Source organism: Anabrus simplex, chromosome 6, assembly GCF_040414725.1.
Source record: "Anabrus simplex isolate iqAnaSimp1 chromosome 6, ASM4041472v1, whole genome shotgun sequence".
NCBI classification, from domain to species: domain Eukaryota; kingdom Metazoa; phylum Arthropoda; class Insecta; order Orthoptera; family Tettigoniidae; genus Anabrus; species Anabrus simplex.
In genome coordinates, this window is record NC_090270.1 from 214,195,437 (window position 1) to 214,267,525 (window position 72,089).

The following is a 72,089-nucleotide window of genomic DNA, read 5'->3' on the forward strand; positions in this document are numbered from 1 at the left end:
CTGTTAAAGTGTTCTCTCTATTGTCAGTCGGCAGCATCACGAAGGCTACTGAAAAAAAAAACAAAAAAAAAAAACAATGAAAGAGCTCAAAGAGGGGTCCAACCTCTTTCTGTATCAGGAAAACGGAGAACCATTTGCCTACTTTAGGTTTTTAGTTAAAGAAATCGCCAAGAACGTTTTCTCCCCAGACTCCTTTGTTCGTTGCAACGGGCTTTATTTCTTGCGTGATAATAATGTTTTTATTTTACATCCCACTAACTACTCTTAGGGGCTGCCTGGCCGAGGCGGTAAAGGCGTGCTCGGTTCGCCCGGTTGGACGTGGGTTCGAATCCCCGTCAGGAAGTCGTAAAATGTAAGAAACGAGATTTCCACTCAGGTTCACTCAGCCTACACCAAAAATGAGTACCAGGTTAATTACTGGGGGCAAAGACGACCGGGCGTAGAGCTAACCACTCTACCCCATCACGTGCCGAGGTTAACAATGGTGGAAGCCTTTACCTTCCACTCCTCCAAGAGCCTTCATGGCCTGTACTTTGCGTTTGCTTTGCTTAACTACTCTTACTGTACGCCGAGATGCCGGAATTTTCCCCCCAGGAGTTCTTTTACGTGCCGATAATTCTACCGACACGAGACTGGCGTATGTGAGTATATTCAAACAACAACTTGGGCTCAGAAGACCAGCGCTCTGCCGTCTGAGCCACTCACGTTATCTACGAAATATTACGAATGGTACACTGTATTACAATACGCCTGTAATTTTATTATTTGGGAGTATAAGTCTACCCCAGATTGAGCCCGTTGAACAGCCACATATTGGAATATGACTTTTACCCTCAGGATTTAGCTAGTTCTTTTAATCCCGAGGTGGAATATTTACCAAGTTTTGCTTCTATTTTCATAGAATTCACACCTTGTAACTTACAGAAGAGAAGTTTCAGCCAAGAATGAAAAATGTAAGGCAGAAGGATAACACAAACATGCCAATATACCAGTAACAACCTGCTCATCATCGCTTGAATCCAGGAGAAATGACAACAAAAAGTGTCAATGAACCACCTCAGGAATCAGGATCAAGATTATGGAGGAGAGAAACACTCACCTCGTAAGCTGGATACGTCCATCAGAAACTCTTCTTCCATGTCTTGAGGAATTTTGGATTACCTGGACGTCACCTAATAGGCTAATCCCCCCCCCCCCCCATCGGAGGGTCTGACTTACAAGGGCTGCACTCGGCTAGAAATAGCCACGCGAAATTATTATTATTATTATTACCTAATAGGCTACGAGCTGGGGTTGGAAGATAACAGAACCGGATGATAATGAGCAGTTTTCCTTGTAACCTACTTCCACTCCATTTGAATGTGGAAAGAATCAAACAACGGGCCATCTCACGAATTGCAGGAGATGTCCGTTATGCTGCACAATTCAGAATCTGGTGAAGTCCTTGACTTGACGAAATATTGAGCAGACACCTTTTAATATTTCTTTGTTTCACTTCTACTGTGTTTATTTATTTTAATAATTTTATTAAGTACCGTATCAGAAGTCACCCTGTTTGTTCCTTTCCTTTCATTGTTTCAGCCTGAGTTATTTTGTCTAAGTATCAACATTTAATACTTAAAAATATTTTTCTATGAGTCGTGTTTTATTATGCCAGTCATTGTTTTAAGTACCAGTAGGCCTATACAGTATGTAGTAGTTCTCCCCTTCTTGTTTCTCTTTGAACAGTTACTTATGCGTAAAGTGGATATATATATACACTGGGGCTGCCTGGCCGAGGCGGTAAAGGCGTGCTCGGTTCACCCGGAAGGATGTGGGTTCTAATCCCCGCCAGGAAGTCGTAAAATTCAAGAAACGAGATTTCCACTTCCGGAGGTTCACATGGCCCTGAGATTCACTCAGCATACACAAAAAATGAGTAGCAGGTTAATTCCTGGGGGCAAAGGAGGCCGGGCGTAGAGCTAACCCCTCTACCCCATCAAGTGCCGAGGTTACGGATATGGAAGCCTTTACCTTCCACCCCTCCAAGGGCCTTCATGGCCTGTACAGAGATTACTTTGCTTTGCTTTGGATAGTGTATGTGTATTTGCAAGAGTGATAAGAATTCAGTACGAGGCGTTAGCTGAAGGTTTACATTACACGAATCCAAAGAAGTTCACGTGACACAAGTTGCATACGTAATTTTATCTATTACCATAACAAAAATATAAATTCTATGGAAAGAAACTTATTAAAAAGAAACGTTTTCCTTTACGAAAAGCTAATGATAATGAAAGTGTCTTTCAATAAATGAAACTCAAATATTGATAACGCACGATTTATTTGCATCATTTGTAGCCGCAGCATCTTTGGCGACCAAGGCCTACGGTAACGACTAATGTGGCGTCACTTTCGTCACACATTTTGCCGCGCTACACAAATTTTCGGATGTCCCCCAGCCATAAGACACGTTTTATTTATTTATTTATTTATTTATTTATTTATTTATTTATTTATTTATTTATTTATTTATTTATTTATTTATTCACGAAGCACAAGATACAGCTACACTGAGAAAATTTCACTTGCACTGTCAACAGACTAATTAACAAATAAAATGATAAAATATAACAAACATAACAAAAGATGACAAAATCAAGTACACAGCCTACTAATAAAGACTTTCCGGGCATCCGGGAGATAGTAGGTTCGAATCCCACTATCGGCAGCCCTGAAAATGGTTTTCCGTGGTTTCCCATTTTCACACCACGCAAATGCTGGGGCTGTACCTTAATTAAGGCCACGGCCGCTTCCTTCCAACTCCTAGTCATTTCCTATCCCATCGTCGCCATAAGACCTATCTGTGTCGGTGCGACGTAAAGCCCCTAGCAAAAAAAAAAGACTTTCCGGATCGAAAACAATGAGAATGTCCATGTTCATAGCCAAGTCGTCGTGTGTCAATACGGCGATGTAACATCTTCACAATCATAGGCAATACGATGTCGATAGAGGAGATTTACGTAGTGTTATGGTCATGTTGTTGCATTTTTGTGGATTGCGGACAAGTTTCCAAGTACGGCACCAGTTCGAGAGGGCGTTAGGTGAGGACTGTAGCAGAGCTGCATCTGCTAGATTCCTGATTTCTCTAAATATCTTGCAGTCGTCAGCAAAAGTAGGGTATTTGCTGTTTCGTTGAGTTCGGACGGCAGATTGTCCAAAAACAAGGAAAACAGCAGTGGGCCAAATTGCCTTGTGGGACACCGGAGGTTGACTGGTAACCATGAGGATGAAGTGCCTGATATTACCACTCTCTGCCAACGGTTATATAGGAAGCCAGCAAGGAGGGTCAGAAGACTGCCATCTATATTATATCGTTCGGAGAGTTTGTGGAGGAGCAGAGTATGGTCTACAGAATCGAAAGCTTACGAAATGTCTACGTAGCAGATATCCAGCTGTGATTTAGCTGCAATGGCATGTGATGCAAAGCTATGCAGAGTGACAAGAACCAACTGGTAGAAAACCATGCTGATTGGTTGAGATATAGGGCAAGGTGAATGCGAGGAGACGCTGGTGTATAATTTTTTTCAAAGATAAAGGATAGTGTGGGGAGAATATAAATTGGTCGGTAAGATGAAACGATAAATTTGTTGCCTGATTTGATAAGTGGAACAATATTTGCCTGTTTGCAGGTAATAGGAAAATAGCCCGCGGCAAAACATCTGTTAAATAATTTAGAGAGAGGGACGCAAAGGGTGCTGGCGGTAGTTTTTAGGAAAAGAGGACGTACTGCCAGCACCCTTTGGTCCCTCTCTCCAAATTATGTAACGAGAGGGACACAAAGGGTGACGTTCATGTCAAAACAAGTAAGATTATGTAGGAAATATTACGAATGGTACACCATATTAGAATTTGGTGGTATTATGTATCGTGGAGACGGCTACTGTCTCTTACTATTTGAACATAAAATAATCACAAACTTCGTGATGTACGTGTAAAGGCAGTAGGTCATGAATTGTGCGTTGATGTAAACGCAAAACTTTAGGAAACGCCCAATTTTTTATGTGATGGTGGATACATAAATATTATTATTGTATAGTGTTGCTTCTGAGATGAATAAATAAGTAAATCAATTCTTTTCCACGAAATAGTCACTGATATTTTGAGGTAGCACGTCCCTCCCTTCAAAGACGCCCGTGCCTGAGGCCTGTGAACGAGGCACTTGGCGCCAACAATACCAGTGACTTCACGGCGCGGAAGTTCGTCTCGCCGCGCTTGGCTGATTGCGGCAGCATTGTCTCTCAATGAGGACACACTTCACCACATTGCATCCTATCTTCTGAGAGATCTTCCGCAATACTTCTTTCACCAGTCGGACTTTCTGTAGCTCGTGGCATTTACTTTCTGTGTACACGGCATTCTCGCCTTGTCCAAGACTCATTACTACTGTACAGTGTGTTTTTGTTTTTCTTTACTGAAATGAACTCTCTAGGGCAGGGGTTCTTAACCTGGGGTCCAAGGATCGGCTTCAGGGGGTCCGTGAAATTCAAATGAAAATTTAATAATTATATTCATTATCATTTTAACGGAACTGAAGAAGGGTATCTTAGAAATTTAAAAAGATGCAATATGCAAAGTAATAATAATAATTATAAAAATCACAGTTAAATGGTATTTTTTTGTCTGATTTTATTGAAACTGAGTTTTAAATATAGCCCGACGCTATTAGTTTCCGATGGCTAGGGAGTCCATTTAAAAAGTCCTTAAAACATTAATAATAATACTAATAATAATAATAATAATAATAATAATAATAATAATAATAATAATAATAATAATAATAATAATAATAATAATAATAATAATGCATCGCAATTGGGAAATATCCCGGTGGCAATGGTCACTTACAGTAGTGTAATAATAAAGGAAATGTAACATAATTACACAACAACAAGAGTACAACAAGAAATTCCATGGAAAGAAAATACTACTAGTTTAATTTTCTAAATCCAGCATCATCATATAAAAATTCAAATATCAAATATGCAAATTTTTACGCCCTTCGAGAACCCTTTTTCTTCTTTCGCCGATAACATTTTTCTAAGTGCCGGACCCTCACCCAGTTGTACTTACTCTTAAAACAGTAATCACCACCACTAACTGCGACCAGTGATATGCCGTCTCCTTTAAATCCCTACTACAACCCCTAAACACCCTCAAAACCATATCAAGAGTTCTGTAACCTTTATTTACAATCCCGTTTGTGTGATTATCCCGATGAAGATCTTTCCTTATATTAACACTTAGGTACTTAGGTACATGAGATACTTTCACCCCATCAACACAGTAATTACAACTGAGAGGACTTTTCTTCTTGGTCAAACTCACAAATTGATTTTTCACTCCCTTCACACTCATAATGTCTCATAATGTTGTCGAAGTCTTTTTGTGGTAGCTCACAATCCTGTAACTTATTTATTATTCTCTACAGTATAACATCATCAACAAAAAGCCTTATCTATGGTTCCAGTTTTCTACTCATATGAAGTTCTCAACCCTCTTGAATATCTGGGATCAATCGGCGGAAACAACACGGATTACTGTGACCCTGAATTCCTCTGACTTATTATGATCACAAGATGCTCAACGACAAAGCTGATCGGACTCTGAAAAGATATCAAACTCAAACTTCTCCGAACATTCATAATTCCCATTTGCTATTGATGGGGGTGGAACCTGGACTATCAAGGTGGCTTACCGCGGCCGATTGAACGCTCTGGAAATCTAGTGTCGTAGACGGATACGCCCAATGCATTTCACAGCACTGCGCACTGAAGAGTCATTCCTGAAACACCTCGGCATCAACGTCACTGCCAAACACCGTTTACCAGCGGTATTTTAGGTATTTCAGTCCCATAGCCAGAAAACTTGAAGCAATGGAGAAACTTATCGAAAAAGAAGTCGATGGCCTATGACCAAGAGGATAAGCATCAACTCGAGCCTGCATGAAACCATTCATCTCTTCCTATACACAGACCCTAAGAAACAGATCGTACCATTTTTGTCGCTTGATGCCACCACACTCTATACCGGGATTGTTTGACTGAGTGAGAGAGATAGATATAGAGATAGAGATAGAGATAGAATGAGAGAGGGAGGGAGAGGGACAGACAGAGACAGAGACAGAGACAGAGACCCTCTGCAATATCTGCAATATCTACCATGTTTATCTTATTCTTATCAATTCTTCATGACGAATTTAGATACTATTCAGCATGCCGTGTTCCTCTTTAGAGCAATCTTATATATTAGTTCCTAAGTAACTGTGGAATGCGTGTATAGTATCAAATAGTTATTTAAGAAGTTGCTTGTGTTATATACTAAGCAAAAGTATATTGAATTACGCGGTAGGATCCAAAAGAAGAGTAATTGGCATACAGTTTCTTACCGAAAATATTTTAAAAACAACGGATACATAGCCATCTCAAAGAAATTTACTTGCGTGACTATATGTATTTTCCAGCGTTGGTAAAGTTTCGGAATCACTGCCGGAGGCACTGTGTGAAACTTCCCATTATATCTCTTGTGATCTTGTTTTTACCTCATACGCTGATACAAACCGACATTCCTTAGATGTTCTTTTATACTTGGAAAGATTAAAATTGCTTGGGGGTAATTCGGGTGAGTAGGCAGGATGCTGAAGTTCTATATTTGGCTCCAAAGTCCGAGACTACCAGTGCTCGATGTGCAAGTCAGAAGTTTTGTCCATTTCGCCACATCTCAAGTCGCTTACGGAGGATACACTCCCGTGAACGACGTAAATATGCAGATCCAACTTCTTGTTTACTGCTTTTCCCTCAAAAAGGAATTCTAAAGGGACAATTCTTTGTGAACCAAAAAAGAAAAGAAAACCCCTAGAATTCTATAAACAGAAGACGACTAACGTAAGCTGACATTCCACCAAGGACGAAGGCAATAGGGAGTCAGTTATGGTTTTCATTAATGTACAATAAAATTGTATGTGAACTGAACACGTTTGCCATCCTGATGATATTATAGTGGGATCATATACATACACAATTTCATTCTATTAAATCTAATTAATGTGAGAGTTGCGAACATCTAAAACACAGAAGAATGCTTAATCTACTAATGGCTCATTGAGCTGATTAGTGTAATAAAATGTTCAATGAAATAGGACACACACACACACACACACACACACACACACACACACACACACACACACACACACACACACACACACACACACACACACACACACACAAAGGAAACACAATTCTGTCTCTGTAGTCAATTAGCTATGTTATGAGAACAATTATGATAAATATCTTCGAGTGTTGGTTTATTTGTGATTACAGGCCAGAACCGAATAATGCACAAGAAACACTGTTTGTATTTGGTCAGCATTGATACACAGCCCCAAATTCATATAATTGATGAGTCTTTTCCAAGTTCCCTACTGTTTTGTTTTGTGCTTGTATCTTTAAAACGAGTAGGTCAAGATCAATAGAATCGATTGCTTATACTTTGAAGTTGTAGATACCAAACATCATTGTACTGCTTTCGAACTAAATAACGCATAATGATAGGGCTGACGACTTAATTAGAAATTCTTCCCTGGAAATGGATGTCATGTTCGGAATGGTGAGTGGAAAGGGCGAATTGGCAGCCCAAAAATCTCGTTGTCCGATGAGATACAGTATGATCAAACTGAAGGAATTGCATGACAAAATGAGTCTAATGGAGGCACATGATCCATAAGATATCTGAGAGCCGTAATGGATTGATCGGAGAAGAAGAAATATAGGTCAAGTAACTTCCTAGATTCGAATTCCGTTGTTGACGAAGGATATCCTGTATGAGTTTTTCTCAGTGATATTTTGGCACACAAAAGAAAAAAAATGCTCCAAACGTACTTTATCTTTATCTTAAGTCCTAGGACAATTCTTCCCATCCCAAACGGTGGTGGTGATGATTATTATTTTAAGAGGAAGTACAACTATCCCCTCTTGACTACAAACAGAAGAGAACAAGCCAAAGGAAAGTAATGGACATTCAAGTGTGAAAACGAAAGATTCCTTAGGCCTTGCAAACGTAATACCTTCGGGTTCGTAAGAGAACATGACATGTTTGTGTTGACCAAGGGAGGTCTGGTACGAAAGCCTGGAATTTGTTGGAAGCAATACCAGATTTAAATTGAGAAACAAATGATTAAAATTATATTCAAACCGGCATTCTTGCCGTTTTCCCATTCACATGTTTCTCGTAACATTGCAACTACAAACGGGTTTGTTGAAGAACCCTTGAATTTTCCGGAGCATTGTTAATGGAGACGTGTTAGTGAAGAAGGCTTATACATTTTCTGAACCATTAGACGCCTATAAACAAACGACACACAGGTGAATACTGAAACCACATAACCCGAAAAGTAAACGCAGGCCTGTACTTCGTTCATTAAGAAAGTGAGTTCTATTCCACGACTGACAGTCGAATAATTTAGAAATGACACTTGCATGTCTACGCAAGACTAAGGTCTCGGAGTTCATTCAGCCTGAAATATGAAAGACTAACAGGATTATTTCTGACCCAGCATAGAGCGGCTTATTTTTTCTATAAGCTTTCAGGAGTTATTCTATTTTTTTCACGTTAAGATATATTGTAAAAATACACTCTTCGAATAATAACTATAATAATATATAGCGTAGGGATGTGGCGACCCCATCATCCGGTGGGTAACCACTGCAATCAGTCATCTGAGTATTGGCAGGAAAACCATACCTGGTTAGGGTAGGAGGAAATGCCTGCTCTTAGCCAGAAAACATCGTGAGGCTCTCCGAGGCTCACAACCTCGGTAGTATTTTGGTCAGTGTGAAATATTACTGACCCCAATCTCCAGTTTTTCAACTGTCTAGGCATGGAGGAAATTTCAGCAGAAGCTACTACCCCAGGTGGTACCCAAACCACCTTCGCCTTGAGCGAATTATGCAGGCCTTCGGATTCTGGGGAGCCTGCATCGACATGCATGGAGGTATCGGAGACTTCAGGAAACATCCAACATAAACGTCGGAATTTCTTTGCTATCTTCAACACGAATTCCCTTCGGAAGATTGGCAAATAACTAACTAATACTTTATCCCACAATCGATTATTGATGGCAGCGATTCAAGAAACAAGATGAAGAAGTCTTTGAATCAGAGGGTTACAGAATCTTTAGGAAACACTGGTAAACGTGTTCTAAAAACGATTCCCCACCTTGGTATAGTTTTCATAGTCAGTAGGAAAATTCTGGATTCAGTCATTAACTTCACTTCACCTAGTAGCCAAGTTTCAACACTCTCCTTCCGGAGCACAAACAAAGTTTACACTGTTGTGAATGTTCATGCGCCAATAATCAAGCGAATAAGAGAGACCCAGAAGGAACAGATACATTCTGGGAAGATCTTCAAAACGTTTTCTGTAATATCCCAAACAAACACACGATTATACTTCTTGGAGATTTTAATGCACAGCTGGGTAAAGAGAGAAAGTTCCAAAACATTATCGGAAAATATCCGGCAGACCAGAGAACAAACCGCAACGGAGAGAAGCTCGTGGAGCTATGTAAGGCCTTCAAGTTGGTTATGAAATCTACAGCTTTCAAACGGCTGGCCAGGAAGCAGAAAACTTGGGCATCTCCGAATCCCAATCTCGGGAATTTCAAATTGACCACGTCGCAGTCTTCCGTAAAGCTCAAAGAGAGACACAGAATGTGAAGGTTCTAAGGAATGCCAATCTATATCCGGATCACTATCTATCCAAAATATTAGTTAAAATGATTACTAGAAACACCAGAAAGGTCCACTTGAAGAAGATTAATCGATTTGACACTGAAAAACTACGCTCATATCCTGAATTTACCAAGAAATTAGAATCCCTGAATCCCCGGAACTAGTAAGAGCTACAACAGACCTTGGTTACACCAGCAAAGAAAACAGTCCCACAGATGAAGTCAAAGAAACATGCTTGGTGGAATGATGAATGTGACTCAGTGGTAAAACAAAGACAACTCGTCTGGCAAAAATGGAATTCGGAAAAGACCCAAGATAACTGGGGGAACTTCGTGAACGAGAGACAATGCGCGGCAAAACCTATTCGCAATGTAAAACGTGCCTACGACAAGAATCAACTAACACAGATTGAACAAGACTTCCAGAGGGACAACACACGGGACTTTTACAGAACCTTCAAAGGCAATCTAAACAATTATAATCCAACAAGCTTCCAGTTCAAAAACTCGGATGGGAAACTAGCTTACAATGACAAAGATAATTGCCAGATTCTAGCGAAGTACTTTGAATCTCCTCTCAATTGTGAAACTCCAGTATCCACTTTCTCACCCAGATTCATCCCTTCCAACGAAAGAATAAATCAAACAGATTATCCAATCCCTAACTGAAACAAGGCACCAGGTAAGGACTCGATAACTGCTGAATTGTGGAAGTATGCTGGTAACGAAATGATTTATAAATTGACTGACATGATCGACATAATTTGGGAAACCGAGAAATTTCCACATGACTGGACTTCTGCCTTGATTCACCCACTGCATAAGAAAGGGAACAAAACGGATGTCAACAATTACCGCGGCATTTCCCTCTTATTGATATCTTACAAAATTACCTCAAAAGCTCTGCAGATTAGGGCAGAACAACAACTTGATCCGCAACTGAGAGAGTACCAAGCAGGTTTTAGGGACAAACGCTCATCTGCCGAGCAAATTATGAATCTGAAATCTATCCTCTCATATCTGAAACTAAAGAACAAGAAATTTGTGGTGACCTTCGTCGACTTCAAGAAGGCCTATGACTCAATTGATAGAATCACTCTGATTCAAGTCCTAAAGGAATTTGGCTTGGATAACAAAAACAATCATTGAACGGACCCTAGCTAACACAACTTAACTCCAGAGTTAAGTTCAGGGGAGAAATTTCAGATGCTTTTAAGATAAAGATAGGCAGGGAGATGAGCTCTCGCCCCTGCTCTTCAACTGGGTCCTTGAAAAAGTCATCCGTGAGTGGCGCAAAAGAATTAACAACGATGGGCTCCAAAATAGAGTGAGATTGGGTTACAAGAACATGAACCTTTCAATTTCTTGCCTAGCTTTTGCAGATGATCTAGCAATTTTCTCTGATTCTTTAGACATGGCCACAATGCAAATTAATCACCCCAAGACACAGGCAGAAAAATCAGGCCTCCAGATATCTTTGGAGAAAATGCAATTCAGAACGAACATCCAGCCAGAACCAAGAGAACTAAAAGTAAACCAGGGGGCAATCAAACGGACAGATAAGTTTAAATATCTTGGCGAGTGGATAGAGCCAAACATCTTTGAAAAAGAAGCTTTCGCGTCACGCATGAATAAAGTGGAAATGGCTAATCATCTGACCAAAGACGTTTACAACAAAGCGCAAAACTCAAACAATACTGCACTCTCATAAGACCAGAGGCTTTGTATGCAGAGGAATGCTTTTCTATGAACAAGAAAGGCCTGATAGAAAAATTGGAGAAAAAAAAAAAGATCTTAAGGAAAATTCTTGGCCCAATTAAAGATAAAGATGAATATAGACGTAGGCATAACCATGAACTGTTAGAAGATCTCTGATGTCATGCGGAGAAGGAGAATTGCATTTTATGGCCACTTGCTAAGATTGAAGCCCACACGATTATCGAACGAGATCTTTGCCTATTTTAAAGATAATATGACCCAGCCAACTTGGTTCAAGGAGGTGGAAGGGGACCTACAGGAGATGGGGATCACTTATGAAGATATACAAGAACGCAACCCACTCAGGAGGAAACTAAAAGACCACCATGGTTTTCAAGAAAGGCCAACGTTGAAGACGGGAAAGACGTGGACGGAGGAAAGAAAAGAGCAATATCGGCAACGAATGAAGAAGCACTGGGCCAAGATCAAAGCACAGAGAAGGCAGCTGAAATAACGTGGTCCTTAGTAAGCCGATACGATCAAGAAATAATAGTAATCGCATTACCTCTGCTATCGTGAGCAGGCATTTTGATTTGACGCCCGACTCGTTGGCTGAATGGTCAGCGTACTGGCTTTCGGTTCAGAGGGTCCCGTGTTCAATTCCCGGCTGGGTCGGGGATTTTAACCTTCAGTGGTTAATTCCATTGGCTCGGGGCTGGGTGTTCATGCTGACCTCAACTCACACATCACACATAATACTGTCCTCCACCACAATAACACGCAATTACGTACACATGGCAGATGCCACCCACCCTCATCGGAGGGTCTGCCTTACAAGGGCTGCACCCGGTTAGAAATTATTATTATTATTATTATTATTATTATTATTATTATTATTATTATTATTATTATTATTATTATTATTATTATTATTATTATTATTATTATTTTGACTTGACGCAATTTAGGCTGTCTGCTGGTCAGTTTCGACGTTCTGTTTTCCACTGGCAGATGACGGAGAAACTAGATTACTCTATTGTTGAGTGTAAATACGTATTTTGTCGCGTCCCAGAGAATTTGAATATGCCACCATCGTACGACATGGAGTGTCGAATGGATAATTTTCTGGCCTTCAAAAATCCTACTACCTCTGGCGTGTTTGAACCAACCTCCTTGTGATCTGGCAGTGGTGTGCGGTGAACACATTCGCTACCCCAGCTGCAAAAATGATTTTAAAAAAACAATCACAGCCCCACCACTCTCTCTAAAGCCAACATTACTATTTTATAAACTAATTCGATAACTACAGTTGGGCCCACGAGAGTTGAGCGGCGAAAGCGGTAACTACGAAGTACGCTGCGTTGTCATCGTTACCTCTATCTGCGGCATATCACTCTTTCATACAGGCTGAATATTTAATCAACTACGTTGGCCTAATGCAATTCAATAAACTTTGACCCGTTCCTAATCTCGTGTTAATAATTCTGGCATATATGACACAATACGCCATTGCCGATAAATACGAGATTTCATATTCACTAACCTGAAAATAACCCCAACAAATGAACATATCGTATAGAGAATAGAACTATAGCCTACAACTAGCCACTGATTAACTTACAACAAAAATAACAACGAAAATAATATTCAGGAAACAAACATGTCAATAATTACATAAACCAGCAACAACTAACGCAGCTAACACAGTACTACTTCGAATAATATCACAAAAGCGACTGCGAACAAGCCAGACACGTGGCGATAGCGTTCTTAAATGTGGCATCTCTGTTATTGTTGCCATAGCAACAGCCCATTTTCGAGTAGCGTTAGTCAACTTTTTCTCGCCGGTGGCGCTAAACGTCAGACTTCAACTCTCGTGGGCCCAACTGTAAGTGGAAGTATAACAAGCAAACAGATCAGATAATGAATAAAACAAATTAGGTATTAAAGAACTTATGAAATGACAACTCACTTGAATAAAAATATTTAAGCGACAGTAAATTTTAAACATTTCACTTACAGTTTCACCGCTGAAGCTTCGTAATAGTCTAGTCATGTTTTTACAGAAATATGCTCAGATTAACTTTGTGTTTTTTAACTTAAAAAGCCTGGCCTAAACTGAATGAACAAAATTTAGCTGATATTTTACCGTCGGCGAAGTTTTATAGTTTCACTTGCTTACTGAGCAACGACAAACGAGAGAAGATTTCCTCACGACGTATACCACTGTTATATTCCCGAAGAATGCCACAGAACTCGCAAAAACTTCACCTTAAATCCAAGAAGAAGCCTACAAAAATTCACAATATACCACCGCTACAGGCAAACCTACTCATACAAAGCAACCAAATACAAAATGTTTTGTACTTCGCGCTTGGCTCTGTGTTCATGTTGGGCAACCTAATTATTTTTCCGCGTGTATCAAAAAACATCCTCTACACGTGCCATCAATGAATCGCTCCCAAAAACTTCATATATGCCGACATCCAAAAATAAAATAAATACTTTTATTATAATTGATTTCATAAAATGGTTTTATAATTAGCAAGTCTATGTGCAAATGGCTATACTATTTTATCTTATAGCCTCTGGTGTGTGGCGGTGAAGACTTCGAGTGTTAGCTAAACTAACATGTACCTAAGCAAGCTGCTATACTATTTTCTCTTATAGCCTCTCGTGTGTGGCGGTGAAGACTTCGAGTGTTAGCTAAACTAACATGTACCTAAGCTAGTTGCTATATAATTTTATCTTATAGCCTCTCGTGTGTGGCGGTGAAGACTTCGAGTGTTAGCTAAACTAACATGTACCTAAACTAGCTGCTATACTATTTTCTCTTATAGCCTCTCGTGTGTGGCGGTGAAGACTTCGAGTGTTAGCTAAACTAACATGTACCTAAGCTAGCTGCTATACTATTTTATCTTACAGCCTCTCGTGTGTGGCGGTGAAGACTTCGAGTGTTAGCTAAACTAATATGTACCTAAGCTAGCTGCTATACTATTTTATCTTATAGCCTCTCGTGTGTGGCGGTGAAGACTTCGAGTGTTAGCTAAACTAACATGTACCTAAGCTAGTTGCTATACTATTTTATCTTATAGCCTCTCGTGTGTGGCGGTGAAGACTTCGAGTGTTAGCTAAACTAACATGTACCCAAGCTAGCTGCTATACTATTTTATCTTATAGCCTCTCGTGTGTGGCGGTGAAGACTTCGAGTGTTAGCTAAACTAACATGTACCCAAGCTAGCTGCTATACTATTTTATCTTATAGCCTCTCGTGTGTGGCGGTGGAGACTTCGAGTGTTAGCTAAACTAACATGTACCCAAGCTAGCTGCTATATTATTTTATCTTATAGCCTCTCGTGTGTGGCGGTGAAGACTTCGAGTGTTAGCTAAACTAACATGTACCTAAGCTAGCTGCTATACTATTTTATCTTATAGCCTCTCGTGTGTGGCGGTGAAGACTTCGAGTGTTAGCTAAACTAACACGTACCCAAGCTAGCTGCTATACTATTTTATCTTATAGCCTCTCGTGTGTGGCGGTGAAGACTTCGAGTGTTAGCCAAACTAACATGTTCCCAAGCTAGCTGCTCCCCCGCCGTAAGAACCTGTGAATCTCGAGGGAGGCCAACAGCAATCACCCCACCTCCCCCAGAAAGGGAGGCTTAAAACGCATACGTCAACCAAGCAAAGGAACCCAGCTCGCCGGAGAGACCTGAACTGCGGTAAAGCTAATGTGTTGTCGAGACAGCTGTACTTAAATTGACTTAGCTTCTTTGCAGTTATTTTACATTTTAAAGAATCGTTCTAAGGAATAAAAATGTAAATACAAAATTCTTTGCCCCAATAGCGCTGGGGTAGCTGGGTTCAGTGTACGCCACTGTGATCTGGAGGCTGACATTCTACAACTGATAATGAAAGTTGTATTACGCTTTGCGCAATAAAGTTCGTTGTAAACAAAAACGTACGTTGTGTAGAGCGTGACGTCACTTTTGTTGAAAGACGAGTTCATAACAACAAAGTAGGGCATTCACGTCCATGTTGACTGCGTTTAATTTAGACCAATCCCTTACCGGATAAAACAAGATGCCATTGAATCTCGTATTAACTCACGAATTAGGTTAAGGGACACTGGTGGTATAATCTTTTTTCTGCTATTGCGTGTCTGCAAACAGAATAATAGACTTTATTCCCAATATGATCATAAATAATAGTCACGATTCCTTCCTTGGATAGTTTTGCGACGAAACTTTATTAAATCCAATTTTATAATAATACTTTAGGAAGAAACTAATATGACATTTCTACAGTTATATTGTTTATTTATAGAGACGATGACTTAATTTAATTACTCTAGCATAAATACGACGTAAACACCCTCAGTTACAATGCACCTGCACAGATACAGTACATGTGTTACGAATTTATATAAGCCGCCTTCAGTGGGCGATAATAATACCATTAATAAAAATAATGTTATTTATAATAATAATAATAATAATAATAATAATAATAATAATAATAATAATAATAATAATAATAATAATAATAATAATAATAATAATATGCCCTAATAATACCAAGCGAGTGGCTGCGCGGTTTCGGTTACGTAACTGTCAGCATGCATTCTGGAGATGGTAGCTTGGAACCTGTCAGCAACTCTGAAGCTGGTTCCGTGGTTTCCCATTTTTACACCAGGAAAATGCTGGGGCTTTACTTTAATTAAGGCCACGTTCGTGTTCATCCCACTCCTAGCAATTACCTATCCCATCTGAGTCGGTGCGACGTAAAAATGTAATAATAATAATAATAATAATAATAATAATAATAATAATAATAATAATGCCGAGCAAGTGGCCTTGCGGTTTGGGTCACGTAGAGCTAGCAGTTTGCATTCGGGAGATAGCGGGTTCGAACCCCACTGTCGGCAGCTTTGAATATGATTTTCCGTGGTTTCCAGTTTTCACACCAAACAAATGCTGGGGTTGTACCTTAATTACGACCGCGGTCGCTTCCTTTCCACTCCTAGCCCTTTCCTATCCCATCGTCGCCATAAGATCTATCTGTGTTGTTGCGACGTAAACCAAATTGAATAATAATAATAATCATAGCTGGCCCCGTGGTGTAGGGGTAGGGTACCTGCCTCTTACCCGGAGGTCCCGGGTTCGATTCCCTGTCAGGTCAGGGATTTTTACCTGGACCTGAGGGCTAGTTCGAGGTCCATTCAGCCTACGTAATTAGAATTGAGGAGCTATCTGACGGTGAGATAGCGTCCTCGGTCTAGAAAACCGAGAATAACGGCCGAGAGGATTCGTCGTGCTGACCACATGACACCTCGTAATCTGCAGGCCTTCGAACTGAGCAGCGGTCGCTTGGTAGGCCAAGGCCCTTCAAGGGCTGTAGTGCCATGGGGTTTGTTTTTATAATAATAATAATAATAATAATAATAATAATAATCTGGACTGAGTGGCTCGTATGTTATCTAAGCTGAAGATGGTGGGTTAGATCGCGGTTCAGTTCGGTGTTTGTTTTTTTTTTACTTTACGTCGCACCGACACAGATAGGTCTTATGGCGACGATCGGTGGGATTTCGCTCGAATACGCTAGTCTCGTGTCGGTAAATTTATCGGCATCAGAAATAATTCCTGCAGGACAACATTTTGTCACCTCGGTACCTCCCGGGATCGTAATAGATTTTATTTGTAATAATAATATTAACAATAATAATAATATCGAAGTATGGATTCGTCACCGCATCATGTTGGATAAACTGAGAGGCTGGATTGGAGCAGTGTATCGACGACCTTCTAAATGTAGGCTTGTCCTTACTCACGTGACCATACAAGGTGGTGTGGGCAAAGCTTGACGGAATGTGTAGGCTTTGAGGGGCGGAGTTCGAGCCTTGAGGAGCTAACGACCAATTGTGCGCATGCAAGCAGGCAGAACCAAGGCTGCAGAGACGACCTCAATCGAAGATGAGTCTGCCTGGCAGGCTAGTTCCTCTGCAGCAGAGCTCACGTCACACAGCAGCAGTGCCTGCTTCAAACCTCGTTCAAGGACCCTTACTCTCTTGGAAAGGAGAGACAGGTTTCATTCACTCATATTTACAGGAAAAGGAAAAGGCAGCCCATCATCTTTTAAACATTAAATGTCCAAAACAAGTATTGTAGATACTCTACTGTTCAGTGACGTCACCTTCTGTACGTACTTCGAAAGAAAGAGGCACTCCTCCATGGACGGTCTACAGCTCGACATGCTTCAGTATTCATCATTACCTCATTCTTTGCCGTTACAAGACGTATAGGAAAGTCTTCCATTTTAGAACTGGATTGACACCCACCTGAGGTTTCAAAAGCTTTGTAGGGAGAACTGCTGTTCGTTTTCTTTACCAGCTAAATCCATGTGGATATGAACAAAATGAGTTCTTTAACTGGTTTATTGCTTAATGTAATTTAACTTATTTTTACAAGTTGCTTTACGTCGCACCGACACAAGTGGGTCTTATGGCTACGATGGTATATTAAAGGCCTGGGAGTGGGTAGGAAGCGGCTGTGGCTTTAATTTAGGTACAGCCCAAGCATTTGCCTGGTGTGAACATGGGAAACCACAGAAAACCATCTCCAGGGCTGCCGACAGTGGGGTTCGAACCCACTATCTGCCGGATGCAAGCTCACAGCTGTGCGCCCCTAACCGTACGGCCTTTTTTCTTATAAGTTGCTTTACGTCGCATCGACACAGTAGGTCTTAAGGTGACGATGGGATAGGAAAGGGTTCGGAGTGGGAAAGAAGCGGCCGTGGCCTTAATTAAGGTACAGCCCCAGCATTTTCCTGGTGTGAAAATTGGAAACTACGGAAAACCATCTTCAGGGCTGCCGGTAGTGGGGTTCGAATCCGCTATCTCCCGAATTCAAGCTCACGGTTATGCGCCCCTAACCGCACGGCCAACTCATTTGGTTGATTTAACTAATCCCCACTGCGATCGATATTTTTTGTAACGTGCGTGAACAGGTCGAGCACATGAAGCGGCCGTTCGTGGTTCAAGCAATTGATCACATTAGTTAGAGAATCCGTGTTTTTCTTATCCAGATGGAGTTAGCTGGCACAGAAAGTGATTAGCAACGTTAGGGCGAAATGTTCTCCACTCACTACTTTTTAAAATATCAGATGTCAGTCTAACTTTAAAATTGATTTTACCTCACCATGCGTGTTTTAGTTAGACAATTCTGCCACTTACAGAACCGTAAATACGTAGTCTGTCTTGTCACTCCTCTCCCTAACTGAAAAAAACGTAAAAGTTCAACCTACTTGGCAGTATCTTGGAACAGATTTCCAAAGATAACGGGTTCGATTCTACCTGAGGTCGGTGGCATTTGAGGGTGTTTAAACGCGAAAACTTCGGCATATTTAAGAATTTCAGACGGCCAAAATACCGGCATTTCAGCTTCTGTTAAGACTGTTAGTAGTAAGAACGGACGTTCCCGTTAGCGAATTAACGTCACACTAAAACTTTCATTATTTCAGGAACGGTGCGACGGGAAAGGGACAGAGCTGGGAAAGAAATAGCCGTAATCTTAACGATGAGCTTGGTGTAAAAATGAGAAATCACGGAAAATCATCTTCAGATATGCCGACGTTGAACTCATTATCTTCTGAGTGCAAGCGGACAGCTACAACGCCCGTAGATTGTACTCAAGTGAATTTGAATAATAATGTTATTGGCTTTACGTCCCGCTAGCTACTTTTACGGTTTTCGGAGACCCCGAGGTGCCAGAATTTAGTCTCTTAAGAGTTATTTTACGCGTCAGTAAATCTATCGACACGAGGCTGACGTATTTGAGCACCTTGAAATATCACCGAACTGAGCCAGGATCAAACCTGTCAAGTTGGGTTCAGAAGGCCAGCGCTTCAACCGTCTTAGCCACTCAAGCAGGTGAATTTGTATCTGTCTTTTTCTGTTTCTTCTCGTTCTCAAGGCACTAACTCCTCAATCGTTAAGAAAATGAAGTAAGCAGGGCGGTAGTAAAATTGGAGTAAAAACTGGGGAATTGCTCGTGTAAAAAATAAGCGGAAGATTGCTTATCGTGTAAACTGCACTGGGAAAAGAGGAGTCTCACATTGTAACGTAAAATTTTCTTCAGCTTGTCAAAGTTATTTCTGGGGTCGCTGGAGACTCCCGGGCTCATTTTGATTTTGACCGGCGGTTTAAGGCCGGATGCCCCTCCTGACGCTACGTAATTTTGGAGATAAAAATCCCAACCCAGGATCGTTAAAAGTATTTAGAATCGTCCGTTTAATACGTATTACAAATTGCTCAGTTTGGTTCTAAAGGTATTGTATTTGTTCTTATTAACGTGTAAAAATTGTTTCCTGTGTACAGATTTTCGGTGTTGCTTATTTTGACATGTCGGTCTGATAAAATGTCAACTCTTTCATTATAACCTACACAGGCCAGTGAGAACGTCACTCAGGTACCACAGCCCTCCGTCTCCAATAAGTAATCTTACTATTCAGAAGTCCTCTAATAGCTTTTGTTACCACTCAAAGGTAAACTTTCTCCGTGCACAAGGTTTACCATTAGCAACTAATATTGCTAATGCAAAGTAGACATGCGGCGCTTTTAGCGATATCAACAACACTGAGCTTTGCCGAACTCGAAATGGGACGGATTCCTCGTTAGTAAGATGTCAATAACTATGTCACAGACTTTTCGCCAAGGCCGCCCAGGTATTTCAGCCGTAGTGTTTCCGAATTGGCTGCCTAAGCATAAAATCTCACTTTCCGAATTAGCTCTTGGATTACATCTGAACTGACCCGAAGCACTGCATAGCCCCACAGGCCCTCACTGCAACAATAATTTAAACTTTGGAACTCCTGTGGGTGGGGGCGGTAGAATAAAATCCACGGTATCCCCTGCGTGTCGTAAGAGGCGAGTAAAAGGGCTCCCAGGGGCTCTGACCTTGAGAGCGTGGGTTAGTGACACGGGCCCTTGGATGAGTCCTGACACTGCTTCCACTTACTCGTGCCAGGCTCCTTTCATCTCTCTTATCCGACCTCCCTTGGTCAACTCTTGTTCTCTTCCGATCCCGACGATATTAGGTTACGAGGCCTAGGAAGTCTTTCATTTTCACGCCTTTCGTGGCCCTTGTTTTCCTCTGACCGATACCTTCATTTTTTTTTTTTGCTATCGGTTTTACGTCGCACCGACACAGATAGGTCTTATGGCGACGATGGGACAGGGAAGGGCTAGGAGTGGGAAGGAAGCGGCTGTGGCCTTAATTAAGGTACAGCCCCAGCATTTGCCTGGTGTGAAAATGGGAAACCACGGAAAACCATTTTCAGGGCTGCCGACAGTGGGGTTCGAACCTACTATCTACCGAATACTGGATACTGGCCGTACTTAAGCGACTGCAGCTATCGAGCTCAGTACCTTCATCTTTTGAAGGGTCGGATCCCTTCCATATGTTCTCTCTGATTAGTGTTTTATAGAGGATGGTTGCCCAGTTGTACTTTCTCTTAAAACAAAAATCACCACCGCCACCTTCACACTTCGGACTGTCTACATTATATTATTGTTTGTTTCTGTATCGCCTTTACCGAGCTCGATAGCTGCAGTCGCTTAAGTGCGGCCAGTATCCAGTAATCGGGAGATAGTGGGTTCGAACCCCACTGTCAGCAGCCCTGAAGATGGTTTTCCGTGGTTTCCCATTTTCACACCAGGCAAATGCTGGGGCTGTACCTTAATTAAGGCCACGGCCGCTTCCTTCCCATTCCTAGGCCTTTCCCATCCCTTCGTCGCCATAAGACATATCTGTGTCGGTGCGACGTAAAGCAAATAGCTAAATAAATAAATAAATAAATAAATAAATAAATAAATAAATAAATAAATAAATAAATAAATAAATAAATAAATAAATAAATAAATAAATAAATGTATCGCCTTTTACTGTTACATGGCCAGACTCATACTTCCGCTTTAATAGGGTATCAGTAATATTGTTGTGTATATACAGAGCTCATCTTGTTCGATTCTGTTACAATTTGCTCTACGTCACACCGACGCAGATACTGTAGGCCTTATGTAGACGATTAGATAGGAAAAGCCTCGGAGTGGGATGGAAGCGGCCGTGGCCTTAAATTTATGGTACAGCCTCAATATTTGCCTGGTATGAAAATGGGGGAACTACGGATAACCATCTTCAGGGCTGCCGACAGTGGGGCTCGAACCCACTATCTCCCGGATTCAAACTCACAGCTGCGCGCCCCTAACCGCACGGCCAACTCGCCAGATCTTCCATTCTTAGGAGATCGGGCAAGATCTGGAACTCTGGAACTCCTCTATACACTGGTCACTGGAGAGAGCATAAAAGATTCAACTTTTTGCAAAATGACAAAAAGTTAAAGCAAAGTAAACTCCGTATAGGCCATGAAGGCCCTGGGAGGAGAGGGAGGTAACCTCGACACTTGGTGGGGTAAAGTGGTTAGCTCTACGCCCGGCCGCCTCTGCTTATTTGCTGGTAATCATTTTTGGTGAACCTCAGGGTCATGTGCAATTCCGGAAGTGGAAATCTCATTTCTTAATCTTTTCGACTTCCAGACGGCGAATCGCGCACACGCCCTTCCGCATGAACCAAGCACGTCTTACCGCCATGGCCTTTTGGAAAATGACGATATCGGCAAAAAAAGAAAATGTTATGACAGTGAAAATGAGAGACTTCATTAGCCTCACAATACTACTATGTCAGGTTTGGTAGAGAGAAAGAGTTGACTGGTAGAGATTGGATAGCAAAGATAAAAGAGAAAGGGCCGGGTGAAAGGTGGTTATGGATGTGATAGAAACAAATCACTACATTTGCCAGCCAGTAAATAACTCATGCAAGACAAAATTTTATTACCTCTCAATGTCTCCGAAAACCATAAAAGTTAGTACAGTAAGAGGAAAATGAGATGGAAAGGAATGCGATTTTAGCGGGTGATCTCAATTTACCAAATGTCAATTGGGAAGGCAATGCGAACGACAGGAAGCATGACCAACAATTGGCAAATAATATGGGAAGGGCAGCTGATTCAGAAAGTGATGGAACCAACCAGAGGGAAGAACATTCTGGACATGGTGCTGGTAAAACCAGACGCGCTCTATAGAGAAACCGAAGTAATAGATGATATTAGTGATCATGAAGCTGTTTTTGTCGTACTTAAATATGATAGAAAAGAAGGTATTAAAAGTAGGACTACTTGGCAGTACCATATGAGTGATAAAGGAGACATGAGGGAGTTTTTAAAAATTAACTATGATCGGTGGAAAACAGTAAATAAAAAATGTAAACAGACCCTTGGGTGGGTTTAAAGCAATTGTTGAGAAATGTGAAAACAGGTTTGTACCTTTAAAGGTGGTAAGGAATGTTAAAGACCCACTTTGTTATAACAGAGAAATAAGGAGACTGAGCAGACCCCTTGGTGTTATTCGAATGGACTAGGCAATGTGGTGACATCGGGTTTCACCCTCACCATACCTCACTATTATCATCTCACATCCCGGCACCAGGTCGCCCATATAACAAGACCTGGACCAGACGAGCTGTACATGTTATCGGAAACTCTTTGCACTAAAACAACACAATACGATAAATAATAATTATTCCACTCTTCCAGAAAGGTGAACGCTATATATATATATATATATTTTTTAATTTTTGCTAGCTGCTTTACGCCGCACCGACACAGATAGGTCTTATGGCGACGATGGGACAGGAAAGGCCTGGGAATGGGAAGGAAGCGGCCGTGGCCTTAATTAAGGTACAGCCCCAGCATTTGCCTGGCGTGAAAATGGGAAATCACGGAAAACCATCTTCAGGGCTGCCGACAGTGGGGTTCGAAACTACTATCTCCCGGATGCGAGCTCACAGCTGCGCGCTCCTAACCGCACGGCCAACTCGCCCGCTAGAGCGCTATATATATATATATATATATATATATTTGCTAGGGGCTTTACGTCGCACCGACACAGATAGGTCTTATGGCGACGATGGGACAGGAAAGGCCTGGGAATGGGAAGGAAGCGGCCGTGGCCATAATTAAGGTACAGCCCCAGCATTTGGCTGGCGTGAAAATGGGAAATCACGGAAAACCATCTTCAGGGCTGCCGACAGTGGGGGTTCGAAACTACTATCTCCCGGATGCGAGCTCACAGCTGCGCGCTCCTAACCGCACGGCCAACTCGCCCGCTAGAGCGCTATATTTATATACTAGCTGATGTACACGCGCTTCGCTACGAAATTCTACATTGTACACAGAATTCTAGGTTAAGTAATCTGCACTTTGTGAGTAAGATTGCATTAAATTGCATAGCTCTAAACGTACCCCAGAAACGCGACGGGGAAGTCACCATACGTCTTTTGTCGTGAGAAGACTGGGTGAGGAAATTTACATTGTAATGGCAGGCCCTCTTGCCTACTCAGCCACAATCAAGTTTGGAGAGTTTTCATTATAATGGCTGGCCCACTTGCCTACTGCCACTCACAATCCAGTTCAGCAGTTTTCATTATAATGGCAGACACTCACTTTCCACCTGCCTTTGTACATCCCCAGAAAGACTCTCTTTGTGGTTTTCCCGACTTAAATCAACATAGGTCATTACAATGAAGTCAGGAGGAATGTTGCGATTAAAAGCAATGCTACAATTATGAAATACTTGATCAATTGAAAAATCGCACCTTTTTTTTCACTCTTAAAGAACAGTACTACGCTGCCATTCTAATAGTCCAAAGTTCCAGAGGTGGAATGACCAGGTTGTAGACAGCCGTGAACACTCCTCTCCTCTACCAGTAGTATCAGACAATCTATTAACCAGAAGAATGGCATGCGAAAATAGAAAGTTATCCAATTTTCCGCCAATATTCAGGAAGGCTGTTATACTCGATACGCAGCAGTAATTCAATCCATGTGAAGGCCTACAACATACTGAAAGCTCATAAAATTGATTAAAAATAGCTTTTATTGACCACGATTGTTTTCTGTGATATGCTTTGTCTCTTCTGTCGCCACTCAACTCTGCGTTTTACACTTTAAGACAATCATGATAAAGAACCACCGTCAGTTAACACGACTAACGATATTTCCGTGTCAGCAACGCTCGGCGTTGATATGGACTAAACAACAAAATTCTAAATTAATCTAAATTCATTAACTTTTATCATAGTCACCCCCCTGTGGGTGGGGACGGTAGAATAAGACGCACGGTATCTTCTGCCTGTCGTAAGATGCGACTAAAAGGGGCCCTACGGGCTCTGAACTTAGGAGCGTGCGTTGGCGACCACGGGGCCCTTAGCTGAGTTATGGCATTGTTTCCACTTACGTATGCCAGTTTCCTCAGTTTTATCCGACCACCCGTGGTCAACTTTTGTTCTTTTCTGACCCCGATAGTATTACGCCGAGGGACTCTTTCATTTTCACGCCCTTCGTGGCCCTTGTCTTTCTTAGGGCGATACCTTCATTTTTCGAAGTGTTGGACCCCTTCCATTCTCTGATTAGTGTTATAAATGATCGGAAATTGTATTCTGTATAACTTTTCTTACGTAGTACATTTCGGCAGGACAGATAACATAGGTTTTTAAAAATTACATTTTAGGCCCTTCCCCTACACTGCCATTTCAACCAGGGTGAATAAAATTATTTATAACCTGGAGTATAGTTGCTTCTTCCCTGACTTTATATGTCGATTTTCATTAAATTCTGTTTACCCTTTTTTCGTGGCTCGGGATTGATATGGACTTAGCAATAAAAATAAAAATTCATTAATCATAGGCGGTACGGTAAAAATGTATTAGACATAAATGATCGGAAATTTAATTATATATAACTTTAGTTATGTAATATTTATCGATAGGACCAGTAATATAAATATTTGTGAACTACATTTTAGTCCTTTCCCTAAACTACTACTTCACTCAGTGTGAATACAATTATTTATAGCCTAGATTGTAGTGGTTCATTCTCCGACTTTACATACCGATTTTCATTAAGTTCTCTTCAGCCGTTTTCTCGTGATCCGCGTACAGACAGACAGGTAGAAATTTAAAAAATGCATTTTCTTGTTACTGTTGACACGACCGATACATGAGTACCACTCTTTTTAAATTCTGAGCAATGTACAGACAACACTCTTATATGGGTCAAGGAGACAAAGGAAACAATAACTTTTTGGAGGAAAAACAATTCAACAAGGTAAAATTTGGTGTTCGCTGATTCATAATCTCGGTCTAGGAAGCCAAGAATAACGGCCGAGAGGATTCGTCATGCTGACCACACGATACCTCGTAATCTGCAGGCCTTCGGGCTGAGCAGCGGTCGATTGGTAGGCCAAGGCCCTTCAAGGGCTGTAGTGCCATGGGGTTTGGTTTGGTTTAGTTTGATTCATAATCTCCTTACAGTCTGTTGTTACATTAGCGTGAAGTAGAATTCAAGCAATAAACATAACTAGTGTGCCGTAAAGTGTAAAGCCAAGTCCGTTATAGTATGAAATAAAAGCATTTCCTTTATTACCTGACACAGGACGGCAAAAATCCCGTATTAATGGAGCAGTAAAAAAGTACTTTCTTTCCTTTATTTCATTGGTTACAATTGTAAAGACATCTTGGACGTAGAAACATCACTTCCAGACGAAAATCCATAGAACAACATGTCATATGATCCACGATGTCATGTTACCATACGAGCTTGATACTCATGTCCTTGGTGAGTTGCATTCTTTCGCGCTTGTAACTGGACAACGCAGAAGAAATATGTTAGAACAGAACCAAACAGCAACAATGCTATGACATTAAATTCTTAAAAATGAAAGTGGACTTGAATTCTTATACTGTACTGTAACAATGATTTAGACTGTCTATTTGTCGATTGTAGTGTTTGTGAAGACACGGAGAAGTGATTCTCCTTCATGTATGAGAAAACAAAGAGACTGTGTTTGCAGATTTATTTATTTATTTATTTATTTATTTATTTATTTATTTATTTATTTATTACAGACATAGATAGGTCTTATGGCGACTATGGGATTGGAAATGGCTAGGAATGGGAAGGAAACCATCGTGGCTTCAAGTGAGGTACAGCCCCCCGTATTTGCTTGGTGTGAAAATGGGAAACTACGGAAAACTATCTTCAGTGTTGCCGACAGTGGGGTTTGGACTCGCTATCTCCCGATTGCTAGCTGATGGCCACGTAACCCAGACCGCATAGCCACTTGCTTAGTATTTACAGAAAAATAGCCTTCTTGGCTTGCATCTACGGGCAACAATTCCTGCAGAGACAAACGTACAGTTTGTACGAGAACATTTTATATTACTTACATAGGAGCGACGTGGAACAACTCTATTATTTTATGTCTTTCAGGTGTCCATCAGAGATATCGTTCTCAAATATGTTTGACAGCTGGGGAGGAAAGGGTTGTCAGACCTGCCCCGTGCTGTCCTTTTGAAAACCTAGCAATGTTACCAGGAGCAGCGAACAAAGAACGAGTCTTTGTGCTGATCACAGAAGTTCACTCCATCGAAATCAAAAATGAAATCCTTCGGTGTGGTAAACCATCTCGGGCGATGGCACGCTGCGAAAAGTAAATCCTATCTTCTATAGACCTTCCTCCTATTCAGAGGGAGGTACCTCAAGCTCCATCCAAAGGTGAACTCTTCATCGTACTCCAGTGGACGTTTCCCATCGGCAGGTAATTACGCATGCAAACTAGACATTGTGTAGTACCTTCAATAATTGTAATAACATTGTGTCTTAATAATAATGTTATTGGCTTTACGTTCCACTAACTACTTTTACGGTTTTTGGAGACGCCAAAGTAACGGAATTTAGTCCCGCCAGTAAATCTACCGACACGAGGGTGACGTATTTGAGCACCTTCAAATACCATCGGACTGAGCCAGGATTGACCTGCCAAGTTGGGGTCAGACGGCCAGCGCCTCAACCGTCTGAGCCACTCGGCCCGGCAACATTGTGTCTAACCGACACGAATTCCTTAGGGATCCTAGAAAGACAACTATGGTTCGAACCCCATCTAATGCCTGTGTGATATGAAATTTTAATTTCACGTTCCAGGTGTTTGAATTCCTGAAAAAAAAAAAAAGGGACCATTTTCCTATGATCAATATATCAACAGTTACGTTAAACTTCAAGTTTGCATGCTTGCGTTTCTAATTAAATTGAAGTTACGATTCACAAACTAGGCTCGCCTTTTAATTGGACGACGCAGAAAAATATAAGCAAGCTTACAGTTTTTCGTGCCAGTTGATATCTTGATCAAAGTCACGGATCCTCCACTCTTACATGCAATTCGAGTCATAAGTTCTTGAACTCTGACTTTCGAAATTGGACATGCACCGACCAGGACTCGGTGACAATATAATAATAATAATAACAATAATAATAATAATAATAATAATAATAATAATAATAATAATAATAATAATAATGGCCACAAACACAAAGATCAGGCACTACAATACTGTGATTAAACCTGAAGTTTTATACGCGAGCGAATCAATGGTACTCAATAGAAAAGGGGATCTAGAAAACATTCTAAAGGAAGAACGAAGAATCACAAGGAAAATTCTTGGTCCAGAAAAAAACTGAAAACGAATACAGACTGTCCAACCTGGCAGCAAATATTAGAAAACGAAGATTGTAATTTTATGGACACGTTCAAACACTCCCAACAACAAGGCTTACACATAAGACCATGACATACAGCAGAAAATTGAAGAGTCTACCATTAGCCTAATCCAAGAATTTAGAAAGGACCTGGAGAAAGCCCAGATAGATACATCAGAAATATTGGACAGAAATCTGTTCCATAAAAAAGTAAACAGGTGGGTAGTACAGGAAGGGAATAAAGTTCCAAGGAGACCAGAAACTAAGTGGACTGTACAAAGGAAGAGAGCCCACGGAGAAACAATGAAAGCAATATGGAAGACCAGAAAGGCGAATCATAAAAGCACTGCGTGATAAAACAGTGTCCATACGCAAATAATAATAACATAGAACATCTAAAAAAATATTCCATGGGTACTGGAAGTGAAGGAGGATCTGGAAAAAGCCCATATGGACTAAACTGACACCGCGGACGGAAACCTCTACAGGAAAAAATTAATGGATGGAAAGTGCAACCAGAGAACGAAGTGAAAAAGAAGACTGGAGCAAAGTGGACAGAAGAACGAAAAAGGATCCACGGAGAAAGGATGAGAGCTGTTTGGCAACTCAGAAAACAGAATCGTTAGAGCTTTGCGTGATCCATTGGGTCCATACACACATAATAATAATAATAATAATAATAATAATAATAATAATAATAATAATAATAATAATAATAATTTCACGACACTTCGGTTATTTGGGTGACCTTTCGCAGAGTTTTAAATATGTGTTGTGGTGGGTAAGCATCAAATGTGTCTCCAGAGATCTTTTACGTATTGTCATCGTACACGCGAGTAAGCTGCGTGCTAAGGACCGCGTAGCTGTAAGCTTGCACTCGGGTGATGGTGGGTTTGAACCGCATCATCGACAGTCCTGAAGGTTTTTCTGTGGCTTTCCATTTTCACACCCAACAAATGCTGGTGTAGGGGGTAGCGTGCCTGCCTCTTACCCGGAGGCCCCGGGTTCGATTCCTGGTCAGGTCAGCGATTTTTACCTGGACCTGAGGGCTGGTTCGAGGTCCACTCAGCCTACGTGATTAGAATTGAGGAGCTATCTGACGGTGAGATAGCGGCCCCGGTATAGAAAGCCAAGAATAACGACCGAGAGGATTCGTCGTGCTGACCACACAACACCTCGTAATCTGCACGCCTTCGGACTGAGCAGCGTTCGCTTGGTAGGTCAAGGCCCTTCAAGGACTGTAGCGCCATGGTTTTTTTTAGTGAAACTTTAAACGATTACCTTGAGATCACACGACCGACACTCTATCACTAATTCACAGACGGAGCTGAATTTTAAAGAAATGGCTGGTATAAAATTGGTCGGGCAAAAACAAGAATATTATTGACAGGCTTATGTGGAAATATGGAATTTTAATAATTTCGTGTGGTTATTTCTAGCCGAGTGCAGCCCTTGTAAGGCAGACCCTCCGATGAGGGTGGGCGGCATCTGCCATGTGTAGGTAACTGCGTGTTATTGTGGTGGAGGATAGTGTTATGTGTGGTGTGTGAGTTGCAGGAATGTTGGGGACAGCACAAACACCCAGCCCCCGGGCCATTGGAATTAACCAATTAAGGTTAAAATCCCCGACCCGGCCGGGAATCGAACCCGGGACCCTCTGAACCGAAGGCCAGTACGCTGACCATTCAGCCAACAAGTCGGACTGAATGGAATTAAGTTTCCTTCATGGAAGCCGGATTGTTAGAAGTCATGTACACATCGGGATGACGTAACCCTTCCGTTCCAGTTGAGATTCTTGAAAATGCTTGTGTACAAGTTCCTCTGCTCGGAGCAGGGTCACAGTTGCTACTATCCAGAAGAAGAAATTACGTACAATGGAAAGTATACAGAGAAGACATAATACAGTATTCTTCAGGTTAAGATGAGTTGTTACATAGCAAGCAAGCAGGCAATGTTTTATTTTACCTTATTATATATATATATATATACATTCGTTTAGCCCCTTAAGGAGCACGTGGAACCATTAAATAGCACTGGTATTCTTCATCTTCTTGTTCTTCTTATCTTCCCAAAACTTCCTCATCCTTTCACTATGGGCCTGCCGTCTTTCTTGTGTCCACGAGTTTTTGAGTTTCAAGCTTTTCTCAGATGGATTCTTGGGTGCAAATTTATGGCTGTTGATCTTTTGTCTGTATGTATTCCTTGTGGTTGCCATTGGATCAACGTCGACTTCTGCGAGGTCCTTTTGTGCATCCACTAGCCAGCGAGCTTTGGATTGTCGGTTTCCATTGATAATAAGAAATATCTTCTTAGTCAGTCGTGAGTCATCCATTCGTGCTAGATGTCCATAAAATTTCATACGCCGTTTGCGTGCGACTGAAGAGAATCGCTCAGTTAATGCATAGAGTTCTTCCGAGCTTCTTCGCATCCATTTACCCTCTTGAAACTTGGGCCCGAATATCTTCCTCAGTACCTGTCGTTCAATTTTCTCAATGTCCTTGATGTTAATGGTAAGTGCTGATGTCTCAGTTGCGTAGAGTGCCTCAGGGAGGACAACGGTGTGGTAGTGTCGGAGTTTGGCTTTTGTGGATATTGATTTCTTATTGTAGAACTTGTAGGTGATTAGGTATGCTTTACGTAGTTTTTCTGCGCGCATTTTGTTGGCTGCTTTTTCATTGCCTGAATCACCAATAATTTCACCCAAGTACTGGAATTGTTTGACTTGTAAAATGTTGCCATATTTGGTCGCTAGTGATGTTAGGTGTGTGCACTTGGAGTCCATGTATTGCGTTTTTTCATAAGAGATGTGGAGACCAGTTTTTATTGCAATCTCGTGAAGCTTCTCGATGGCGTGCCTGGCTTCTTCGGGAGTCCGGGTAATTATTGCTAGATCGTCAGCAAAGGCAAGGCATTTAATGTTAATCCGTTTACTTTTCGTTCCCATGTTTATTCCGGGTACTTCTTCCTCCCATGTTTTAATGACCTTATCCAGTACTAGGTTGAACAGAAGTGGGGACAATCCATCACCTTGTCTAACGCCTGTTTTTATTTCAAAGGGTGCAGAGATTTCACCCATGAACTTCACCTTAGAGGTTGTATCTGTTAAGGTTTGTTGGATTAACGTGAGTGTTTTGTTATCAACACCGTATTCTCGAAGAACATTGAACAGGGTACCACGGTCTATTGAGTCGTATGCTTTTTTAAAATCTACGAAAGTGACTACTGTGCGGTTTGACTGGCGGTGTTGGAGTATCATCTTCAGGTTCCAGATCTGTTCCACGCACGATCGATGTGGACGGAAGCCCGCCTGATATTCGCCGATCTTATCTTCTGTCTGTTGTTCCAATCTGGTAAGCAGAGCACGTGAAAGAATTTTGTATGCTATTGACAGAAGAGAAATACCTCGGTAGTTGTTTGGATCCATCTTGTCACCTTTCTTATGCAGTGGATGGATCAGGGCAGTTTTCCAATCTACAGGTATGACTTCACTTTCCCATATGTTCGCAATGATGACCTGTAATTGGTCGATCATTTGATCCCCTCCAATCTTAAGCATCTCGGCGATTACACCATCTTCTCCTGGTGCTTTATTGTTTTTGAGATGTAATATGATGCTCCTTATCTCCTCATGGGTCGGTGGAAGGGAATCTGTGTTTGGAGTGGGTATGTGGAATTGAAGTTTCTCAGTTGGTGATTCGCAGTTGTGTAACTTTTCGAAGTGTTGTTTCAGGATGTCACAGTTAGCCTTTGTATTTGTTTCGAGAGTTCCGTCAGGGCGCCGAAAAGAAAGAGTGGGTGGCTTGTAGCTGGTCAGTTCTTCGCGAAAGGTTTTGTAGAAATTTCTCGTGTTATTCCGTTTGAAGTCATTATCGATCTCCTCTAATCTCTTGTTATGGTATGCACGTTTAATTCGTCTGAGTCTTTTGGACGTTTGCTTCTGATATTTTACCTTATTATTATTATTATTATTATTATTATTATTATTATTATTATTATTATTATTATTATTATTATTATGGCTCGGATGTTTAAGACCTAAAAATAGCCCAAATAAGCAAGCAAATATGACCTCAAAAGTGACAAAATATTACCTCAAAAGTGACGAAATATAACGTAAAAATTACAAAACATGACCCAAAAATGATTAATCTAAATATGGCAGTTTTAAAATAAGTTATAAGTTGAAACGGCAATTCCTTTAATATATATTTGTTAACTAAATTCTTTATTCTTACTTTCATATTAATTTTCTGAATATACATGTTTAGCAGTTATTCACAGTCTATTGTCCTTCATGCACTTATCAAACATTTGTGAATACGTAGGTAGGTACCTATAAAGTACTAAATTCGCTAAGATTATCAGATCACACAACATTTTAAAAGTCCATGTGATTGTTGTACTGAAAGTTCAACACTTCTCACAATTTCAATACTTGCATTAATTTCTAAGCTAGCAACTTCTAAACGAGTAATTGCAAAGTTCGACTTAATATATGCCAGAATTTCTGACAAACTGTTGGACAACAATTCCTGCGCAATGTTGATAGAAGAGGCAGAGTATACCACTTGTATTATCTGCAGATGTGGTGCCGAGAAGCAGTTTTGTGAATGCTAGTTAGCATTCGATAAGTTGAAGATGATTTTGCACAGCTATAGCTGTCGTCAAATCGCCGAATTATGACCGAAATATGACGTTTCAACGAAAATAGCTCAAAATTTGACCTTATGACAAAAAAAGACAAAATATGCATTTATATGACAATTAAAAATCACTTAATTGTGACGATAATCACCTGAAATGCACCGAATTCCAGTCAAGCAAGAAAATGGAGACAAAGAAAAAAATATGACTTTTCCTAAACATCCGAGCCCTAATTATTATTATTATTATTATTATTATTATTATTATTATTATTATTATTATTATTATTATTATTATTATTATTATTATTATTATTATTGTTTGGACAAACAAACATTATTATTATATTTCAGTAATTAAATATATGTACAATATCATCACTATTAACGTATGGACAATAAAGACGAAAAATACTTCAAACTAATATTCTATATGTAAAAAATAGGTAGTGCATGAAGCACATTATTCAGGTTAATATGCAGAGGAACCTCGATATGTCGAATCACCTCTGAAGCTAAATTTTATTTCGTGTTATCGAAATTTCGGGATATGGAGAATACCGTTTTTGAGTATGTACAGTATAGCACATCACTGAATCATATGTGTCTACGGGCTTATACTAAATACTGTACATTATTTTCAGCAGCATTTAAAACTATACAAACAACTCTATTTTACGGCATCACTTAAATTATAACCCTTATTATAGTAACTTTTTAGAAGACAGTAGTGAAACAAGACACATACCTCGCTTAACACCTCTGGAAAAAATCCGTCAGTTTCTTCTGTTTGTTACTGTTAACCTTTCCTCCCTTTACGTTGAAACTTCTCGTCAATACCACGGAGCCGAGATTCGTTGATGATTATTGGTGTCTGTTGTTTAAAGGGGGCCTAACATCGAGGTCATCAGCCCCCAGCCGAGATTCGTAAATGGAGCTTGTCATCGGCGACTTCGGGGGGTTGCTTTCGTACGTGACGGGTAATTAATTCACATACGAGAAAGAGCGAGGCTTTGCCGATTTTCCGATCATTAGAAGTTTTAGTTTTTCGGTTCCCGTCATATTAGCTCCCAGCATCACTGTAAACCTTTCTTTACTTGTTAACTCTTCCTCACAAACCATAAATGCCACATTGCACAGTTAACGTTGCACAAAATTCGAATTACAGAGTAATTTTAGCTTCAAGGGAGGATTTTTTTTTTTCGAGAAATAAATACATGTGGAGAATAGGACAAACGGCCGGGAAATTTAAGTTACTTCGAGATACTGAAAATTCGAGAAATGGAGTTTCGAGATATCGAAGTTGTACTGTATACATAGTGTCAGTGAAATCGTGCAAAATTAAACAGAAGATATAGGGTGCTTTACTGAACTTAGGATCTGAGAAGCAGAGCTTAAGGAAATATGGGTTCAAACATGGCTGTCACTATTACTTGTTTTTTGGATTATTTACAGCTAATTTTACATACACTCATTTAGATTTATGCCTATTGCTCACGATAAAATGTTTCGTAAAATTTGTTGTACAATTAATTTTATAAAAATTTGGTAAAAACACGTTGTGTTGCTCACGGTAAAATTATTTTTAAAAATCCGCCGAATCATCAGGATGGCCATCTATGAACTCACTGCCGAACTAAGATTTGTATGTGCTGCCATCTATCGATAAATTTTTAAACCAAGAATCAGCTGTTCAACTTACAATATGTTTGAGAGTATGGCTCCAACAAACAAAGCAAAACTTGCTGCTTTAGCTGCACTTATATGTTGTACAGTGGTAAAAAGGAAGAAAAGGAAATGCTGGACTCGGGATTGGATCAAAAGAAAAGAAGGTAGAGGATTGCTGTCCTTGGTCGAAAATTAGTTGAGGTTAAAGGACCAGCATTCATATAGGGATTCGGCGATTGTGTTTTCTGCCTCTCTTCTTGCATTTCTGTTGTGGTCAAGTGGTGTTTTCACTTCGTACAAACAAGAATATTTCTGGTATTTGTCAGTAAAACACTAATAGCTTCCTTAGTCCACCCGGATCCTGCCATTTTAGAAAGAAGTGTTTGTTTACAATCGAGAATAGAACATGTCCTATTTTATGAAAAGTTTTATCAAATGTTTTATAAAACTTGAATTTGACCGTGAGCAACAGAAATTTTATAAAATTAAATTATTGCACAATAAATTTGACAGGAAATCTTACCGTGAGCAACAGGCATTAGTTTGTACATTAATTGCAGCCATTAGTGTTTAGTACCATATCACTGAAAAACTTGATTTAATGTATCATTTCATACCTCACAACTGTTCCTCCGCCAACCTCAATGTCAGCATGGCATTGGAGTACGACATTCTGCTGAGTTTTTTCGAATATCTCTTTAGCGTTTCGAGTCACGTCACGACGATAGTTCTGAAACAACCTGTAGGTCCATAGCACTGGCACGACGGTTTAGAACCGAACAATTAATAATGCTACTGGCTTTACGTCCGACTAACTACTTTTATATCTTTCGGAGACGTCGAGGTGCCGGAATATCGTCCCACAGGATTCTTTTAAATGTCAAGTATTCAGCCTACAGGTTGGTTTGATCCCCAACAGATCCACCTAGGCGTCAATGAAGAAGCTTACTAGGGAATTGAGAAGTGAGGTAGTTCCTTGTCGCTTTCCTCTACGAGCCAGAAGTTGCTATTGTATATTAGTCAGCCAAGCTCACTGAAATGCACGCACCAACCGAACCTATGAGCGATAATTTCACACCATTCATAACAGTGACTGGCTATTACTAGCATTATTTTACAATGAATTTCGGGGTGACTTTGCTGTATTATTACGTTACATTTCCTGTAATACAATATTTTAAGTTATTTTCTATAAATTTTGTGTAAATTCTTATGCAATAGAAAACCTACAACCTCTTTTCCAGTCATTGACCGGGTCAGGGATGGAATGAATGAAGCCCCCATCTTGCGGCGAGGATAGGAATTGTGCCGGCTGCCGAGGCCTGTCGCACTCCTCTGGGGCAATGGTTAATGACTGACAGATGAAATGAAATGATAGTCCGACTCGTTGGCTGAATGGTCAGCGCACTGGCCTTCGGTTCAGACGGTCCCGGGTTCGACTCCCGGCCGGGTCGGGGATTTTAATCGCTTCTGATTAATTCTTCTGGTTCGGGGACTGTGTGTTTGTGTCCGTCCCAACACTCTCCTCTTCATATTCAGACAGCATACCACACTACCAACCACCACAGAAACATACAATAGTGGTTATATCCCTCCATATAGAGTTGGCGTCAGGAAGGGCATCCGGACGTAAAACAGGACCAAATCCACATGTGCGACGCAGTTTGCACCCGCGACCCCACAGGTGTGGGAAAAGCGGTAGGAAAAGAAGAAGATGAAATGAAATGATAGTGGAGGGTGTTGCTGGAATGAAAGATGACAGGGAAAACCGGAGCACCTGGAGAAAAACCTGTCACGCCTCCGCTTTCTCCAGCACAAATCTCACATGGAGTGACCGGTATTTGATCCACGGAACCCAGCGGTGAGAGGCCGACACGCTGCCGTCTGAGCCATGGAGGCTTTCTTATGCAATTGCTAGTGATTATTATCCTACAGTTCTTGTAAGCATTTAATCCCCACGGCTGCGTGGCTTGGGTCACGTAACTATCAGCTTGCATTCGGGAGATACAGGGTTCGAACCCCACTGTCAGCAACCACGAATATGGTTTTCCGTGGTTTCCCATTTTCACAACAGGCAAATGTACCTTAGGTAAGCCCACGATCGCTTCCTTCACACTCCTAGCCCTTTCCTATCCCATCGTCGCCGTAAGACTTATCTGCGTCGGCGCGACGTAAAGCAATTTGTAAAAAATCACAGTCCAAAAAGGGGGAAAATCTTGAAATGTAACCCTCGTATAAAAAAAGTTTTGGGTGTTTTTGAATGAGCGATACTTGATGGAAAACATTGTTTCCTTGGACGCTCTTTCAACAATAAGGAATGAGTACAAATAAAAGTCCGCTTAAATTCACATATAATCGACATAAAGGGTAAAGGTGTGTTTTAATCATGAGAAAGGGAGATTTTACATTTTAAATATATGTGAATTAAAAGGACGGAAGCTGAAGAAATATAAACGTGTCCTTAGAAACTTAAGATAAAAACACAAAAACATAATAGTCTAGTTTCCTCGGAAGAATGATACCAAACTGAGTTTAGAAAAAAGCAAACTGCCTATATTTGGCGTTTATTATTAGTATCATAATAAAATAGAAACTAAGAGACGTTTTAAGTCTTCTTTCTTTCTTTCTTTCTTTCTTTCTTTCTTTCTTTCTTAATCCGTTTAACGCCCAGGGTTGGTTTTTTCCTGGGATTCAGTGAGGGATGCCACCTCTACCGCCACAGGGGCAGTGCCCTGGAGCGTGAGCATTTGGGTCCGAGATACAACTGGGGAGGAGAACCAGTACATCGTCCAGGCAACCTCACCTGCTATGCGGAAGATGTGTTTTACTAATGAGAAAGTAAGATATTTTGCATTTTAAATATATGCGAATTAAAAGGATGGAAATTGAAGAAATATAAACGTGTCCTTAGAATATTGTGGGGGGATGGGAAGATTAGAAGAGATAGGCAAGGAAGAGGGAAGGAAGCGGCAGTGGCTTTCAGTTAGGTAACCACCGACATTTGCCTGGAGGAGAAGTGGGAAACCACGGAAAACCACTTCGAAGATGGCTGAGTAGAGAATCGAACCCCCTTCTACTCATTTGACCTCCCGAGGCTGAGATCGAACCCGGCCCTCCGGAGGTGGCAGTTAATCACACTAACCGCTACACCACAGAGGCGGGCTTTAAGTCTTTAGTACAAAAACTAAAATATTTGCTTAATTTCTAATGCCTACTCAACGAGAGTTTTCCCACGGACGGTCAATCGTTTGATGAAAATGTCCGCCACAGTTTGGAGATTCAATTTACTTTTTATTTCCTGATTATAGACATGCATGATTGCATTGTCGCTAATTTTTTTCTTTCTTCGTGATACTGCGCAGGTAAGATTTAAATCTTGTCAAGGAGGAAAAGAACGTTCTGATGAACATGTAAAAACGTGTATAGTTGAAGCGATCTTTAACAAACCTAACTATCTACGGAATCAATTACCCTTTATGAAGTTTTGAGTGAATCACAATTAATAAAATAAAATATCCAAATAACTCACATATGATTGAGAATAAAGTCGTCTAAACAAAGGTTTCTTAGGGGGATCCTCAGCCCCGCGTTAGTAATGTAGGGACAAAATTACCTTGGTATTGCTAGGGTTACGAATTATCCCAAGAAATTCCCCCACCTTTTAATCTTTCTTTTCCCTGTTTCTTAGTGGGGGGGGGGGGGGCAGCCCTTCAAAAATGTTGAGGAGTACTCGAGCATCGTAGCATCCCGGAGTCGGCGCCCCTGGCCACTCCCAACTGTAATGTTCCTGTTAACAGCAGTGGCGCTCTAGAAGTACTCTGAGAAGTGCGCTTGGCCGCTGCTTCGAGGTTATTTCCGAGATATTACTATGACTATTCTTTATACTCTGCTATACATGCGGCATCATTTTAATTCCAGCTAACTTGAACATTACATCAATCCGCGAATGGAATACTCCCTCAGAGGAAAATCAGAACATGATCCAACATGTTCACACGATTCTTTGTGAAGAAGACAGTTCCTCTTTTACACGTTTAACGCGAACACGCTCATTCTCGTCTGGCAGGAAGTAGAAAGCTAACGCGACCTGCTCAAGATTACTTTTCTTTCCCCCAGTGGCCCGGCCCCATGTGTGCAGTCGAGGGGTGCGAACAAAGGAGCATACACAGCTGTCTTGAGAAAGCACCACCAGACTGAGACCTGCATGTGTTTTCTTGTAACTAGATTTCCTCAAGCCTCATTCTTAAGCTATAGCTGATCGTTATTTCCAACACATTTTTCATGAAATTCGCAGGATACTACATGGATACGCATTGAACACTTATCCAGTATATATACAATATTTGTTGCACTAAGGCAGAATCCGATATGTCAAAGAACTTGAATTTTCAGGAGACGCTTTTAAAAGGTGGTGAGCTCACTGAAATTCATATTGTATTTCAACGACCTATACATTGAAGTGGTAGACATTAATTTGTGAATGTAATAAAAAGAAGGAAAATGTGTTATTTATTCAGCAATTCCTGGGAACTAATCACTCGGTTGCCTAAATACCTAGGTATGTACTGAATGTATGGGCCGAGCTGAGTGGCAGGTTCGATCCTGGCTCAGTCTGGTGGTATCTGAAGGTGCTCAAATACGCCAGCCTCGTGCGGTAGATTTACTGGCACGTAAAAGAACTCCTGCGGGATTAAATTCCGGCACCTCGGCGTCTTCGAAAACCGTAAAAAAAGTAATTAGTGGGACGTAAAGCCAATAACATATTATCTTTATTTTGGGAACAGGGTGCTCTTCCCCACAAAGTGGGGTCGCTGGTATGGATTAACTTCCTCCAAATGTTCTTGTCTGGGACCTGGCTTTCTGTAGGTTCAGCTGCCATATCCTCCTTTATACAGTTCAACCATTTTCTTTCTGAACACGTTCGAGCTGGGCCCACAGTCAAAAATTTCCTCTGCGGATTACGGTCGAGGTCTAGTTACTTCCCTGTTGAGTGAGGTAGGTTTCTCCATTTGTTAATGTTCGGCCGCTCATTTTTATCTGAATGTCCTTCTTCATATTAACAAGTATCAAAATTACATTTTAATATCAATTAATGGTGCACTGTGTCTTCTGGTATGGGCTATATCAAATTTGTTACTTTCATTGACATGTCTCAGTCTCATCCTTGGCTTGGACAATATGAAAGTGACTGAGGTATGAGTGATACTAGTAATACCATTCCTTCTGCAGCCAGTCCCTGTTATGAATGGTGTGAAAATATCGCTCATAGGGTCGGTTGGTGCATGCATTTCAGTGGGCTTGGCAGACTGATAGATATGTAATAGCAACGGCTGGCTCGGTGAGGAAAGCATCGGGAAACTACCTCACTCCTCATTTCCCTAGTACGCCTCTTCAGTGACGCCTAGGCTATTTATGACAGCTGTTGGTGGAGTTGCAGAGGATCAAACCAGATTTCGGGCTGAATACCCAACATACATACATCAATTAATGACAGTTGTTGAAAGTAGTATATCCCCATTTAATGATTACTATAATAACGTCTTAATAAAAACGTCCTTTTAACAAACATGAAATAAGGTTGAATACATTTCATTTATAATTAAATCATTACTTAATCACTAAACCTCACCTAACCTAGTTTTGAGTACGAACTCTGCACCACATTTAACACTCATTTTAACTGATTTCGAAAACTTAATTTTAGTTGATTTTCAAAAGTTGTGACTACTGGGGCAAATTCGACCCTGACGTCAAACTGACCATGGGCCCAACTCAACATCCTCTTCCTTATCATTGTCCCTTTCTCCTCTTACCAGGCACAGCTATCTCCATTGCTCTTCTTTCTATATAACCTGCCATCCTCCAAACTCAATCTTGCTTCCCTAAATTTTGAGCTTAATTCCTCCACACCTAATGTTCCTCTGATTGTCTCATTCCTTACTCTATCTCTCCTTGTCAGTCCATAGGCAAATCTGAGCATCTTCATCTCTGTAAGAGGTATCATTTGTAGCAGCCCTCTGGAAACAAGGCAGGTTTCCACTCCATATATGAGTGGTGGTCTTACAACTACTTTGCGTATTATCCGTTTCAGTTTGGCCAGAATCCTCTTGTCACACAACACCCTGGAAACCCTTCTCCAAGCATTTCACTCAGACTGGATTCTGCTTTCATCATACGTAGAGTTCCATTCCAACAGAAGCGCAGGTCGCCTGTTAGGCGTCAGCTCGGAAGACCTGTACCAGCTCTCTCCAGAGGCCACACGCCATTAAATTACCATTCCTTTTATTACATTCACACATTTTACGTAGTCAAATATTTTTAACATAGGGGTTTAAAATATTAGTGTTGTATCTTCTTTTTTTTTCAACTTGCTTTGCGTCGCACGACACAGATAGATCTTATGGCGACGATGGGATAGGCAAGGGCTAAGAGTGGGAAGGAATTCGCCTTGGCTTTCATTAATGTACAGCCCCAGCGTTTGCCCTGTGTGAAAATGGGGAAACCACAGTAAACCATCTTCAGGACTGCCGACACTAGGGATCGAACCCACTATCTCCCGAATGTAAGCTCACAGCTGCGCGTCGCTAACCGCACGGCCAGCTCCCTCGGTGAATTAGTTCTATCAGAAAGATGAGTATTCATTCATGACTTTCAGGGTGGGTGACGCAGCTAGCCGGAAAAAATACTTACGGTAGTTTAATTTCTTTTTAAAGTTCAGAACAAAGCTTTTATGAACCGTAAGGACAAGAGGAGTACATAAAAATACTGACTTTTTCAGACATTGTTGTTCTACAGAAAGATTTCCTTGAAATTCAAAGCAATGATGTTTTGAAACACAGCGCAATAACAGAAGGATCCACTGTTTCTTTTCGATAAATGTGAGGAAATAATAATAATAATAATGTTATTTGCTTTACGTCCAACTAACTACTTTTACGGTTTTCGGAGACGTCGAGGTGCCGGAATTTTGTCCCGCCGGAGTTCTTTTACGTGCCAGTAAATCTACCGACACGAGGCTGCCGTATTTGAGCTCCTTCAAGTACCACCGGACTGAGCCAGGATCGAACCTGCCAAGCTGGGGTCAGAAGGCCAGCGCCTCATCCGTCTGAGCCACTCAGCCCGGCAAAACGTGAGGAAGGAAGTTAAGGAAGTGCTAATTCATTTTTCGAGGACCGCTTAGCTGAGGAGGCAGAGGTATGCTCGGTTCACCCGAAAGGGCGTCTGTTCGATTTCCGGCCAGGAAGCCAGATAATTGAAACGAGATTTCAACTTATGGGGAGACACATGGCCCTAAAGTTCACCCCTTTATACCAAAAATAAGTGCAAGGTTAATTCCAAGGCAAAGGAGGCCAGGCGTAAAGCTAACGACTCTATCACTCTCAATACCAAGATTACGAATACTAGAAGCCTTACCTTCCAGTCCTTCGAGGACTTTCATGGTCTGTATGGAGATGGCTGTGCTTGTTTTTCTTCTCTTATTGTACGTATGAGAAATTGACATTTCTACCTTCTATAACGAAAATTAGAAGCCGACTATTACCACATTATGACTTGAGAATTTGCCTGTTATAAGACACAACCACGGTTTGAACAACTTTCAGCACTAATGGAGGAAATCAATGGCAAACTACCTCACTTCTCGTCTTGCCTAGTACGCCTCATTTTGGTGCTGCCATTGATTTTTGTGGTTTTGCTATAACTGTATAGCCTTTGGTGGTGCTGTTGCTGTTTGAGGATCCAACTAGCCTCTGGGCTGATTACCTAACAGACAGCACTAACGTAAGGCCAAGGCTCACATCGAACTAATGTGAATAATTATTTTGGATATTTTGACAAAAGGTTCAAATTATTATTATTATTATTATTATTATTATTATTATTATTATTATTATTAATTTGCTTTACGTCCCACCGACAGATAGGTCTTATGGCGACGATGGAATAGAGAAGGGCTAGGAGTAGGAAGGAAGCGGCCCTGGCCTTAATTAAAGTACAGCCCCAACATTTACCTGGTGTGAAAATGGGAAACCACGGAAAACCATCTTCAGGGCTGCCGACAGTGGGGTTCGAACCCATTATCTCCCGGATGCAAGCTCACGGCTGCGCACCCCTAACCGCACTCCCAACTCGCCCGGTATTATTATTATTATTATTATTATTATTATTATTATTATTATTATTATTATTATTATTATTATTATTATTATTATTATTGTACCGTACCTTCTCCGTCCCGTTGAACTGCGCGCCTTCTAGAAGGCTACCTGTGTCGTGAATCCGGAATTAATATAACTCAAGATACTTGGACCTTTAACCTTTAGATGTCTCTACTATCGGCATATGTGCCCCCTCTGGTGGGATTATGGACAATTAATTTTTAAGGGAAGTTTCATTTTTCAATGTTTGTAAACCTTAAGTTTTTGTAGATTGTTTTTTTTTTTTCATGTGTTATAGTTGTCAACACTCCTACGGCTTCCTTCTTCCTTAAGTTAATAACCAAGCAGGAATTTTGTGTATATTTGTCTAGCCAATTAAAAATAGGGGTGTGTACAGGCAGTCTGCCTATCTCAAAAGAGTTCTGGAACTTTCCCCTCTGATATGTTATAAAAGCTGGGCGCTTTAGGGCCGTATTGTCATCTTCATCGCTCCGGTCTAGTGTGTGTGCGGCGTAATTCGGAGGCAGGGGCTGCCGTTTTCCTTCGGAAAGTCCAACTACTCAAGGTAGTGGCAGAAATTTCTTAACATATGATAGCTCCAGGCAGATAACTTGAGGGGAAGGTTTCAAACTTCTTTTCTTAGTGCAAAGTCATTGTTTAAATGTAAATTTTCAGCAAGTCTGAGGACTCTGTTCTAATCCCTGCTGGGAAATACGTAAATTAAGGAAATAACGAGTGTTCACCCTCTGTTAATTCCCATTCAACTTGGTATGGGGTGACTTAAGGTTTTCTAAACGTCTAAATTCTTCACACTGCTTTGGAACTCAATATTTCGCATCTAGTCACCCCTCTGTAGTACAGGGTTAGCCTGTGCAACTTCGGGCCATAAGCCCATTTAGGATTTCAAACGTTTTTCTAAAAGAAAAGTGAATGGTTCGCCTCCTAGCCTTTTGTTCATGGCCGTTTGTGTTAAACCTTTTACCTTTACATTAAGGCCATTTAGTACGGGCGCTCATTATCCCCGTTTAAAGTGTTATCTTACTATATACAGGGTGTTAGGGGTATACGTGCAGATATTAAGCTAGTCGGCAAAGAAAAAGACATATCACAATATATGCTATGTACTTTTTACCTTGTCCTATTAGTTTGCCCTTAACTGAGCCAAATATTTCAGGACCTAATGTGTTTTGAACGGCCGTAGCAGGGTATGCCGGTTACGTCATTCTGTCCACGCGTAGTGGAAGTACAGTAGCAAAATATAGGGCTTGTTGAACCTGTTTCTTATCGCAGGCCAACGCATGTTGTTGTGCACTTCCCCTAAAGGCTTGGCAAGTAGGAGAGGATGACTCACGTGCCAGCCACTTGCTGTACTTGAAAACCGGTCTAGGGTACTCTGTATGAAATGTACACAGAATCCTTACAGTGACCTCGAAGATACGTACCAGCACATACATGCGAATCAAGTATTGTGTAGGTGTGTGTGATTTATAAGACGTCAATGGCATTACTCAGTGATCCAAGCTGACAAAATGAAAGGAAATAATTAATAAGTAAATGAAAAATGAGCGCAACATTTCGGTGCTGTTATTGCGACAAACTACGATGAATTTCTGACAATAGACAATGCGAGTTGTATATGCTTATTCATAAACTTTTCAGGTCAATGAAATGACGGTGGACACTGAAAGAAAAGGCTGTAAGTATTCAGTCATATTGTTATTAATGAGACAGATTTCAAAAACCGTAGTTGCAACCATGCGTGAACATTGCTCGAAGGAAAAATAGCTACTGTTGATTTTTTTTTGCTAGTTGGTTTACGTCGCACCGACACAGATAGCTCTTATGGCGACGATGGGACAGGAAAGGGCTAGGAGTGGGAAGGAAGCGGCCGTGGCCTTAATTAAGGTACAGCCCCAGCATTTGACTGGTGTGAAAATGGGAAACCACGGAAAACCATCTTCAGGGCCGCCGACAGTGGGGTTCGAACCTGCTATCTCCCGATACTGGATACTGGCCGCACTTAAGCGACTGCAGCTATCGAGCTCGGTCTACTGTGGAATTGCCGCCGGGCATTTCTAATAGAAGGCTTATTCTTCTTTTTCCTAATCTGTTTACCCTCCAGGGTAGGTTTACCCTTGGACACAGCGAGGGATCCCACCTCTACCGCCTCAAGGGCAGTGACCGGGAGCGTGAGACATTGGCTCGGGGGATACAACTGGGGAGAATGACCAGTACCTCGCCCAGGCGGCCTCACCTTCTATGCTGAACAGGGACCTTGCGGGGGAATGGGGAGATTGGAAGGGATAGACAAGGAAGAGGGAAGGAAGCGGCCGTGGCCTTCATGACGTTACAGCCCCAGCATTTGCCTGGTGTGAACATGGCAAACCACGGAAAACCATCTTTAGGGCTGCCAACAGAGGGGTTCGAACCCACTATACCCCACTCATGAGCTGTGGAACATCTCCATTCAATAGGACAAGGCGATTTCCAGCACCGGTTCTAATTAACATCTGGATGGGTGTAGTTGGAGGTCGGTTACATCTTTTTATTAATGTTATCTTGCTCCTGTAGAGGCAGTACGTTACTGGAGCTTTCAGAGGAAGTGTCGCTTCGACTACGCCGAACCACGTGGATTTTACACGATGGTGCAGACATTTCCTCAACGGTAGACAGGACGATGTGGAACTATCAATTGGCCAGCCCTTATTCCAGTGGATTGTTATGTCTGGCGGGACATGAAACACAAAGTATACTGAACTGAAGTAACCTCTTCGGATGACCTCCGTAAACATATTCTTCCGGCACCAGAGGATATTCTGAACAACACAGGTTCCTTGTCTCGAATGCGTCGCAACTGCATTCGGAGAAGTGAAGCCTGCAGAGAAGCCCAGGGTGGTCACTGTGAACAATTGCTACGAGTTTCGCTTTGGTATGTCAGATGTTACGCCATTTCTGCACCGTAATGGCTTGGGAGTACAGTACAGTATCGATATAGTATTTTGAGTCCCGATAGTTCGATATTCTCATAAATCCAAGCAGTGAAATTGAAGTACCGGTAACAAAAATTATAAATCGAGAGTTTCAGTGCGCGAGTGACTTGTACGTGCCGAAAGCTGAACAGAGCACAGGGAAGACGTGCTTGTTAAAACTCTAGACATTGACCTTGAACGTATTTTGGCAGTTCCTCAATTCTACCCTGCATGTGGTTTTGGTTTTTTACGTGTGTTCGAGCAATTTATATTTTGTTTCTTATTCACTACGAGTTAAAACAAAAGGCACGCGCTTTTAAGGGCCGATGACCTTAAAACAGCAATCATCATCATCATCATCATCATCATCACATCATCATTACTAACACGTATAAAACTTCAATAAAATGCTTGTGTTATATTCATCACTACTGAAATAGGAAAAAATTCAATCAAATTAGTTATTTCATTCCCAGACCTCGTGGAGGAGTGGGTGGGCCTTCAGCTATGCGTGTAGCTCTTGGGCCATGTAGTAAGGAAGTAGAGTTGTGAGGATGAAATAATTCAAGTTGGACGTATGTCTTGTACATACAATAAATTGAATTGAATACGTTAGTAAATATGCTTGTTGTTTAAAGGGGCCTAACATCGAGGTCATCGGCCCTGTTAGTAAATACCTGACCGCGCAGAGAGATAACCGCAGCAACAACACGGACCCCAGAGGAGGTCCGCAGAGCACCCCACCCAGGGCAGAGGTCCCCCCAAACACCCCGTTTATTGAGTAAATTTTCATGGTATGATGTTGACATAGTACAATGTTGACATAGTACAATGTTGACATACATACATACATTGGTAAATAAACAAACAAACAAACAGAGAAAAGTGGTTGGCCTTGAACTTGCTGGGCCGATTGAGACGAGTTCTTAGTCCAGTTATGTGAACAAAACAAGCACTGAGGTCATTGACCATGCTACACTCTTAAAGGCTACAGAGCAGATTAAAGGTGATGTATCACAAGGTCAAACATAAACATGTAATAGAACGTAACGTAAGATGTAATTGTGACACATGAGAAACGAAAAAAGTAAAAAGTAAAAAGAGGAATAAGACGAAAATATGAACAGGTGAATAATAATAATAATAATAATAATAATAATAATAATAATAATAATAATAATAATAATAATCAGACGAGGAAAAGAGTAATAAGAAGTAGTTCAATATGAGTAGTAGCGATAATAATAAGACTGAATAATAATAATAATAATAATAATAATAATAATAATACCGGTAATGTTATTTGCTTTACGTCCGACTAACTACTCGTACTGTTTCTGGAGGCGCTGTAATTTAGTCCCACATGAGTTCTTTTTACGTGCCAGTAAATCTACCGACACCAGGCTGACGTATTTGAGCACCTTCGAATACCACCGGATTGAACCAAGATCGAGCCTGCTAAGTTGGAACCAAGAAACCAGTGCTTTAACCGTCTGAGCAACTCAGACTGGCGACTTTTATTTTGATAAATTTATTAAGCACTGCAAAGGAAGCAGTACGTTATACTTTATTTTACCATTACACATATGCTTTTCGTTTGTAAACACTAAATAATAATGTAATTTTTTACGTCCTAATAATTACTTTGACGGATTTTGGAGACGCCGAGGCGCCGGAATGTTGTATTGCAGGACTTTTTTAAATGCAAGTAAATCTACAGACACGAAACTGGCGTATTTCACCACCTTCAAATACCCCCGAATTGAGCCTCCATCGAACCTGCCAAGATGGGATTAGAATACCAGCGAACTATCGTCCGAGGTACTCAGCCCGGCATTAGAGCTTGGAATACGTTGGTCGTGCGGTTAGGGGCGCGAAATTGTGAACTTTCATAGGGGAGATACTGGGTTCGAACTACACTGTCGACAGCCCTGAAGATGGTTCTCCGTGGTGTCCCATTTTCACATCAGGAAAATGCTGGAGCTGAACCTTTATTAAGGCCACGAACGCTTCCTTCTCACTTCTACACCTTTTCTGTCCCATCGTCACCATAAGACCTATCTGTGTCGGTGCGACGTAAAGCCAATTTTGAAAATCATCATATTTAGGACATTATACAACTGTCGAGATCCGTAGTTATAAACGATGAGAAGTATTTTCTGGGCAGACATTATTGGCGAGTAGTCAATAATAATAATAATAATAATAATAATAATAATAATAATAATAATAATAATAATGATAATGGTATTTGCGTTACGTTTACGGTTTTCGAAGACGATGAGGTCCCGCAGGGGTTCTATTTACGTGTCACTAAATCTACCGGCACGAGTGTGACGTATTTGAGCACATTCAAATACCACCGGACTGGGCCAGGTTCGAACCTGCGAGGTTGGAGTAAAAAGGCCAGCACCTCAACCGTCTGAGCCATACAGCCCGGCAAGAAACACGAAATGTAGGTACGTACATCGGTAGCAGCCTTCAGCTGTTATCGTAGTTCAGTTGCTCGTAAACATAAAACCAGTTTAGCAAGTATATTACGTAACATCTCGTTACAGTAGTACATTTGCTCCGAAACATAAACAGAAACCGGTTTGGCACGGGTGGCGCGTGACTTGCCTGTTATCAACGGAAAGCTATTCATTCTCAGAACAAGGCATACTACCTATTCTAAAAACATCGTATCCCTTTGCTTTCGAAAATAACTTCCGCTGATTACTAAAAGTTTGATATATAGTGGTTCGTCACATCGTTCTCTATTGCTACAAGAAATATCTGCACGTATACACCTAACACCCTGTATATATAAATGGATGTATGTATGTAAATGACACATCTCCTAAACCACTGGAGCAATTTCAATCAAATTTTGAACACAAATTATTTGCTATCTGAAGACGAGCGCTGTGGGGGTAAGCCACCTCTAGCCCCCTTAGGGGTGGGGGATTAGGAGGTTCAGGTAAAAACATAATTGAAAATAGTGTCGAATCCATAGTTTTTGGGGTCGCTGAGGTGAATAGTGGCACTCCCGATTTTTTAAAAGTAAAATTTCTGCTCCCATTTTGGTGGGGGGGGGGGCGAGGGGGGACTGATGATGGATGGATGTGTGTAAATGAAACATCTCCTCCTAAACCACTGGGGAAATTTAAATGAAATTTTGAAACTTATTCTTTGCTATCTGGAGACGAGCACTGTGGGGGTAAGCCACCTCTAGCTCCCTTGGGGGTGGGGGTTAGGGGTGTCAGGTAAAAAAATAATCGAAAATAGTGTCGAATCCATAGTTTTGGGGTCGCTGAGGTGAATAGTGACACTCCCGATTTTGTAAAAGTCAAATTTCTGCTCCCATTTGGGTGGGGGGTAAGGGGGGACTGATATTTAAAATTAAACGAAAATAGTGTCGAATACATAGTATTCGGGGTCGTCGAGGTGAATTGTACACTCCGGATTTTTAGTATCAGGAGACAAACCACGTGGGGGTAAGGCAGCCCAGGAAAGCTTAGGGGAGGGAGGGGGGCAAGGGGGTCAGATATACAAATTAACGAAAATAGTGTCGAATCCATACTTTTCGGGGTCGCTGAGATGAATAGTGACACTCCGGGTTTTTTAAAGTTCAAGTTCAGCCCCCTTTGGGGGGTGAGGGGGGAGTGATATGGAAAAATAAACGAAAATGGATGCATGTATTATGTGTATTAATGACACAGCTCCTCCTAAACCACTGGAGCAATTTCAATCAAATTTTGAACACTTATTATTTGCTATCCGGAGACGAGCAGTGTGGGGGTAAGCCACCTCTAGCCCCCTTAGGAGTGGGGGGTTAGGGGCTCAGGTAAAAAATAATCGAAAATAGTGTCGAATCCGAAGTTTTTGGGGTCGCTGTGGTGAATAGTGACACTCCCGACTTTTTAAAAGTCAAATTTCTGCTCCCATTTGGGTGGGGGGCGAGGGGGGACTGATATATAAAATTAAACCAAAATAGTGTCGAATACATAGTTTTCGGGGTCGTCGAGGTGAATTGTACACTCCGGAATTTTAGTATCAGGAGACAAACCACGTGGGGATAAGACAGCCCAGGAAACCTTAGCGGGGGGGGGGGGGGGGGAAGGGGGTCAGATATACAAATTAAGGAAAATAGTGTCGGATCCATACTTTTCGGGGTCGCTGAGATGAGTAGTGACACTCCGGCTTTTTCAAAGTCCAAGTTCAGCCCCTTTGGGGGGTGAGGGGGGAGTGATATATAAAAATAAACGAAAATAGTGTCGAATATATAGTTTTCAGGGTCGCCGAGGGGAATTGTACACTTCGGATTTTTTGTATCAGGAGATAAACCACGTGGAGGTAAGACAGCGCAGGAACCCTTAGGGGCGGGGGGTAAGGGGTCAGATATACAAATTAACGAAAATAGTGTCGAATCCATACTTTTAGGGATCGCTGGGATGAATAGTGACACTCCGGGTTTTTAGTATCAGGAGACAAACCACGTAGGGGTAATACACCCCAAGAAACCTTAGGGGCAGGGGGGCAAGGGGGCTCAGATACAAAAATCATCAAAAGTAGTGTTGAATCGATACTTTTAGTGGTCGCTGAGATGTATAGTCACACTCCGGATTTTTTAAAGTCCAAGTTCAGCCCCCTTTGTGGTAGGGGGCGATGGGAGAGTGATATATGAAAATAATCGAAAAGAGTGTCGAATCCATAGTTGTCGGGGTCGCTGAGATGAATAGTGAGACTCCGGATATTTTATAAGTTCATCCCCCTTTGGGGTGGGGGGCGAGGGGGGATTGATATATAAAATTAATCGAAAATAGTGTGAAATACATAATTTCGATTTCGCCGAGGTGAATTGTACACTTCGAAATTTTAGTATCAGGAGACAAACCACGTGGGGGTAACACCCCAGGAACCTTAGGGGCGGGGGGGGGGGAGCGAGGGGTCTGAGATATAAAAATCATCGAAAGTAGTGTCGAATCCATACTTTTTTCGGGGTCGCTGAGATGAATAATGGCACTCCGGAATTTTTTAAAGTTCAGGCCCCTTCGTGGTGGGTGGCAATTGGAAAGTGATCTATAAAAATAAACGAAAATAATGTTGAATCCATAGTTGTCGGGGTGGCTGAGATGAATGGTGAGACCCCGGATATCTTACAAGTCCAAGTTCATCCCCCTTTCTGATGGGGGGTGAGGGGGATTCAGATCAAAAAATAATCGAAAATAGTGTCGAAGCCATAGTTTTCGGGGTCACTGAGATGAATAGTAACACTCCCGATTTTTTAAAACTCAAATTTAACCCCCTTTAGGGGAAGGGGGAGTGAGATATAATAATAATCGAATATACTGCCTATTGCCTAATCCATAGTTTTCCAGGTCGCTGAGATGAATAGTAACATTCCGGATGTTTAAAGTCCAGCTTCAGCCCCCTTTGGCATAGAGGGTGAGAAATGGTGAAAAAATAAATTGTCAAAAATGCCCTCCTTTGGCATAGAGTGTGAGAAAGGGTGAAAAAATAAATTATCAAGAATGCCCAAGGTAATAGACGTGTGTATGTTCCAGTATGACTTACTACCTGGAAAACATATTGTGGGAGTAAGACGCCCCTAGAATCACTTCGGAAGCGGGTGAAATATATAATCCATATTAATAAATAGAAGTCAGTTTGGCGCGATCTATATATACACTGACTGACAGAGCAAATGCAACACCAAGGAGGAGTGGTTCGAAAGGGATGAAAGTTGGGGAAAAAACAGAGACGGCACGGACGAATAATTGATGTTTATTTCAAACCGATATGCAGGTTACACAATGCGCACGGCATCGACTCAGTAGGATGTAGGACCACCGCGAGCGGTGATGCACGCAGAAACACGTCGAGGTACAGAGTCAATAAGAGTGCGGATGGTGTCCTGAGGGATGGTTCTCCATTCTCTGTCAACCATTTACCACAGTTGGTCGTCCGTACGAGGCTGGGGCAGAGTTTGCAAACGGCGTCCAATGAGATCCAACACGTGTTCGATTGGTGAGAGATCCGGAGAGTACGCTGGCCACGGAAGCATCTGTACACCTCGTAGAGCCTGTTGGGAGATGCGAGCAGTGTGTGGGCGGGCATTATCCTGCTGAAAGAGATCACTGGGCAGCCCCTGAAGGTACGGGAGTGCCACCGGCCGCAGCACATGCTGCACGTAGCGGTGGGCATTTAACGTGCCTTGAATACGCACTAGAGGTGACGTGAAATCATACGCAATAGCGCCCCAAACCATGATGCCGCGTTGTCTAGCGGTAGGGCGCTCCACAGTTACGGCCGGTTTTGACCTTTCTCCACGCCGACGCCACACGCGTCTGCGGTGACTATCACTGACAGAACAGAAGCGTGACTCATCGGAGAACACGACGTTCCGCCATTCCCTCATCCAAGTCGCTCTAGCCCGGCACCATGCCAGGCGTGCACGTCTATGCTGTGGAGTCAATGGTAGTCTTCTGAGCGGACGCCGGGAGTGCAGGCCTCCTTCAACCAATCGACGGGAAATTGTTCTGGTCGATATTGGAACAGCCAGGGTGTCTTGCACATGCTGAAGAATGGCGGTTGACGTGGCGTGCGGGGCTGCCACCGCGTGGCGGCGGATGCGCCGAGCCTCGCGTGCTGACGTCACTCGGGCTGCGCCTGGACCCTCGCACGTGCCACATGTCCCTGCGCCAACCATCTTCGCCACAGGCGCTGCACCGTGGACACATCCCAATGGGTATTGGCTGCGATTTGACGAAGCGACCAACCTGCCCTTCTCAGCCCGATCACCATACCCCTCGTAAAGTCGTCTGTCTGCTGGAAATGCCTCCGTTGACGGCGGCCTGGCATTCTTAGCTATACACGTGCCCTGTGGCACACGACAACACGTTCTACAATGACTGTCGGCTGAGAAATCACGGTACGAAGTGGGCCATTCGCCAACGCCGTGTTCCATTTATCGTTCGCTACGTGCGCAGCACAGCGGCGCATTTCACATCATGAGCATACCTCAGTGACGTCAGTCTACCCTGCAATTGGCATAAAGTTCTGACCACTCCTTCTTGGTGTTGCATTTGCTCTGTCAGTCAGTGTACTGTACTATACATATATAAATTAAGGCATAAAAATGAAAACAGACGTGTATTAATGTGACCATTCTAGGCATCCTAGAAACTTAAAACTTGGTACCAGACAACCTGATGACTTCAGGATCCCTAGAAAAATCTAAAATTATCATAATTCTCTGAGAGGGACACGTTGGGAGTTTCAAATCTGCATAAGAACACAGTCGGTGATATTTATCCTGAACGATAACCTATAGGTTTCATGGGCTTAAAAGTTTTCTGAAAGTCCTAATTTTTAACCCCCTCCCCCATATCAAGATGGCAGCACAATCTCCCAGACGAGTTAGGAAATAGAAATTTGGCAAAATTATAGCTTTTTGCCTGTAACCGATGGAAAATTTACGAGATGTTTAAAAAATGTATTTTTTACCCCCCCAAAAATATCGAAAAATGGAGGCAATTTTAATGAGGGTGCAGACCTTCCTTTCGAGGTATTTGGTGGCTAAACGGTAAGTCGTATCACAAAACGGATGGCACAATATCCGTTCAAATTGGAGTGATCTACAACTTTGGTCCTATGACTTTTTGTCGTATCTCTATTCCTTATGTTAAATTTGGCTCTATTTCTGGATTTACGTAAATTTTGCACTTTTTACACGAATAATTGATGCTTTGATTCACTTATAGGAAAGAGGGGATCATCAAATTCTACACGAGTATTGGCCCACCCAGCCAAATTCCATGTTTGAAGATGTCGCATAAGTATCTGAAAAGTAATTCACTGTGTGAAAACCTTACACAAATTTCACCCTATTCAACGTTTCTAAAATAATCTTGCCTTTAAATAGATGAGATACGAGGAAATATCATAGGGCCAGCCATTTAGATAGCTAACTGGGACCAGAGTCGTCTTTTTGTACAATCCGTTTTTCAATATGAATGCACCGTTTAGCAGCAGTTATTCTGTAAATGAAGGTTGTCATGCATATACTTCCGTATGTTGATCTACATTTATTAAAGTCGATTTGTAGCGATCTAGAAAGGGGTGTGTCTTACATTGTAATTAATACTTTACAAATCAATAGTGACTCTCAGCAGGAGGGCGTCTGCTGTTGTAATCAGTACTCTCCACATCGACTTTAACTAGCAATAGGAATAGGGTAGTTCTCCAACACCTGTGTACCATTGTAATGCATAATTCCCTTCTTGATTTGACTAGCAGAAGGCAAGGGAGCGTGCATTTTTTAAAAACTCTTTTACCTGATTCTCTTTATCATTAGGTATAGGTGCCCCCGATTATAAACAAATTTACCCATCAAAATGTGACTGACGTTACGCATAGTGAAGAAGTGGACCTGTCGTTATCATCACAACTCTGCAACTCGCACTTCACATTGGAAACAACGTCTGCGGACCTCCGTTTGCTTTTTTTTTTTGCTAGGGGCTTTACGTCGCACCGACACAGATAGGTCTTATGGCGACGATGGGATAGGAAACGCCTAGGAGTTGGAAGGAAGCGGCCGTGGCCTTAATTAAGGTACAGCCCCAGCATTTGCCTGGTGTGAAAATGGGAAACCACGGAAAACCATTTTCAGGGCTGCCGACCGTGGGATTCGAACCCACGATCTCCCGGATGCAAGCTCACAGCCGCGCGCCTATGCTTTTTCTCGGATAACGCCAAGAGACATGCAATTAAATTTTTTTTATTCACTTCATGTACAGCAATCTACTTCGATATCCGTATACATTGTAGAATACCTTAGCGAAGCACGGGCCATTTGCTAGTCATTGATGAACGAGTGTGTAACAGACTGCTGAGCAGAAGTAACTGTAAACACAGTTTTGAAAGTTGTAGGCATAATTTGTAAGAAGCTTGTGCCTCTTAGAGGCTGGACTACAGTAACCTTTCGGAGCAAAGTCTCCTACAATGTAAATGAGTGAAGCAAACATGCTCTTGTAAAAGTGTACCTGTTTAAAGCTATATTGCTCATCCCCTGTCATTTATTGTGTGGATAATTTCTCTATTGTACCTGATTTTGGACTTACAGTCCGCTGTTGTGAACAGAGCTAACGAGCTCAAGCTTATTCCATTTAATCCTTATTTGCTGTTGCTTGTTCAGATTTCTACCTACCAAATTTTAAACTTAAAATAAGGAAAGAAAGAAAATTTCAAAATCTTGTGCTTTTTGCTCTGGTCATTTCCCTGTCCACCCATTCAACTTCTTACTCCTCTCCGTTCCGCGGAAACCCCGGAACAATTATGTTGCGTTTCGCCCACAAAGGAGCACGTAAAACCATTACTTAGCAGCTGTTTCCTTGTTCTTCTTATCCTTCTTATCTTCGCAAAACTTCATCATCCTTTCACTTTGGGCCTGTCTTCTTTCTTGCGTCCATGCGTTTTTGAGTTTCAGATTCCTACCTGTTAGTTATGAAGTTATGTCTACTGATTTTCTTCCTGTATGTAGTCCGTGTAGTTGCCAGTGAGCCAATCTCGATTTCTGTGAGGTCACTTTGGGTGTCCACCAACCAGCGTATTTTGGATTGTCGGGCTCCGTTGATGATGGCGACGACTTGGTCAAGCGAGAGTCGTCCATTCGTGTTATATGTCCCATAGAATTTCAGGCGTCTTTTCCTTGCAATTGAGGTGAATCGTTCAGTCAGCGAATACAGTTCTTCTGAGTGTTTGCGCACCCAGATACCATCTTGAATCTTGTGTCCCAATTTTTTCCTCAGCATCTGTTGTTCTATTTTCTCGATGTCTTTGACGTTATATGACGTTATATTGTTTGTCCTTCAATATATCCTGGCCATTTGTGTTAAGATTGCAACTCTGTGTAGTAGTAAATAATGTCCACACCTATTTGCACAATATTGGTACTTTACACGTTTTACCTTCAAAATAGACCCATGGGTCGCACAAGTTGTTCTCGTTAATCCTGAGTCTTGACCACAGAAGATTAAGAAACTCTGATCTATATTCTAAACAGAGTATGCATTGTCTTCTTTCTCTTCTTCTACCACTTTTCCCATACCTCGCTAGGGTCGTGGTTGAAAAACGAGTTGAACATGTAGATTAGGAACTGTTTTACGGCCGGATGTCCTTCCTGACACAAGCCCTACGTGGATGTATCCACTGTTACGTGTTTCTATGGTTGTTGGTAGTGTGGTGTGTTGGGTGTGTATAAAGATGAGAGCGTTGGTACAAACACAAACATCCCACCCTCGAAACAGAAGAATTAATTGGATTCGATTAAAATCCCAGACCCAGCCGGGAATCGAACCCGGGGCCCTCTGAATTGAAGGCCCAGTTGCTGACCATTTAGCCAAGGAACCGTACTATTATCATTAATTAATGTTATTGATTTTACGTCCCAATAACTATTTTTACGGTTTTCGGAGACGCAGGTGTGCCGAAATTTAGTCCCTCAGCAGTTCCTTTACGTGCCCGTATATCTACCTACAGGAGGCTGACGTATTTTGAGCACCGGGACTGAGCCAGGATCGAACCTGCCAGGTTGGGCTCAGAAGGCCAGTGCTCTACTGTCTGAGCTACTCCGCCCGGCGTATTATTATTATTATTATTATTATTATTATTATTATTATTATTATTATTATTATTATTATTATTATTATTATTACGTCCGCCTCCGTGGTGTAGTGGTTGGTGTGATTAGCTACCACCCCCGGAGGCCCAGGTTCGATTCCCGGCTCTGCCACGAAATTTGAAAAGTGGTACGAGGGCTGGAACGGGGTCCACTCAGACTCGGGAGGTCAACTGAGCAGAGGTGGGTTCGAATCCCACCTCAGCCATCCTGGAAGTGGTTTTCCGTGGTTTTCCACTTCTCCTCCAGGCAAATGCCGGGATGGTACCTAACTTAAGGCCACGGCCGCTTCCTTCATTCTTCCTTGTCTATCCCTCCCAGTCTTCCTATCCTCCACCAAGGCCCCTGTTCAGCATAGCAGATGAGGCCGCCTGGGCGATGTACTGGTCATCCTCCCCAGTTGTATCCCCCGACCCATTGTCTCACGCTTAAGGACACTGTCCTTGAGGCGGTAGAGGTGGAATCCCTCGCTGAGTCCGAGGGAAAAACCAATCCTGGAGGGTAAGCAGATTAAGAAAGAAAGAAATATTATTCGTTTGTTTTCAGACCAACTTTGCTTTACGGGAGGAAAGCTGGGTGGACTCAGGATATCTTATTCATAAGTTAGAAGTAACAGACAAGAATGATTGCTGGTACAAACATGTGGGAACAATGGCAGGATGGTACTCGGAATGAGGAGATAAAGGCTAATTTAGGAATGAACTCGATGGATGAAGCTGTACGCATAAACCGGCTTCGGTGGTGGGGTCATGTGAGGCGAATGGAGGAGGATAGGTTACCTAGGAGAATAATGGACTCTGCTATGGAGGGTAAGAGAAGTAGAGGTAGACCAAGACGACGATGGTTAGACTCGGTTTCTAACGATTTAAAGATAAGAGGTATAGAACTAAATGAGGCCACAACACTAGTTGAAAATCGAGGATTGTGGTGACGTTTAGTAAATTCACAGAGGCTTACAGACTGAACGCTGAAAGGCATAACAGTCTATAATGATAATGTATGTATGTATGTATGTATGTATGTATGTATGTATGTATGTATGTATTATTATTATTATTATTATTATTATTACCAGTTGCGACTCGTCGGCTTAAAACTTCTCTCTGAGACTGTATAGATGTGTAGATTGGTCAAGAATACCATTGTTACTCCCAAAATATAAAGTGAATGTAAATTTCGAGATGTATTTCAATGTCATGTTTCGACCTACTCTCGGCCCCCGTACCCATGTAGCTGAATAATTAAAAAGATCATTGTTTTAAATTGACAGTAGCAAGTGACTGTTAATCCTACCACAAACGATATTGTAGACATTATCCTCCAAGATGACGTCCTACGCTACACCGTCATTCTTATGCAATAAGGACGCCTACCTCACACAATCGGCCATGGTTCCGCTTCACGACCCAGCTAGCAGCATGCCCACAGAAGGTGCGGTCAAAGCCAACTGTTGTTAGTAGCGTCACCACTGTTATACTCTACTGCTTCTGACGCGACAACGTGTATAAAATCAGGTTACATACATACATTCGAACCTTAGTATAACGAATTAATGTAGTTACATTAGTGCTTTTAACTCCGAAAATAAAGATCCAATACGAGTGGTTGATGCACTATTTGACTGAAAATGTACGACTTAAAAGAAAATACGGCGCTCGGTGAGCCTCAGTTGTTAAATACCTTGGGAGGGGCGTGAGGGGGCTTCAAAAACGTTTCGATTTTGAGGTACAGTTGCTAGTGGCTTTACGTCGCACCGACACAGATAGGTCTTATGGCGACGATGGGATAGGAAAGGACTAGGAGTTGGAAGGAAGCGGCCGTGGCCTTAATTAGGGTACAGCCCCAGCATTTGCCTGGTGTGAAAATGGGAAATCACGGAAAAAAACATCTTCAGGGCTGCCGGCATTGGGATTCGAACCCACTATCTCCCGGATGTAAGTTCACAGCTGTGCACCCGTAACCGCACGGCCAGCTCGCCCGGTTTGAGGTACAGTATTCGATTTGGTTTGCGAGGAATAACTCCCGAATCAATAAGACACAGGAAGGTGGTTAAGATGTCTAAAAATAGAGCATTTTTCGGGGTTCACTTTCACCATTTGTTTACCGCAGTCTGAGATGTATTCCTCGTATTATTATCATACTTGGGGCCGTAATCTTTCATTCAGGAGATCACATATCTGAATAATAATAATAATAATAATAATAATAATAATAATAATAATAATAATAATAATAATAATAATAATAATAATAATAATAATAATATGCCGTCATCTGCTGTGTTTAGGCTTTTTGATTTGACGCCGTATAAACCGCCTGCATGTCAAATTCGACGTTCTGTTTTTACTCCACCAAATGGCAGGCAGAGAAAGAGGTCTCTGTTGGTTGATCTATACCTTAATTTTAACTCATTTTGACGGGTAAACACCAAATGTGTCACCAGAGATCTTTTACATTCCAAAACTGTGCAGCGTGAAGTGCTGGGTGGACTTTTTTTGCCCATCAAATTCACCTACCTCTGCCGGGTTTGAACTCGTTATCTTATCATCCGGAGGCTGACACTGTACCACTGAACCACAGAGGAATAATAATAATAATAATAATAATAATAATAATAATAATAATATATTCACATTCCTTTCTCTAGACTTTAAAAGAGATATTAGACTGCCACAATTTGTCCTGCTCCTTGGCTGAATGGTCAGCGTACTGGCCTTCTATTCATAGTGCCCTGGGTTCGATTCCCTTCATACACACACTTCAGAGATATTCGGCTATGTGGTAGGACAGTAGGAGGGTAAAATACGAAAGACATCGAAGACGACGAGGAACGACTATATAGTGGTAAAGGACATCCAGGAATTCTTTAGAATCACTGACCGAACCAGAAGTAAGAAAAGCTTTGGTCACTCTCAATCACTGGTGGTGTCGTTTTGCTTGTTTTGTTTCATGAAAATAAACTTCAGAAGTCGAGGTTAACAGCATCATGTGACTCACAGCACGTTCTGTAGTGTGTCATTCTGAAATCTTCTGTGTTGTATGTTCTAGTGTATGTATTAGTGGTGTTGTCTGTTATAATGCGTGTATTTGTGGTATTACCTATTATAGAGCGTGTATGTGTATTTGTGCAATTTATCTGCGTAGTCTGTTCTAGTGTGCGCAAGGGGCTGGAATTCGAGGGAAGGATCGCTCGCTGATATTAAGTTTTTAAATACCTAGCTTCCCGTTTCAGCTGCAGTCCAAACACCGAGATGAGATCTTTAAATCTATCTTAAATCCAAAATCAGACCAAAAGTAAGCTTGTAGTTATCAGCGACTTTTGATACCGTTGTCATAGCTATTGAACCTCCAATTTTAAGTACGATCCGGACAAAACGGATATGAATTTTCATTGATAAAATCTACACGCTTTAGCTGGGATTCGAACTATACTTGCCTTGGACGAAAAGCCAGTGACTATATCTATGATAATCAATACATAAGAACGGCTTTTCCATACGGATAATGTCAAGATTTTGTAACGTGTGGTTCCAACATGCATATAAATTGGAAATTCTTAAATGGTAGAATGTGCGTATTTTCTAACATTTACATAGCTATACGCTACCCTGAAAACTTCAGCCCCCACTGGATATAATTGCTCATCTGCTTCCTGTTTCTCCCAGCACTGAACACGTGAACCTGCGCCGGCGCGGCGCCATAAACAAATCAAGTTAGTGATGACTGCTGTTGTACAACCTTGTAAACGGGGCACAATGTAGCACGGGTGCTTGAAGGTAGGAAAGTAAATACCAATCCAACCAGTTCAGTACATCTGAAAGTTGTACGTGAATCAAACCGTATGCATTTCACAAGTATTTTTTTTAACCCTTAACACTCTAAGAAGATTTCTAAACAAACTTTCTCGAGTATTAAAGGAACGTCTTATTTGTCACTTAATATTCATCATTTCGACTACTGTGACGCCGTATACAATGACCCGACTACTACTCCTAATGACAAACTACAGCACGCGCAAAACGCCTGTGTACGCTACATTATGTGACCTCCGGTACTATGACCACCTGCCTACACTTGGTTAAATATCAAACAGCGCCGTTAGGTTAATGCCTTATGCCTTCTTCACCGATTATTTTCCTCCTAAACACTTCCCCACTCGTACGGTCATTTTCATCACCTCTCATCCAATAACAATTTCAGAATACGGTCAGAAATGAATATACTCTTATCGATACCACCACACCGCACCACAAGGTAACACCATCATTTGTTATCCCTTCAATACGACAGTGAAATATACTACTTAAGGGGCCTCACCCCTTAGTTTCTGACAACGTTGACACCGGTACCTAACAGGGAATAGCTGAAGTTCTGGCTTATTATTGAAACTGCTATCTTGAAAAGGCCAGCTTGAAGAAAGGCTGATCTACAGTACAATAATCTTATCTTAATTGTAGATCGGCCTTACTTCAACTCTATGTACTGTGTTACACAAATTATCATTAAGAATCATAGAGTTAGCTCAAGTTAATAATTTTGTGAATACTATGGTCATGTTATTATAGACCTAATAGTCTGCATCCGGTCTAGAAAGCCAAGAATAAGGACCGAGAGGATTCGTCGTGCTGACCACAAGACACCTCGTAATCTGCAGGCCTTCGTGCTGAGCAGCGGTCGCTTAGTAGGCCAAAGCCCTTCAAGGGCTGTAGTGCCATGGGGTTTGGTTTGGTTTTTTAATAGTCTGCATCATCATATCATCATTATTATTATTATTATCATAATTATTAATGATATATTGTTTAGTAGTTTAAGATGTTTCATTTGTGTTTCTTTAAATATTGTACCAAGTGAGTAGGCCGCGCTGTTAGGGTCCTGTGCGCTTGCATTCGGAAGATGGTGGGTTCGAATCCTACCGTTACAGCTCTGAAGATGGTTTCTCGCGGTTTCCCATATTCACACCAGCTGGGGCTATGCCTAAATTAAAACTATGGCCGCTATCTTCCCAATCTTATCACTTCCCCGTCCTATGCGTGCCGGAAATCTTCAATGTGTCATTAAGACGTTAAACCACTAGAACAGGGCCTCTCAAACGCCCAAACTCTCACGCGTGCAGAGCACGGTGCATAGGCTCTGTGCACTGTGCATCGGTACGCTTCGCCTCAACTCGGCTTGACTCGGATGGTGTAGTGTGCTGAGAGCGACGAAGCGTTTGGTGGTAGACGACGTGTTTATCAGTGAAATAGATAAGCGCACGACAACAACATAATAATGGAGCAACCTGTTTCGAAGAAAGCAAAGACTTCCGAAAGTCCATTTCAATCGAACTGGGAACTTCCGTATTTTTGTTTGTTTGTTTGTTTGTTTGTCGTGACGATAACGCCAAATGCTTAATCTGTGGGACGATAATTACGTGCGTAAGAAAATCGTCTATTGAAAGACATTACAACAGACTACATTCGGAAAATTATTGTGAAATCATAGGAGACGTCAGAGAGAAAGAATTAAGGAAGTTGAAACAGCTTGAAGAAGAGCATTCTATATCCACAAATGAGGTTTGTTCCAGTACTGTAGCATTTTCATTTTGGTTACGGGTTCTGCATTTCTTAAAAATTATGTTTACATTCCTCTCAAACATGTATGTGTATTTCTAATTCACTTTTTTAATTTTTTTAATAACACTGGTAACCTTGTCCCATACAACTGTGCGTCTCCGCTCACCACACGTAAACATTTCGCAGTGGGGGAGAAACAGCAGTGAAGGTGAGGAACGCGGAGACAGGCCGAACGGGGAGACAGGTGTAGGGAGAGTGGAGTGGGGGGTCTGCACTCTGGTCAACCAAGGGAAGTCGTCTTTTGCACCGTGCACAGTGCATGCACCACGCGCATGCACCCTGAGAGGCCCTGCACTAGAACACAAAATAAAAAATACATTTTGTACTTTTAAATGTTGTAGGTGAAATCTTGCATTTTCTTGTTTGATGGAAGAGAGGGCCTAATGGCCTTAATCTTGTCGGATTTTCTTTTTTTACCATCGGCTTTACGTCACACCGACTCAGAAAGGTCTTACAGTGACGATGGGATAGGACCGGGAAGGACGCGTCCATGGTCTTAGGTACAGCCCCAGCATTTGTCTGGTGTGAAAATGAGAAACTACGGAAAACCATCTTCGGGCTGCCGACAAAGGAGGTGGTCACGATATTTGTCTGAAGGGGCAAAGCCACAGGATTTCAGCCCTACTCATATGAGTCGTAGGAGGAAAAGGCAAAGTTCTTACACTCAAAGAATAAGAGAGGGGATAAAATTTGACCCAGAGACTTGTGATAGAAGTTTGACTTAAGTAAGTAGATGTAATTCCGGATTAGGCTGAGTCCCGTAGTAGTTAGGCACATCCTACGAATTGTTGAGATTAGATTTATTTTATCTGATACCGAACGAGTGGGCTACGTGGTTTGTTCACTTAGCTGTATGCATGCGTTCGGCTTTACGTCGCACCGACTCAGAAAGGTCTTACGGTGACGATGGGATAGGACTGGGAAGGAAGCGTCCATGGTCTTCATTAAGATATAGCCCCAGCATTTGTCTGGTGTGAAAATGAGAGACCACGAAAACCATCGTCGTAATGCCGACAGAGGGGGATGGTTTCGAAACCACTATCTCCCGAATCCATCCACATAGCTACGTGAACAAACCGCGTAGTCAACTCGTTTGGTATCAGATAAAATAAAACTAATCTTAACAATTCGTGACCGAGCTCGATAGCTGCAGTCGCTAAGTGCGGCCAGTATCCAGTATTCGGGAGACTGTGGGTTCGAACCCCACTGTCGGCAGCCCTGAACATGGTTTTCCGTGGTTTCCCATGTTCACACCAGGCAAATGCTGGGGCTGTATCTTAATTAACGCCATGGCCGCTTCCTTCCCATTTCTAGCCCCTTCCTGTCCCATCGTCACCGTAAGACCTATCTGTGTCGGTGCGACGTGAAGCAACTTGTAAAAAAAAAAAAAAAAAAAAAAAATCGTGAGTTGTGCCTAACTACTACGGAACACAGCCTAATCTGGAATTGCATCCATTTACTTGTATCACACTTCTATTTGAAGTCCGTGGGTCAAATCTTACCTCCTCTTTCATTCTTAGAGTGTGAGGACTCTGCCTTTTCATCCTACGAATGTTACTAGGGGCTGAAATCTCGTGGTTTTGCCTCTTCAGACAAAAGTCGTGACCACCATTATGAGTGCCCTTACTGAAACAAGAAATAATATAGCCTATCATTGTTTTGGAATTTTCATTATCTGTTGAATTCAAGAAGGAAGGAGTGGGAAGATGTAAATTCAGCGTGAACATGTCACCTGTGTACGTGTGACCCTAGCTGCCACTCATGAGATCTAGGTGAAGGTCTACTCCACGCATCAGTCTCCATTTCAAATTTTATATAAATCTAAACTAGGCTATGTTCAAGCTGATTTTCAAGGTGCTTTACGCCGACAACTCTGTGAGATCTATCTTATTGGACGAGGTCAACAAGTCACGCCCCTCAATCTAGAAGACATGCGATTCCCAACTACATGGGATTCCGGAGATTATCCTGAGCATTTTCCTCGAGTTATTAAATACTCCATACAGAAAAGCACTGTGCCTCATTCCAAGTACAGAGAACTTCGTCCTACTCCTGCAGAAATAACTGTACCTTCACAAATTTTCAGACATGGTAATAGTACACTACTAAAAAAAAAAAAAAAAATGGTCACGTCACGTTTTTGGATGTTAGATTAGAGTATAGTTCCAGTATATGGGGACCCACGCCAGGACTATTTGATACAAGAACTGGAAAATATTCAAGATGGGGTGAAAGTTCTTTGTGGGGATCACTGTAAGTGCAGTATCTAGGTGTTCATATAACAAAAGATCTTCATTGGGGTAATCACATAAATGTGATTGTAAATAAAGGGTACAGGTCTCTGCACATGGTTATGAGGAGGTTTAGGGGTTGTAGTAAAGATGTAAAGGAGAGGGCGTATAAGTCTCTGTTAAGACCCCAACTAGAGTACGGTTCCAGTCTATGGGACTCTCACCAGGATTACCTGATTCAAGAAGTGGAAAAAGAATCCAAAGAAAAGCAGCTCGATTTATTCTGGGTGATTTCCGACAAAAGAGCAGCGTTACAAAAATGTTGTGAAGTTTGGGCTGGGAAGACTTGGGAGAAAGGAGTCGAGCTGCTCGATTAAGTGGTGTGTTTCGAGCTGTCAGTGGAGAGAAGGCGTGGAATGACATTAGTAGACGAATAAGTTTGAGTGGTGTCTTTAAAAGTAGGAAAAATCACAATATGAAGATAAAGTTGGAATTCAAGAGGACAAATTGGGGCAACTATTCGTTTATAGGAAGGGGAGTTTGGGATTGGAACAAATTACCAAGGGAGATGTTCAATAAATTTACAAATCTTTGCAATAATTTAAGAAAAGGCTAGGAAAACAACAGATAGGGAATCTGCCACCTGGGCGATTGTCCTAAATGCAGATCAGTAGTGAATGCTTGATTCAAAGGAAAGCAGCACGATTTGTTCTGGGTGATTTCCAACAAAGGAGTAGAGTTATGCAAATTTTGCAAACTATGGACTGGAAAGACTTGGGAGTAAGGCGACGAGATGCTCGGCTATGTGGTATGTTTCGAGCTGTCAGCGGAGAGATGGCGTGGAATGACATTATTAGACGAATAAGCTTGAGCGGAGATTTTCAAAGTAGGGGTCATAATATGAGAATAAATTTAGATTTCAAGAGGACAAATTGGGGTAAATGTTCATTTTTATAGAACGAGGAGTAAGAAATTGGAATACATGATGAAGAGAAATATTCGATAAATTTCCAAGTTTTTTTTGCAAACGTTTAAGAAAAATCTAGGCAAATAATTTGATAGCGAATCTGCTACTTGGGCGATAGCCCTAAATGCAGATGATTGATTGATTGATTGATTTATTGATTGATTGATTGATTGATTGATTGATTGATTGATTGATTGATTGATTGATTCCTAACAACAATGTACGAATTCACAGTGGGATGGTGATAAGACTATTTCGGCAATAACATGCTCTGCTTGCATAACCAGCAGGCTTCTGGAGTACGACTTAGTGACTAAACAGAAACAGACGTGGACTCTGATCACAACTTCTTGGTTATGAAATGTCATCTAAAGTTGAAGAAATTGAAGAAAGAAAGGAACGCAAAGAGATGGGATCTAGACAAGTTGAAAGAAAAGAGTGTGAGGGATTGTTTCAAGGAACATGTTACACAAGGACTAAATGAAAAGGCCGAAGGAAACACAATAGAGGAAGAATGGACAATCTTGAAGAATGAGGTCAATAGGGCTACTGAGAAAGAAATGTTAGTACGAAAGGAAAGAACAACTAAGAATCAATGGATAACTCAGGAGATACTAAATCTGATTAATGAACAACGAAAATACGATAATGCAAACAATGAATGGACAGGATGCAGACTTAACGGAACACATTAGAGCAGCGTTTAATGGTGTTTGTCGGAGAGTAATTCCAGCTCTGTAATTTGACATTTCTAGAACGCCAGCGTAGTACTGTTCGTGAAAAGAAAAACTCTGTGCCAAGATCCTGACCTGCTCAAGTATCTAAACTGGACAGACGACATCGCAGCAGGAGATAACAGTTTGCATGAGATCATCTGCATGTTTTCTGTTCTCGGATGAATCTTGTTTCACGTTATGCCATTCACATGGTCGTCCGAGAGTCTGGATAAGACGTGGGAAGCTATCTCGTCTGACAGCTGTACAATCTACCGTTGCTTATGGAAGTGGATCTGTTATGGTGTGGGCAGGCATGAAACCGATCTCCTGATCGCTCGACGATACATTGACGCGACCTTAGGGCCTCATGTGATTCCTCACGTGGGGTAAATTGGAACAAACGCAGTATGTATGCATTTTAATGCTAGAGTGCATGATGTCGTTCAGAGATAGCTGCAAGAGCACGAAGTGTATCGAAAGGAGTGGTCATCCAGAAGTCACGACTTCAGTCCCATCGATCAAGTCTGGAACTAACTGGAGCTACTGACCCGAGCGAGAAATCCACCACCAAACACTACAAACACTTGAAGACGCCCTTTTGGAAGAGTGGGGACGTACGGCGCCTTGTCAGAAGCACGAGAAGGCGTTGTAACTATTCGATAGGTGACAATAATCCTTATTAAGACACTTATTTAACACGTAGCCATTATACTGTAAGACCAGGGACCACTTTGTTTATGAGACGTTCTGAAATGGCGTCGTGTATTGAATGCCCAAAGAAAGGTTTATTTTTCTTTGTGTGTCTGTTTTCATTTCAATATAGACTATATATAAAAGGGTGACCAAATTTCTTTTTTGAGGAATATAATAATAATAATAATAATAATAATAATAATAATAATAATAATAATAATAATAATAATAATAATAATACGACCTTAGATGTTAGGCCCGTTCAAAGAACAAACATGAATCATACGAGTAATAATTATTTTTTCTTTCTTTCTTTCTTTCTTTCTTTCTTTCTTTCTGTCTTTCTTTCTTTCTTTCTTTAATTCATTCTTAATTAATCCGTTTACCCTCTAGGGTTGGTTTTTCCCTCGGACTCAGCAAGGGATCCCACCTCTATCGCCTCAAGGACAGTGTCCTGGAGTGTGAGACATTAGGTCGTGGGGAATACAACTGGGGAGAAAGGACCACTACCTCGCCAGGCGGCCTCACCTGCTATGCTGAACAGGGGCCTTGTGGGGATGGGAAGTTTGGAAGAGATAGACAGGGAAGAGGGAAGGAAGATGCCGTGGCCTTAAGTTAGGTACCATCCCGGCATTTGCCTGGATAAGAAGTGGGAAAGCAAGGAAAACCACTTCGAGAATGACTGAGGTTGGAATCGAACCACCCTCTGCTCAGTTGACCTCATGAGGCGTCCGGCTCCATGGCTAAGTGGTTAGCGTGCTGGCCTTTGGTCGCAGGGGTCCAGGGTTCGATTCCCGACAGGATCTGGAGTTTTAACCATAATTGGTTAATTCCCCTGGCACGGGGACTGGGTGTATGTGCCGCCTTCATCATCATTTCATCCTCATCACGATGCGAAGGTCTCTTACGGGTGTCAAATCAAAAGACCTGCACCAGTCCTCCTCGGAGGCCACACGCCATTAATATTACCTCACGAAGCTGAGTGGACCTCGTTCTAGCCTTCGTACCACTTTTCAAATTTCGTGCCAGAGCCGGGAATCGAACGCGGGCCTTCGAGGGTGGCAGCTAATCACACTAACCACTCCATCACAGAAGCGGACAATAATAATAATAATAATAATAATAATAATAATAATAATAATAATAATAATAATAATAATAATAATAATAATAATAACGGATTAACAGGCGTTCCTTAGCAGAAACGGCAAATACGTGATCGGTTCATCTAGAAGGATGTGGGTTCGATTTCCCGTCAGGAAGGCGAAACATTCAAGAAACTAGATTTCCACTTCTGGAGCGGCACATGGCCCTAAGGATCACTCAGCCTCGTCAAAAGTGAGTACCAGGTTAATTCCTGGAGTGGTAATGGTGATTATTGTTTTAAGAAGTATTATTATTATTATTATTATTATTATTATTATTATTATTATTATTATTATTATTATTATTATTATTATTATTATTATTTACAATTGGCTTTACGTCGCATCGACGCAGATAGCTCTTATGGCAACGATGGGATGGGAAAAGCCTAGGGGTAGGAAGGAAGCGGCCGTGGCCTTCATTAAGGTACAGAACCAGCATTTTCTTGGTGTGAAATGGGAAACCACGGAAAACCACCTTCAGGACTGCCGATAGTGGGGTTCGAACCCACTATCTCCCGAATACTGGATACTGAAGAAGTATAGTTATACAACCATTGTCTATTAACACTAATCAAAGGGAAAATTGAAGAGGTCCGATATTTCGAAGAATGAAGGTATCGGCAAAATACAGGGAAGGACCACGAAGGCGTGATAATGAAAGACTGCCTAGGTCTCGAAAACCGAACACCGTCGAGGTCAGAAAAGAACAAGAACTGACCGAGGGATGTCAAATAGGAAAGATGAAAGCGTGGAGCCTGACACAAGTGGAAGCGATGCCAGACTCAGCGAGGGAACGTGCGGTCGCCAACCCACGCTCCCAAAATGAAAGTCGCTGGGCCCTTTTTAGTCGCCTCTTATGACAGGCAGGGTAAATCTTCACCCTCAGGAGGATATCACTGAATGAATGAATGAATTGTAAGGCTGCATACGCCACAGGATTAAACTAAGCTGTGTTATTGCATGTTATCGTCCCTCCTAGGATTAGCTGTGGAAGGTCGGCCTTTTGATCCCAGACTGCATGTTCGAACTCAGCAAAGGTATTCGGATTTTTGAAGTACGGAATAAAGTTCATTCGTTACTCCATGTTGCACACTGCGGGAGCACATTCAGTGTTTACTTGACAAAATTAAAACTTGGGCATATATCGCCCAATTGAGTCTCTGTTTCATTGCCATCTGTGAAGTAAACTGGAACGTCAAAATTAATATACAGGAAACGTAAATGGCGTCAAATCAAGATACTCGCGTGAGGCAGCAGAGGTCATACTATTAGAGTGCCACAGGGTTCAGTTTAGGTCCGTTATTATATTTTATTTTATTAGCTTCCTAAAAATTATCAAGGCTGTGTTAAAGGCAAAGACAAAGCATAACAAAGACAAATAATACTGTTGTACAATTGCTGATAAAAGATTAAAAAAATAGTAAGAGAGATTAAGGACAATAACACATTGTTACATAGCATACAAGTGATTTCGTAAAATCGGGAAATTTTTTTCATGGTATTATTTGGGATGCCTAGCATTTTTAAGGTTTTTACAAAAAAGCTTGATACCGTTCCAGGAGCACCCATCATCCATCCAATCACCTCAATACTTTTGAGGTTGAACTTTAAAAAAATAGTAGTGCACTGTAGGTTCGTAGATAGCCTTCTGCTCATTGCCAAAATATACAGCCATTGTTTTTAATTCTATTTACTAATGATCTAGAGAAAACTGTCTAACGACGAACATACGCATATTGCAGATATCCAGTTGATACAGTCATTTATGTTCAAGGAAAGAGCTGGAATCTCGTCAGATAGCGATCAACTGAATTACTGCGTAAAGTGAAAGCTTGGTTAGAAAATAATTAATTTTGTAAACATTAACTAGACAAAATGTATGCATTTATCAATAACAGATATAAGGAATGATTTTAAAGACTGTATAAAATATCACGTGTAGCCTACATTTAATTCTAACTGCTACAAAATGTATAACTGATGTTAAGTATCTGATATTATTTGTTGACGCAAACATGAAGTAGAAAATTCGCATTATCAATTAAAGTAAATAACTCAGGAGCATGGGAAAGGACTTACAAAAAAAAAATCAATATAATATAAGCTGTTCAAAACCTTATATTACGAATTTTGTACCGAAATAAATATTATACCCAAGTAGTCAATTATATGCTGATGCATATATATATATTGTAAAGCAGCTGCATGCCCTAGAAATAATTATACAAATATATTTAAAAAACATAATTGAGAACATTAACCATGAATATTCAACACGCAGTAAGATGTACCATTATACAAACAAAAATTTCTTGAACTTAATTCCAAAATTATTTAATATCCTTACTGATTCCTTATAAACAATTTCATTAAGTCAGAAAATCCGTCAGGAGCGTCGTAAATCGTTTGTCATGGATAATGAGCCTGTTACTGAAGAAATAACTAAATGTAAATATAAAGTCATGATATTAAATTTCTTTTCGATGCTCCGCCATGTACTCTTTATCATACCCACCACACTCATAATTCAGGTAACATTGTTAAATACACCTTATTTTAATAATTAAAATTATGAATTACCACACATAAGGTTTCACCTTACGTGGTATTACTGATATCCTGACTCGACTCTGTTGAGGTTGGTATGATAATAATAATAATAATAATAATAATAATAATAATAATAATAATAATAATAATAATAATAATCATAAGTCGATGGCCGAGAACGAAATTACAGTTCACAATCCATGATTTTTCAGGAGAAGAGTTAGAAGTTTTAGCAGTTTACAATATTGCCCCTCAAAAATACACTTGTTACACTCTTTTTATGAAAAGTGACGTGCGCATAGTTCTCACTGTACCTCATTTATGATAGTCTGCAAAATAGCTACAACTCAAAAATACCTTTTCGAATTAAGAAAGGCGACTAACACTGAAAACCATTGGAAATACTTCCTGGCATTAATACATTCGATTTTTTGTTGTAACACTTTTGGATGTTGTAGAGGTTGAAATATACCGGGTGAGTTGGCCGTGCGCGTAGAAGCGCGCGGCTGTGAGCTTGTATCCGGGAGATCGTGGGTTCTAGCCCCACTGTTGGCAGCCCTGAAGATGGTTTTCCGTGGTTTCTCATTTTTACACCAGGCAAATGCTGGGGCTGTACCTTAATTAAGGCCACAGCCGCTTCCTTTCCTATCCCATCGTCGCCATAAGACGTATCTGTGTCGGTGCGACGTAAAACAAATTGTAAAAAAAACATGAGCTATATATTATATACCGGTATATAAAACAGAGTCCTGTGAATATGTAATCAATGCCTTGAGTCCGGCTTTATAGCTATATGGTTAGCGTGATGGCCCATGATCGATTCCCGGCAGAGTCAAGGATTTTAACCATAGTTGGTTAATTCCGCTGGCACGGGGGCTGGGTGTATGTGTCGTCTTCACCATCATTTTTTTCCTCATCACGACGTGCAGGTCATCTACGGGGGTCAGTTCAAAAGACCAGCACCTGGCAAGCCAAATTTGTCCTCGGACACTCCCGACACAAAACGCCATGCGCCATATTGTTATTTTCATTTCGGGCAACTAAACACCACATCATGTCAACTGTCTCCTCATTCCCCGGGCTCTAACATTTGCCCTGTACTCCCGCATTCGTTGGCGGTGTTGTTCCTTCCTTTCTTTGGTCCACGCCTTCTCTGTTTTTAGCTTCAGCTTTTCTTGAAAACTCTTTGGTCTTGACGTTTCTTCTTGTGTGGGTTGCGCTCAGTATATCATCATGTGTGATGCCCACCTCTTGTAGATCTTTTCCTACCTCAATGAACCAGGCCCCTTTTGTCTTGAAAATAAGAGAAGATCCGCTCGTTGACCTTGCAGGGCTTATTCTTGTAATGCAACCATAGAAAGCAATCCTACTCTTCGGCATCATATTGGTTATCTTTTCTACGTGGAAATAGAGCTCGTGGTTGTGCCGTCTTCTATATTCACCTTTGTCTTTGATGGGGCTCAAGATTGTCCTCAAAATCTTTCTTTCTTTCTTTCTTTCTTTGATCTCAAGTTTCTCAATAAGGCTTTTTTGTTCATTGCATTATTATTATTATTATTATTATTATTATTATTATTAGTAGTAGTAGTAGTATTATGCCATCGTCCCGAAAATCTCAATGAGATAGTGCGGCTATCAAAGGATAAATGTATATTTAATGCATACATTGAAAAGAAATGTTTCTTAGACACAAAGAAGTAGAGGATGTTGTGGTGGTGGTGATTTTTGTTTTAAGAGGAAGTACACGTTGCCAACAATCCTTTATTAACATTAATCAAAAAGAAAATGGAAGAGGTTCAACAACTCCCAAGGCCACGATAACCTGATACCTTCGGGGTATGAAAAGAACAAGACTGGACCAAAGGAGGTCGGACAGGATAGATGGAAGTGAGGAGCTGGCACAAGCAAGTGGAAGCAATGCCAGGACTCAGCTAAGGGTCCCATAGTCTCCAGCCCACGCTCCCAAGTTAA